The following is a 72,089-nucleotide window of genomic DNA, read 5'->3' on the forward strand; positions in this document are numbered from 1 at the left end:
TTGGAGTGTTTGTTTCTGTTATTTTTAAACGTAAATAAGGTACACTGATGTGTGATAATCTGAATGTCACATACAAATACATTTTTATGGACTGACTGGCCTGTGTGTGGAACCTTATCAGTAGCGTTTTTCAGTAGCCATTCAAATAATTGTTTCTTCCTTATTTTCTTCTAAAATGTTAATAAAATTATGTAGGCATACAGTTTGTTGTACAGTCATACTTTTAAATATATGTATTATGTACAATAGGTATATAGATTTGAATTTGTATTATAACTGTATTAATTTTGTAAGTGAAAGTTACATAGCATGTACACTGGATAGACTACTTTTAATGCAGACTGAGGGGAAAGTTACAGTTGTATTACCATGGCTACCGTCATAACCGAAGTAGAGAGCAGACAATAAACAAACACATAAACAAGACAAAAACGAGCTTTCTGAGATGCCTCGCTTGTGTGCAGTTACTGCAGATAAAGAACATAGTTTTAAAAAACAGAAACCCACCTTGTGATGTATGGTAATTGTGTTATTACTCCTTACCTGTTGAGGGCGCTCTCCATCTGTAAATGTGTGGGTGGATACGACCTGTAAAAGGAAAAGAACAAGAGATGAGTAAAAAAGAGATCGTCACGTTAATCTGGTGTCTCTGTAAATTATTAACATATACGCACAACAACTGTTACAATATCACATGGTGTCAGAAGAAAAAAGATGGAGCAGTTGAAGCCTCCTAACAGTTTGTGTTTCGAAGGAAATCTGGCAGAAAACTGGCGAACGTGGATTCAAAAGTTTGACCTGTATCTCGTTGCAACTGGCATTGCAGAGAAGAGTGACAAAGTTAAGTGTGCGACATTTCTTCACGTGGCTGGAGATGATGCTATAAAGGTATTTAATACCATGGACTTTGATGATGATGTGGATGATTTTGATGTGCTCAAAGAAAAGTTTAGAGAGTACTGTGAGCCAAGAAAGAACATTACGTATCTGAGACATATCTTTTTCACGAGAGCACAGGGACCGAACGAAACCATTGATGCATACGTGACCGACTTGAAAAATAAGGCAAAAGACTGTGAATTTGGACTGTTAACTGATGACTTGATTAAAGACCGCATTGTCTGTGGTGTTAACAATGACACCGTGAGAGCTAGGCTTCTCAGAGAAACGGATTTAAACCTAAGGAAGGCTGTGAATATCTGTCGGGCCAACGAAGTAACACAAAGCCATATGAAGGTACTGCATGAAGAAGCAGAAGTGGCCGTGAACAAAATCACGAAAACCAAGTCAACAGTCAGACAGTCGAATATCAAGCACACAGGGAAAGAGAAGGAAGAATGCACAAGATGTGGTTATGTACATGAGCCGAGGAAGTGTCCGGCATATGGCAAAACTTGTAATGAGTGCTTGAGGAAGAACCATTTTAGCCGCATGTGCAAAACACCAAAACAAAAAGGCAAACCTAGGAAAATGGAGAAAAAAGTCCATGAAATAGAGCAGCAAGAAGATGCTGAATTGTTTATAGGCACCATCGAAATTGAACGAAGTGAACAGACAGCTAGCAAATGGCTGGCACAAATGAATACAGTCTCTACCATGGAAAGTGAAAACAAGAAATGGACACAGGAAGTCAGAATAAACAAGTGCATACTAACCTTTAAGCTAGACACAGGAGCAGAATGCAACGTGTTGTCTTATAAAGATTTTGAGAAAACCTCTAACAAGACAACATCACTGAAGAAGTCAAACTGCTCGTTAGTTACATATTCAGGCCACACGATGGAGCCAAAGGGCAAGGCAATGCTCAAATGTGGTTACAAAGAAGATGAGTTTGAGCTAGAATTCCAAATTGTAGATGAGGATTCACCAGCTATCCTTGGAAGAGAAGCATGCTCAAAACTCGGACTGATTAAAAGAATTTACAAAGTAGAGAACAAAGACCAAACTGACATTCTGAATGAATACAAAGATGTGTTTACTGGTTTAGGATGTGTACCAGGACTGCACCACATACAGCTGAACCCAGATGTTGCTCCAGTCATTCACGCTCCCAGGAAAATACCCATAGCACTAAAGGACAGGGTCAAAATGGAACTGAAACGAATGGAAGATCTTGGAGTTATAGTGAAACAAACCGAGCCCACTGATTGGGTTAATAGTATGGTTACGGTAGTGAAGCCAGAGAAACTCAGGATCTGCATAGATCCACAAGATCTTAACAAAGCCATAAAGAGAGAACACTACTCATTAAGAACAGTCGAGGAAATAGTAGCTGAGATGCCAAATGCCAAAGTATTCTCAGTGCTGGATGCCAATCATGGGTTTTGGCAAGTACAGCTGGATGAAGATAGCTCCAAACTATGTACTTTCAACACTCCTTTTGGGAGATACCGGTTCTTGAGACTTCCATTTGGCATAGTATCAGCTCTAGAAGTGTTTCAAAAGTGCATTGCACAAAGACTAGAAGACTTAGATGGAGTTGTGAACATAGTGGATGACATTCTGGTGTGGGGTGAAGACGTGGAACAACATGACAAGAGACTACGACAACTACTAGATAGAATTAGAAGTATGAATCTAAAGTTGAACAAAGACAAATGCAAGATCAGGATGACTGAAGTCAGCTATGTTGGACACATTCTGACTGCAGATGGGTTGAAGCCAGACAAAGAGAAAGTCAGAGCGATACAGAACATGCCAGAGCCAGTGGACAAAGCTGCACTAATGAGGTTCTTAGGCCTGCTGCAGTATCTGGCTAAGTTTGTTCCAAACATGTCAGACGTCAGTGCTCCGCTAAGGAAACTTCTAGAGGGTAATCTAGCTTGGCATTGGGAGTCAGAACAACAGAAGAGCTTTGAAAAACTGAAGTCACTTGTGAGCAACACCCCAGTGTTGAAGTACTTCGATGTCAACAAAGATGTAATACTGTCAGTGGATGCAAGTGCTGAAGGTCTGGGAGCAGTATTGCTGCAAGAAGGCCAACCAGTGGCATTTGGCTCAAGGTCTCTTACTGAGTGTCAGAAAAGATATGCCCAAATAGAAAAAGAGCTCTTGGCGATTGTCTACGGATGCGAGAAGTTCCACCAGTATGTCTATGGGAAGACAGTACAAGTGGAGACAGATCATAAGCCCCTGGAGACAGTATTCAAAAAGTCTCTCCAAAAAGCTCCTCCGAGACTCCAGAGAATGCTAATGAGATTGCAGCTCTATGATTTACGTGTCAGCTACAAGCCTGGGAAAGAGTTGTACATAGCAGACACATTGAGCCGAGCCTACCTAAAAGAACAATCCGAGCCACTCCTGCAAGATGAGTTACAAGTTCATTCTGTGGCAGTTTGTTTGCCAATTTCAAAAGAGAAGCTGAACACATTCAGAACTGCAACAGCAGAAGATGAAGAGTTGCAAATGGTCATGGAAGTAGTTCAGTCAGGATGGCCTGCAGACATACAAGAAGTTCCAGCAGACATAAAAAAGTACTGGACGTTCAGAGAAGAACTTACCTGTTCCGATGGGTTACTTTTCAAGAACTGGCGAATTGTAGTCCCACAAAGCTTGAGAGCAGACATGGTAGCAAGAGTACATGAATCTCATCTTGGTATTGTTAAATGTAAAGAGAGGGCACGAGATGTCATGTTCTGGCCCAGCATGGCAAAGCAAATTGAGGATGTCGTGTTGAAGTGTGCCATCTGTAACACTTTCAGACGGAGTAACAGCAAAGAGCCACTCATTTGCCATGACATTCCAGACAGAGCATGGGCGAAAGTAGGAGTAGACTTGTTCCATTTCGATGGAGGTGAATATCTACTGTGTGTGGATTACTTTTCAAAGTTTCCAGAGATTGCCAAACTTACACAGACAACAAGCAGACATGTAGTGACAGCTCTCAAATCCATCTTTGCAAGACAGGGGATCCCGGATGAAGTGGTGTCGGACAATGGTCCGCAATTCTCAAGTGCAGAATTCAGAGTATTTGCAGAAAACTGGGAGTTTGTACATACCACGTCTAGTCCTGGATTTCCCCAGTCAAATGGACAGAGTGAACGAACAGTCCAGACAGTAAAGAACCTGTTAAAGAAAGCAAAAGAGAGCCAAAGAGATCCTTATGTTGCTCTGTTGGAGTACAGGAATGCTCCTTTGGATGGTGTAAAACTATCTCCTGCACAGCTGCTGATGGGTCGAAGACTGAAAACAAAACTGCCTATATCAGAAAAGCTGTTGAGACCCCAGCTGTACAGAAATGTGCATAAGGCCATCAAGGGCAGACAGTTGAAACAGAAATGCTACTTTGATTGTGGAGCAAAACAGTTATCACCTCTAGCAGACGGAGACAATGTGAGAGTAAAAGTCAGAAACAACTGGCAACCAGCAACTGTGTTGAGGGTTCATGGAAAACCCAGGTCATATGTGATTCAGACACCTGATGGAAACACCTTCAGGAGAAACCGGCGACACCTGCTGAAAACCAGAGAAATGACTTTTCCACAACCAAGCTCTCTGGATCTGGAAGAATGTTCTTCAGTGAACAGTCAGCCTGCAGATAGTGGTACTCCAGTGCAGTCACCTGCACTGTCACCAGTGAAAACACCTGTAACACCAACTGTGTACAAGGAAGAACAGGTCAAAAGGTCACGATATGGTAGACTGATTAGACCACCAAAACTTTATTCTCCATGAAAGCACTGTTGATGTATAAGGCGTAAAAGTTGTTTATAATTAGTAGGTTAGCAACACTGATTTAAGTTATAGTTTGACATTGAGTTAAAACTAAGAAGAAAAAAAAAAAAACTAAAGTAATTTGTGTGTTGTAATAGAAGGTTGAGTGCTAAGAAAATAAAGTAAATTCTAAGTAAGTTCTAAAGTTAAAACAATAGCAGTTGTGTTGCTTAAACTGTTCTGTTGAGGAATATATTTCTTAAGAAGGGAGATGTGATGTATGGTAATTGTGTTATTACTCCTTACCTGTTGAGGGCGCTCTCCATCTGTAAATGTGTGGGTGGATACGACCTGTAAAAGGAAAAGAACAAGAGATGAGTAAAAAAGAGATCGTCACGTTAATCTGGTGTCTCTGTAAATTATTAACATATACGCACAACAACTGTTACAATATCACACACCTGAGCTACTTCGAGATACGGAAAACGCTGTAGTGCCCTCACTCTGCAAATGTTGCAAATTAGCCGCGTGCAGGCGGGGAGGAGCTGAAAACGGAGAAGTGTATGGCGTTCGGACGAGGTCTATGGCGTTCGGACGAGGTCAAAAATATGACGTTGCAACTTTATGGAACGCGAACGGGGCCAAATGTCTTTAAACGAAACGCGTGACTTTTGACCGTGTCAACACGCACTGTTTGTTCGCGTCAACGCGACAACACACACAGCAGCCAATGAAATTGTTGTATTTGAGACTATATTTGCATATGTGACGCGATGGTACGTATATGGCCTGGTTGGTATATACGTATACAAACATCAGATGTCATGTTTATTCATGAAGGATGTCGTAAGGGTATGCTGGTATGCACGTATACAAATATCGAGGGAACATTGGTACGTTTTGTGTGTGATGTCAGCCTTATGTCATGATTTGTCATGCCCTTTTAAGTTGTCCTGCGTTCTTTCTCCGATACATGGATACATCCGATGGATGCAATCGAGACAACACAGAAATACTGATCAAATGAAACAAAGTTGTGAGAAGTGATGGTCCAAAATTGGTAGAAACCCTTAAAGGCAGCTATTTAAAAAAATTGTAATAGAGGATTTTCTGAGGATCAACAGTTAATAAATGCAGTGGTTCACTTTATTTTACCACCCTGCACTGTGAATGATTTCTAAATGGCTATTAATCATAAATGTGTGTTTGTCTGTAATTGTAATTTAAATTGAGCTCACACCACATTTTATGAATTATCAATGCAGATTTTCAAGAGGTGGTTTCCTGGACAGGGTTTAAATTATGCCAAGAGTAGGCCTTAATGAATAGTTAATCGTGGGTAAAAAAATTGCTGTCTGGAACAAAGATTAAGCACAGATTACTAACACCTGGACTATGAGTCCTGAACTAAAATAAACAGGATTCATTTACAGTTTTATCTAATTGCTTACACAGAATTTCTGAAATAAGGCTCCATTTCTTGTAACTCTACACACAAAACACACAACATGCAAAACATCAGACATTTCTTGCAAAAGCAACACTTTGCAAAACTATTTTAACTCTTCCAAAAATGTTGTTTTTGAGTATAACTACACACAAATATGCACAACTGAGGAATTTTACAGTTGAACTGAAATCAACTGAACTGAATCAACACTGAAGTCACTTATATTGACACTATATTGGCTTGTTAGAGCCGCTTTGCAGCAGAATTTGTTTTGAATTTGTTACTGAAGCTACTATGAAACAATATATATTGTAGCTTGTATGCATATTCTTTCTTTCTCAAACCTGAGTTTTGATATCTAAGTTATCAATTTATGTATAAGTGTTTTCACACATGATCATTGGCTGTATAGGTCATCAGTAAATGGCAATGCACCACCCCTGACAAAAAAAGGTTTTGTTAGTTTTGAATGACATATCTAATGTAGAGAACTGTGTTTAGAGTTTTGCAAAAAGGTTTTTTTTTTCAATTGCAAACTGTGTGTAAAGCATATAATGTGCTTGTAGTTTTGCAGACTTGGTCTTAAGACTCTGTACATGAGTGAATGGTTTCAGTGAGTGAGCCTCAAGTCACACTTTTAGTGTCTAAGCAATTTGAAAAAACTGTAAAACAAACTGTGACAGAGGTCGCCTATATGGAATGAACCAAGAAAATCTTAAAATTGCATGGGACTGAGAAGCATAAATGGCAAAAGACAATTATTTTAATGCAAAAAAAAAAAAATTCACACATCAGTTTCAGTTTCTGTTTGTTAGTAATCTGTACTTAATCTGTGTTTCAGAAAGCCATTTTATTTTTAAAAACACGATTAAGCAGATTAAGGCCTACTCCTGTCTTAATTTAAATCCCTGTCTGGGAAACTGCCCGCAAAGGTTTCACAAAGTTTTTCTTGTCTCTATAACTTATGGATTCCTAAAGACATGTTTATGGGTAAATAAAATATTAATAATACAAAAAAAAAAAAATGAATATCAAAACATATTTTAAATATAATGAAGTCATTTTATTATAGAACTCATCAGCCTGCAGTAGCCAATATGATGTTCCTGGAAACAAAACAGAGACAGAACAGTATAAACAAACTATACAACCAACTAAACACCAAATTACAAAAACATTATTAGGTTATGTGAAAGTGAATTCACTTTGTTCACTGTGTGTGTGTGTTCAGTTATAAATATATGCTGTGTAAATTAGCCTTCATACACTTAGAAATTATATATAGCCTAACTTTAAAAAAGAAACAATAACCCATATAGATAAATTATAATAATTGTATAATATTGAGAATTTAGCCTACTTAATATACATTGTAACATAAGGCTACTTTACACTAGCACAGTAGTCAGTTAAGCAATTAATTAATATTTTATATTAATATGTATGTAGCCTAGGCTACATCTAAAGGTAAGTCTGCTTTTTTTAAAAAAATAATAATAATAATATATATATATATATATATATATATATATATATATTACACTTCGACATGTACAGAATGTGCGCGTTAAGAAACACGTTCAAATTTGTCGTCTTAACATGGTAAAACTGTGCGTCTTTACATGTACTAAAGTAACGCGACGACAACTGACGCCTTAACACGACCAGAATGTGCATGTCTACACACACAAAAGAAACACGTAAAAAATTGCCGCGTTAACGCGAACAAACAGTGCGTGTTGACACGGTCAAAAGTCACGCGTTTCGTTTAAAGACATTTGGCCCCGTTCGCGTTCCATACAACTTGCTATGGAAGGCCAAAAGGGCCAAAACGTGTGAAACCGACGTCTTAACACGTAATTACGTGTTAACGCGCAAATTTACTGTGCTGTGTTAATTGTTTTGAGAGCAACAACATTCATTCATTTGAAGACATGTGTTAGGATTAAAATAAATACAAATAAAAAATGTATGCTATAATTATTATGTGTAGCCATAGTTGTAGCCTATTTATGCTCACTGTTCATTTTTAAAGATTTATTTTAGACAAAATCCTGCCATTTGCAATCCTAATCTGCTTGTGCAAGTACACCACACCACCAGGTGGTGGTAAAGTCCCACGTTTTTTATTTCGCAAATGACGTGTTAACACGTAATTACGCGTTAACACGTCATTTGCGCGTTAACACGTAATTACGCGTTAACAAGTGATTTGCGCGTTAACACGTAATTACGTGTTAAGACGTCGGTTTCACACGTTTTGGCCCTTTTGGCCTTCCATAACTTGCACTCGTCTCACTGAACGTCTCACTGACGTCTTAATTTTTTGCTATTAAATCCATTCATTTTAAGACGCAGACGAGGCGTAGACGTCACGCAGACGTCACGTAAATCACGTGTGGCAGTGAAGTGTCGAGTCAGACGTTCACGCGTGATTCACGTGTAGCAGTGAAGTTATTTATTTATTTTTTCGCTAACACGTATCAGAACACGGTCCTCACACGGCTCAGTGCAGTGTGTGAGCCAATGCACTATGAGGGGTGACTTCAACAAAATGTGATGATTGCTAAGCAAACTGAGAGGAGAACTAACGTGTATACGCACGCCAGCCGTCTGGCCAAAATCCCATAGTATTCAGGCGTCAGACGTCAGATATGAGACGTTAAACGTCACGGTCACGTGTTGGAGCTGCGCTCAAAGTGCGCGGCGGCGATGGCGGCGACGTAGTTGAGAAAGTATATTTTTTACTTTGCGTCTGGATAACGTACGTGTGGATAAACGTCTGGATAACGTACGTGTGGATAAACGCCTGGATAACGTACGTGTGGATAAACGCCTGGATAACGTACGTGTGGATAAACGTCTGGATAACGTACGTGTGGACTAGCGTCTGGATAATGTAGCCTATGTGTGGATAACATTGATAATAATATTTTAGCTTTATTCTTATTTTGTCCAAAGGAAGCTTTAATTAAGGTGTAAATGTTCATAAATGTAGGAAGCATTACAAATCTGTCTCTCTGAATGAAGCTTGGCCATTCCTCCGGCCACCTCTGCTGCGCAAGCATCGCATTTGCTGACTTTTCTCCGTTTAAAGGACACACCGGCCATTCCAGCTGAACTATAGGCTTTCACCTCTTAATATGGAAATTAATAATAATAATAATAATAGGCTAATAATAATAATAATAACAAGCCCAAAAATGCATATAAGTGGCCATGGTAACACTGCAAGTGCGCGCTTGGCTTGAAGCAGCTAAACAAATAAAACAGCAGAGACGACTCAACGGTCAAACAGGTTTTTGTTTTTTTTGTTTTTTAAGCGCATGTTTACGTAGAAAAATAATGTAAAAGTGCTGCAATGGCATAAAAAACATTAAGGTTAGCACAACGAAATAAACAAATATATTGCATGGTTATGCACGCTCGTTTGAGATGTGTTGCATTAATTATTATTAGTAGGCCTAGACTTATTTATTTGTTCTCATGTGCTTGCATTCGATTTGTCTAATGCAATAAATTGAATTATTATATTTAAGCTTTAGTTATATTTTAGGTGATGTTGCTGGGTAAGTGAATTAAGAACAGTGCTCAGTCATAAAAAAATAAATAATGTTGTGTGTGCGTGAGGCGCCGACGCGATCACTTACATTTTCTTATAAAAGCGGGAAAAAAATAAAATACTCAGACATTTATGGTCACATTTATGTAACATTTCGAATCTGTGAAGGGTTAAATAGGCCTATTATTTCACAAGAAAAAAAAAATGCCTGTAAAATAAAGAAAGCAACTTACTTGTCGCAGTTTGTTCCTTTCATTTTGTTAATATGTTTATTATTTAGGTGAAATAAATTTCGCGCAGAGGTTATTTATTCCTTTTATAGGATTTCTCCATTCAGAAGTGCTGCTGCCGATGATGATGATGAATCCTCATGTTCTGTTGTTTATTCTGCTATTTGTTCATGTAGGCTAAAACTAATTAAACCCCTGGGATTTTATTAATGAGTCACAGACACGTATTCATTGTAATTTTGTTTAATTCTAATTTTATTTTACCTTGTCGGTTAATGAAAAGATAATGATCTCGTCGGTTGAAAGTCAGGGGAGGAAACGAAATGACAAAGGCAACATTTAGTTTTCGTTTAGTTTAAGTTTTTTTTAACTAATATTTTTTTTCTTATATTCAGGTTTATTTCGATTAGCATAAATGTTTAATAGCTAGTTTTATTTTTTCTTAGTTAACTATAATAACCCTGCCTGGGAAAAACATCCACAACTGCAGTACAGTCAATTTTCCAGCTGTTTAAGCCATGAATATTTACAAATTCACGAACTAATTATTGTCGTCTGGGACACAATCTCAGGCCGGGAGTCTCAGACTCGTCGAAGCCAAATACAGTTATTGATGCTCGGGAAGCTAAGAAATTTCTTAACGATCAGCATTTCATCTGAAAGAGGTTCGCCTGAAAATGTTGTCCAATAGAGGGAGCCACAGGATAAGGAATATTTTAAGCTTATTTTCCTTATTTTTAAGCTTATCTGTTTCCATACTTATACTTTTGAACTATAGGCTAACCATTAAATTTCTTTAACCATGTTCTGACAATATAGTTTTACTGTACATTGACATATGAGAAATGCTTATCCCAAGAATAATTATTTTTATATGCTGTCTTAACTAATAGCCTATGACAGTTTGTTCTGCATGTGCATTTCTTTTTTCCGGTATATAGCTTACAATATTATAATTTCTATTAAAATACATGATTAAAGTGTTTGATAATAGGCCATAGCTTGCACTCTGAATTAATCTTTTAATTTCGAATTTGGTCTTTTAATTTAACTGTCTTTAATGCATCATGCATTTTTTTTTGTTTGTTTGTTTTGTTTTGTTTTATAAAGGATTTCTATGGGGGACAAAACTCTGTAACAATATGTTTTACTTGGATAATGCTGTCATTATCTTAGCAGTAGTGTTTATGACAGGAGAAATGTGTTGATTAGTTGTCTCTGGTTGTCATTTTAGGACATTAAGCCCAGGCATTTTCAAGTTAAGCAATAGCACATCTTTTAATGTCAGTTGATTGGCTAATAGTGTACGTTAGGTCATGTGTTTCGTCAACATATTTAAACAAAATTAGGAATAGAGAAATAGTCAGCGATTTTGAGGTGCGTTAAATGTGTTTTCTTTTTGCTCAAAACAAAGCAAAAACATTAATTTACAGAACTTCAGACAATTTACAAAATAACAACTGGTAAAACTTACTTCAGACGTCACGGCGCAGACGTCACGTAGCTTCTCACGTAGCTTCTCACACGGTTTCTTAGGCGAGAAGGGGGGCGACGAAAGTGTCACGCTTCTTATCACACGTCATTGGTCACGGCTTCTGCTCACGGCAAGGTACGCGACGATCGACACGACTGATTGCTTAGTTAGCATCGTAAATAGAGAAACGACACCTCATACACGTTCGACAGACGCAGACGTGACGTTCGGCAGACGCAGACGTCACGTTCAGTGAGACGAGTGCATGTTGCAATTTCATATTAAAGAGCTCGTCGGAACTCCATAGAAGTGAAGTCGGACACTTTCTGCTTCCCGTAGTGACGCTCGCGCTGCGTTTGCATCGGTTTGCATACTTTATCACAGCTGAAGTGAAATAAATGCAATATTTGACTAATACACTGATGTTTCAGAGACCTTTTCATTCAAAACTTTATGTACTGCTTACAGCGTCTGTTTTTACAAGAATAAAGTTCAATATAAGCATATGTCATTTAAATAAAAATGTAGTTAGGTCTTTGTTTTTTATCCGTTTTATTTTGATAAACATGACACAATACAACATCGCGACTACATGAAAAGAGCTTTAACTGTTATAAAAACACAGATTTTTGAGCATTAGTGGAGCTGAAGGCGTGACAATAAACACGAAACACACGTGATCGTTGTCATGCGGTGAATCCGGCCAATCATGAAACAGCTGTGTCGTCATCTGCGCTCGTGCAGCTCCTCTTGAGAAACTGCGCTGGCTAACTCAGGCGGCTGATCTCGAATCGCTCTCGCGGTACTTTAAAGCCATACGTCACAGTCACATGACGTCAGTGCTGTCTCAAGTCGGACAACAATTCTTACCGGCATGCACTGCTTCAAGTCAGCCGCCGATCGGTCTTTGCGGCGCTGCATCAAGTCGAACAAGCCTTTTGGCGCGTCTCTGACCGATTACGTCACAGCTCGTCATTTCAGTCAGCATCGAGTCTTCTGAGGAGAGTCGAGCAGTTCACGGTATTTCTCATATTTACACTATTATCAAACACACTTTATACAGTTTGATCAAGCGACAGGCTCATTTCTGTGTTGTTTTCATCGAGCACAGTGATACTTGTGCGTCTTTTCTGTCGTCTTCCTGCTGAAATAAACATTTAGTGCAGCATGTGAGGAAAATATGATGAATTCATTCAGACCTGGGCAGCGTTTCCCAAAAGCATCGTAAGCTTAAGTTGATCGTAGCTCCATTGAAACCAATGGAGCTACGATCAACTTAGGCTTACGATGCTTTTGGGAAACGCTACCCTGAGCGATTTTGTGTTCGTTTGTGTGATTGTATGTTTTATAGTGATAATAACTGTTACTGAATGTTAGTGAGAGTTTTAGTCTTTATAGTCTGAGGATCATCAATATTAACAGAGAAACTGCTGAAAACACTCTTTATTTCATGTCAATAGTTCCTGTTTTCACCTCATTTTTTATGCTGATGTCTTCAGATCTGCTGTAAATTGACACTTAAAGCTCATTTCATTGCTGTCAACAGACTGAGGGGATTTGATGACTACAAATATGTACATTTATTTCTTTTATACAGTTCTTTACTACTTTTCTAGATATCTGCCATTTTTTAAATGAAGAAACAGAATAAAGTTAGCATTAGAAACAAAAAGGTCTGAATTAGCATCAGTTGTTCAATATCAATATGAATGTTTAATGCAATTAGTTTGGTCAAATATGAAAAGGGGTTAATATAAAATAAAAATTTGCCAGTATTTAGAGCAATAATAATTTTCTGACATTCAAACACTGTATTTAAGGATCACAGTGAAGCACAAAATACTCTAATTGTCATTTTAAATCTTTATACTTTACCACTTTCCTTCAAACCACTAGATTTCACCCATTTGTCAGCAAGAAGATTTTAATCATTTAAAATATAATTAAATTTAGTGTGATCTCTTATTCTTTTATATATTTTATTAAGTACAGGTCAAGATAAATGTTGATTCCTTTTTACATTAAATATATCTGTTACGGTAAATTATGATGCACCATTTTTTTTTACCTATATTTTGACTTTTTTATTAGTTATTTGAAACATGAAAATAAATAGGGGTGTAAGAATATCGATACACATGAATATCGCAAGATGTTTGGCGATACCATATCAATTTTCAAGAACTCTGTATCAATATTTATTTATTTATTTATTTACATCCAAAATTTGTGGGTTTGTGTTCAGTTTAAACCACAGACTGTATAAAACCCAACCGCTTGATGTCAGCGTTATCTCAGAGCGTAAACTGACCAACTGACGCATAGCCGGAGAAGCGCGTTAGCATTAGCAAACTCAGCTCACAAGACGAAAGAATTATTCCGCTCCCGTGGCATACAGAGCTGAAGTGTGGATTTATTTTGGCTTCAACTATAAAAAAATAGTTTAATCTTTTTTTTAAATGTAAAATCACTTTTGTACGTTTTATTTGATGTATGCACTAAAATTAGATTTCTGGTCTTTAACTCTGTAAAAACAAACACAGTAACTGATTTTTGATTTTGGCAGATCAACCCCTTCAACTAATCTGCAGTTGAGTCTACAAAGCCCCACCCACTTCAGTTCACTGTCAGTGAAGATCCCCTCCCATATCTGTTACATCATCAGTGAAGCTCCTCCCACAGCAGTTCATCAATAAATGCTGGAATATTTCCATCAGACGAGCATCAGAGCATCAGGAAGAGCTGAAATCTGCAGCGACTGAGTTTATTAAACAGGACAGTGAGAACATGAGTGATCCAGAAGATACTGAAGAACAAAGAGGTTGGTGTTTATGTCAAGTCAATGTTTGTCACCTTTTTATAGCGCTTTTTACAATGCAGATAGCATCAAAGCAGCTTTACAGTGATAACTGGTGAATAATTTTGTCCAGCTTAAGTAAATTCAGTATTGATTCATTCGGTTGTAAAAATCAATAATTAGTTAATTTATCTATATATCAGCACTGGAGAAAACAGTGATGTCATCATCCAGCTCAGTTCAGTTCAAATACACTGGTGTCAGTGCAGGCAGATCAAAAACATTGTTGAATATCAAGTGTCCCCAACTAAGCAAGCCAAAGGCGACAGTGGCAAGGAACCCAAACTCCCATCAGGTAACATACAGGCGATAAGAATGGAGAGAAAAAAAAACCTTGGGAGAAATCAGGCTTAGTCAGGGGGCCAGTTCTTCTCTGGTGAACAGCAATCAGTGCATGATGATGATTCAGGCAGCGTTACAGGTCATGAGTCCGATTGGGATTGCATCAGTCAAAATATTTGCTCCAGTTCAATCAAGTTGAGGATCGTATTCATCACGCCGGAATGGATGGTTTGTTGGGAATCTGTGCCTGGCAATGAGGTCTTCACAATGGATGATCTAGTTGACTCAATCCCTGCTGATACATCAGGGCTGCGTTGTGGTCGTGTCAAGGCGCCAGTCCTCGGTCTCACCTGGATCCGGCCCGGATCCGGTTGACTACGGTAAACCTTGGGATAAACAGAAAGACTAATATTTGCGTAGATGCCATTGTTCTTCTGCTGTTACGAGTACATCTGGTGTTTTTATATATATATATATATATATATATATATATATATATATATATATATATAACCTAATTTATGCAGCCTAATAATCCTTTAACAGATTTGAAAATATAAATTGATAATGTGTTATGTGTATGCCAGGTTAAAGAAATGCGTTTTTAGTCTAGATTTAAACTGACAGAGTGTGTCTGCTTCCCGAACAATGCTAGGAAGATTGTTCCAGAGTTTAGGTGCCAAATAGGAGAAGGATCTACCACCTGCGATTGATTTCGATATTCTCGGTATTAGGGCTGGGTGATATATTGCATGCGAACAAGCCACGCAATATCGTGTTCATTATCGAAGCCGATTCATCTGCGATAATGAACGCAATATTGTGTGGCTTGTCAGTGATCTAAGGCTCTGTCTATTAAATGCCGCTCCATTTGAAAGCAGGTGATGGCGATTTAGTGGTAATGAGGAAACCGGCTTTACTGACGAAATGCGCGTGACAATCGCATGCGATATAATGCCCAGCCCTACTCGGTATTATCAGCTGGCCTGAATTCTGAGATCACAATAAACGTGAAGGACTATAATGCATCAAGAGCTCACTTAGGTACTGGGGAGCTAAACCATTTAGTGCATTGTAAGTAATTAACAAGATATAAAAATCTATACAATGTTTAACAGGAAGCCAATGTAGTGTTGATAGAACTCTTCTAGTAAGAACTGCTGCATTTTGGACCAGCTGGAGTTTGTTTATTAGGCGAGTAGGGCAACCACCCAGTAGAGCGTTACAGTAATCTAGCCCTGAGGTCATGAATGCATGAACTGCATTCTTCATTGAGAGCATATGTCGTAGTTTAGATATATTTTTAAGATGGAAGAATGCAGTTTTACAGATGATAGAAACATGGCCTTCAAATAAAAGATTGGTTTCAAAAGATTTAAAGAGTTTCCGTGTGTTGGGAATTATCTGACTTCTGTAACGTGAGATGACTAGCAGATGGTCGGTTTAGCCAGTCTGTCTGCTTCCTGACCTGGGCCGTAGTTTGTCATGTTTCAGCTCTAAGACTATGTGCCATATTACTAGAGAGAAGAGCAGCACCATCCTAGGAGGGATGAATACCATCTCTTTTCAAAAGGTTAGGTCGTCTTCTGGTGAAGACACGAGGACAGTGCTCAAGTTTGTCGTCATCAAATCAAGTTGTATTTCTCATAAATTGTAGAAGTTATTCATAGTTAAAAAGATTATTCTTCTTTCAGTAACTTTAGTAAAAGGGTTGATGAATGTGATCAACACCATTCTGATTAAGGATTCATTGCCGTTTCTGTGTGCATCTTTGTCATTACGCTGAACACAGAGAATTCAGAACAAACACTGTACAGTTTGTGTTTTAACTGAGACAATGGATTGAGATTGTTTTCTCTTCCTCCTATCATGCTGTAGAAAGAGCTCAGATGATGTCACTTCCTGAGTTTCTCAGTTTTAAGAAACGCTCTGCCTTTAAAAGGAGGATAATCATGTCAGAAGTAACAGTGTAAGGCTGAAATAACCTCTCATACTTTGATCTCCTGAAGTACGGACAATACAAACACACGTTTTCACAGTCCACAGAGTGAAGATGTGGAAAAGTCCCCCCCCCCTTCCCTTCCTTCACATTTGTTTCTTCACCCCCACTTCTTTACCTTTACCCATTCTTCACTTCACTCTTAGTGATCATATGAAAGTATAATGTTCGCTGTCTTTCTTTTAGACCTGATGGAAGAGAGCGAGGAGAGTGAAGAACTGAGTGATGTGGAGGAGGAACATCATGTCAAACCTGGAGAAAAACCCTTGAGTCGCTCAAAGACTAAAAAGACATTTATAAAGAAAAGAAGAGCCAAGAAATCTACAACCTGCACTCAGTGTGGAAAGAGTTTATCAACAAAGCAAAGTCTTGAGTATCACATGAGAATCCACACCGGAGAGAAGCCATTCACATGTGATCACTGTGGGAAAAGTTTCACACACAAACAAACCCTTAAAGGACACATGAGGATTCACACCGGAGTGAGACCATTCACGTGTGATCAGTGTGGAAAGAGTTTCGCACTTAAACAAACCCTTAAAGGACACATGAGGATCCACACTGGAGAGAAGCCGTTCATATGTGATCAGTGTGAGAAGAGTTTCTCAAATAAACAACATCTTAGGATTCACATGAAAGTTCATACTGGAGAGAAGCCGTACATATGTGATCAGTGTGAGAAGAGTTTCATGAGAAAAGATGGTCTTGAGAGTCACATGAAAGTTCATACTGGAGAGAAGCCGCACACGTGTGATCAATGTGGAAAGAGTTTCAAACACAAACACACCCTTAGAGAACACATGAGGATCCACACTGGAGCAATGCTTCTGTACGCTTGTGATCAGTGTGGGAAGAGTTTCACACACAAAAAATCCCTTAATGTTCATGTGAATATCCACAAAGGAGTGAGACCATTCACATGTGATCAGTGTGGAAAAACATTTCATGGGGATCTAGCTCTGAAGAAACACCTAAGTATTCATACGAAGGAGAAGCCACATTCATGTTCTGTATGTGGAAAGAGATTTTCACTGCTGGAATATTTACATAAACATCAGAAAACACACACTGGTGTGAGAGAGTACATGTGCTTTGAGTGTGAGAAGATTTTTTCTACAGCAAACAATTTAAAACTGCACCAGAGAATTCACACTGGAGAAAAACCTTACAAGTGTTCACATTGTGACAATAGATTCAGTTGTTTAACAAATCTGAAAGGACATGAAAGGATCCACACTGGAGAAAAGCCATATAAGTGTTCACACTGTGAAAAGAGATTCAGTCGGTCATCATCTCTGAAAACACATGAGATGATCCACACTGGAGAAAAACCTTACAAGTGTTCACACTGTGACAAGAGATTCAATCAGTCAGCATCTCTGAAAGCACATGAGAGGATCCACACTGGAGAGAAACCTTACAAGTGTTCACACTGTGACAAGAGATTCAGTGAATTGGGACATCTGAAAACACATGAGAGGATCCACACTGGAGAGAAACCTTACAAGTGTTCACACTGTGACAAGAGATTCAGTGTGTCAACAGAAGTAAAAATACATGAGAGGATCCACACTGGAGAAAAACCTTACAGGTGTTCACACTGTGACAAGAGATTCAGTCAGTTAGCAAATCTGAAAACACATGAGAGGATCCACACTGGAGAAAAACCTTACAAGTGTTCACACTGTGACAAGAGATTCACTCAGTTAGAACATTTGAAAGCACATGAGAGGATTCACACTGAAGAAAAACCTCACAAGTGTTCAAACTGTGACAAGAGATTTAGTCGGTCACAACATCTGAAAAGACATGAGAGGATCCACACTGGAGAAAAGCCACACACATGTGATCAGTGTAGGAAGAGTTTCTCTATTAAAAGTCACCTGAAAAAACACATGAAGATCCATACAGTGGAGAAACTGGATCTCCTTGATCCTCGCCGGACAAGGTTTGTTCAGTTATCTTCATTATTGACTCAAATAAAAAAACAATCACAGTAAGTTTTTCATCTTTACGAGCAGTAAAGTCTCTTCTGTGTATGTTTCTTAACAGCCATGATGAACAACAGGGCATTTTGGTAGTTGCTTGATATCTGCTTCAGATTTTCACATTTGTTACGTCCCTAGCTAATCTAGGCTTGGGGGAACTGGAAACAGAATAAAAATGTTGTGATGTGTGGAGGCAGCAAGGTTCAAGTCCCAACCCTAGGGCTTTAACAAAGACCATAAATCAACTCAATTTCAAAAACATATTCTTTATTTTACAAATGTGGGAGGATTTCAAGGCTTCAAGAGGGGACAAGGCCAATAACAGATAACAAGAAGTATGTACAAACAAGATAATAACTTACAAAATAAAAAGGGTTCCCTTTCGATAATTCACTCGTACTGCGTATGGGGGAAAAAGCTCCTTTTTCCTCGATGCTGAAGTCTTTTTCAATAGCGCAGTGTAAACTGCACAGCCATTGATTCAAACTGGAAAACTTTTTGAATTAATGACGGCATGGCATAACTGCACAAGCCTATGGCAATGCAGCGCGCCAAAGCCCACAAAAATGGGCAGGGCGACTGGCTATATAAGCAAGCATTTCACCATAGGATTTCAGGTCCTTCGCTGGAACTCCATGCTAAACGCCTTCGCCTGCTGGAACGAGCTCTCCCGCCATTGAAGAGGCACTGCAGCGGACCAGCTGAGACTCACTGGCCACCTGCAGTGCCGGTGCCCTCACAGACTGCCCGCCCTCAAGCCGCCCACTTCGTGCCTCCAGGTCTCTCAGCACTTCTTCTGCAGCCATCCGGCCAACAATTTAAAGAGCTATTTCCAGTGGGTTTTAACCGCTTAAAAGAGTAATTTCTCTGCCGTTTTCACGGCATTCTCTCCCTCTGAGGATCTTCGCTCTGTAGCTGCTGTTCACCGCGCCGCCCTCGTGCCGCCTTCAGCATCTGGGAGCATTCAGCTCATCCCCTGCCGTCTTCCGTCAGGTGTGTACAGAGCTTGTATTTCTATTTTCTCGCTGGCATTTGCTTCAAAATGCCGTGCCTCCGAACGCATCATTTGCTGGGTCAGCCCCCACAAACCACGTTCATTGATGCGTGCTCTCATTACGGGAACACGAGAGCAAGCTCTCACTCTCGGCTGAATTTGACATGATGCTCTTCCCTGACTTAGGCGAGACTCATGATACATTTTCAGTCTGATTGAGTGCATTTCTCCAAATCTCTATGCGTGTCTCTATACGCTCTCCCCCGTTTCGGGGGGGCTTTCGGCTCGTCGGACAAACTGGCCCAGACTCCTTCTTTACACTTTTCCCCCCTGATCACTCTGATCCCCCAGGTCATCAGACGAGTTATGGAAGATGAGCACAGAGTCCTCCTTGTGGCCCCACTCTGGAGGAGCCAAGTTTGGTCCTCAGAGCTATTCAGGCTTTCCATGAAAGCCCCATGGCCGATCCCTCTGAGACGGGACCTTCTCTCTCAGGCGAACAGGGCAATCTGGCATCCATAGCCAGAACTCTGGTCTCTGCACCTATGGTCCCTCGATGGGAGCCTTTAAACCTCCCCAGGGACGTGCTGAATACCATTTCTCAGGTGAGAGCCCAGTCTACAACATGCCGCTATGCCTAGCAGTGGTCGGTCTTCGTCGACTGGTGCTCTGCACAAACGTGTAGGTGTGTGATGTATCTCTGATACTGTAATTTCTCCAGGAGTGTCTGGACAAGGGCCTCAGTCCTTCCACGCTCAAGGTGTATGTAGCTGCCATTGCAGCATTCCACGCTCCTAACGCTGGCCAATCAGTGGTTCTAGGTGGTTGAACCCCCCCATATCCTCTCACTGTTCCCACTTGGGAACTTCCACGGTCGTCAGATCGCTCAAAGGGCCCCCCTTTGAGCCACTGCGGTCAGCTAACCTTCGGCCCTTAACGCTCAGAACTGCTCTGCTACTTGCACTAGCATCGGTCAAGCGTGTTGGCGACCTGCAGGCCCTCTCCGTGAGCCCTGCATGCCTTGAGTTTGGGCCCAATGACTCGAAAGTCATTCTAAAGCCCAGGCATGACTATGTCCCTAAAGTGCTCTCGACCCCATTCAGAGCACAGGTCATTTCCCTCTCAGCGCTGCCTCCCTTGTCAGACGAGCGAGAGTTGAAATTACTCTGCCCAGTAAGGGCATTGAGGATCTACATTAAGTGGCAATGTTTCAAAAATCTGACCAGCTTTTTGTCTGCTTTGGGTCTCCGGTCTCAAAGCAACGACTCTCGTGTTGGATAGTCGGCACTATTGCTCTGTTACTCCTCTATGGGCCTTGATTGCCCCATAGGAGTAAGAGGCCACTCCATTAGAGGGATGGCCTCCTCGTGGGCCTGGTCTAGTGGTGTCTCTGTCAAAGACATCTATGAGGTGGCCAGTTGGCGCTGTCCACTTTTGTCAGATTTTATAACCTGTACGTTCTGACCTTGCATGCTTGTGTCCTCTCGGTATGATACAACAGCCTCTGTCAAGCTCCGTCATTATGCCACTCCTAGGGAGCTAGCTCCCTCTTAGCAAGTGTAACAAAGGGTTCAATGGCTTCGGCCTTCTCACTTGTCCTCTGGACCCCTTCGGTGTTCAAGATAAGTCCAGTCGTTGCCTCCCGTGGCACGTCGAGGCTGAATTTGTTCCCCCATATGCAGTACGAGGTTGCAGCTTCAGTGTTGTCGCTTCAGTCAAATGACCTGAAATCCTATGGTGAAATGCTCGCTTATATAGCCAGTCATCCCGCCCAATTTGGTGGGCTTTGGTGCGCTGCATCGCCATAGGCTCGTGCTGCTACGCTGCACCGTCATTGGTTCAAAACGTTTTCCAGTTTGAACCAATGGCCGTGCAGTAACACTGCGCTATTGAATAAGGCTTCAGCATCAAGAAAAAAGGAGCTTTCCCCCCACAAGCAGTACTCGTTTCGTATCTCAGGGAACCGAGTTACGTTCGTAACAGAGTACGTTTCTTGTAGTAGGCACCAAGTACAACATCCAGCATTAGCATCAGTTCTGGCAGGTCATGTCAAGCTCGCATCAGCTAACCCCCAGGTGACTTGAGTCTACGACGCCTATCATGCTAGAGGTGTGTATATATATATATATATATATATATATATACATTCACCTAAAGGATTATTAGAAACACCATACTAATACTGTGTTTGACCCCCTTTCGCCTTCAGAACTGCCTTAATTGTACGTGGCATTGATTCAACAAGGTGCTGAAAGCATTCTTTAGAAATGTTGGCCCATATTGATAGGATAGCATCTTGCAGTTGATGGAGATTTGTGGGATGCACATCCAGGGCACGAAGCTCCCGTTCTACCACATCCCAAAGATGCTCTATTGGGTTGAGATCTGGTGACTGTGGGGGCCATTTTAGTACAGTGAACTCATTGTCATGTTCAAGAAACCAATTTGAAATGATTCGAGCTTTGTGACATGGTGCATTATCCTGCTGGAAGTAGCCATCAGAGGATGGGTAGATGGTGGTCATAAAGGGATGGACATGGTCAGAAACAATGCTCAGGTAGGCCGTGGCATTTAAACGATGCCCAATTGGCACTAAGGGGCCTAAAGTGTGCCAAGAAAACATCCCCCACACAATTACACCACCACCAGCAGCCTGCACAGTGGTAACAAGGCATTATGGCTCCATGTTCTCATTCTGTTTACGCCAAATTCTGACTCTACCATCTGAATGGCTCAACAGAAATCGAGACTCATCAGACCAGGCAACATTTTTCCAGTCTTCAACTGTCCAATTTTGGTGAGCTCGTGCAAATTGTAGCCTCTTTTTCCTATTTGTAGTGGAGATGAGTGGAAGCAGGTGGGGTCTTCTGCTGTTGTAGCCCATCTGCCTCAAGGTTGTGCGTGTTGTGGCTTCACAAATGCTTTGCTGCATACCTCGATTGTAACGAGTAGTTATTTCAGTCAAAGTTGCTCTTCTATCAGCTTGAATCAGTCGGCCCATTCTCCTCTGACCTCTAGCATCAACAAGGCATTTTCGTCCACAGGACTGCCGCATACTGGATGTTTTTTCCTTTTCACACCATTCTTTGTAAACCCTAGAAATGGTTGTGCGTGAAAATCCCAGTAACTGAGCAGACTGTGAAATACTCAGACCGGCCCGTCTGGCACCAACAACCATGCCATGCTCAAAATTGCTTAAATCACTTTTCTTTCCCATTCTGACATTCAGTTTGGAGTTCAGGAGATTGTCTTGACCAGGACCACACCCCTAAATGCATTGAAGCAACTGCCATGTGATTGGTTGATTAGATAATTGCATTAATGAGAAATTGAACAGGTGTTCCTAATAATCCTTTAGGTGTGTGTGTGTGTGTGTGTGTGTGTATGTGTATATATATATATATATATATCTTTTTCTTTCTCAGTCAGGACTGGCCTTATTATTGCCCTGATCAGACTTATGTGTACATGTTAAATTATGACATTAAGTGATATCTACATACGTTGGTCCTGTTCTGTTTACCCTAGGGGTTTTATTGCTGCTCTCCCTCCTCTTATCAATGCTAGGCTGCGTGGATGTGCAGGGAGTTCTTGCAAAGAACAGAGCCGTACCGCCAATACAAACTCTATGCATTATCAATCTTATTTGACAATAGTGGTCCTGACAGAAAAGAGTGTTAACACAGTAACAGTAAAAAAAAAGAAAAAAAGAAAAAATCACTCAACAAAATATAAATCAAATCAACTAAAAAATCTGATGAAAAGAAGCCTCACAACACAGCCTTTGTGCAATGGTGCTGCTTAAAGGGTTAGTTCACCAAATAAATATAATGATGTCATAAATTACTCTCCCTCGTGCTGTTTTACACTCACAAGATATTTTAGTTGAAATCTACGGTGACCGGGAGGGGACATGTTCGGTTCACTTAGTTTTGTCGTGGCCACGAGATATTAATTTGTGGGAACGTGATATGTCGTGGCCACGAGATATTAATTTGTGGGAACGTGATAAGTCGTTCCCTCACCATATGATCTCGAGGCCATGACTTTACATCGCATGGCCACGACAAAAGGATGTTGTTACCTCGACAAAACGATCTTGAGTCATGGCCTCGAGATCATATGGTGAGGGAACGACATATTGTTCTCGTGGCCACGAGTCACATGCATAAACAATCTGCGCTACCATAGCAACGTGGAACTATCAGAAATGGATAAAATTATAATATTTATTTTTAAATTAGCGCGGAATTAAGAAGTGATTATATTAACATGCCTATTGTGTTGTGTGTGTGCGATGCCTACAGCAGCATTCGAATGAATTTTATCAATAAATAGGCTATGCCTATTAGAATATTTCGTGTAACAGTCTTTTAAATCCATTCACTGATTGTTAATTTTTATTTCATATTTTTACATTATTTAGTATTATTATTATTAGGCTATCATTATTGGTTAAATGTTTTTTTATTCATTGTTATGTAGCCCTATTTGCTTTATTTTCCCCTTCATTTCGTGTATCCTTTCTGTAGGCCTATATTACGTTGTTACCTATATTTTGTAAACACTTTAAATGCCAAATCATGCCAATAAAATGTGACTTTAAGACTGTATTGTAGCCGTGAAGATAGGATAAATGAGCGTCTGTTATCATTTGTAGACCCTCGTGCCCGTAACAGCATTTGAATGAAGTTCGAATAATTTATTATTATTAATTGGTTATATGTTAAAAGAATATTTAAGCTAAAAAAAATCCATTCACTGATATAGCCAAGACAAAAACTTAATTACTAAATAAAATAAATAATAATAATAATAATAATTATTATTATTATTATTATTATTATTACTAGGCTAGTAATAATAATAATAATAATTATCATTTGAATGCTATAGTGGCAACATCGCGTGCAATAGGCTATTTATAGCTTATTACATTGCGCGCGATGTTGCCACTATATAGACAGCATTCAAATAATAATAATTTCTTAATTCCGCACTTATTTTATCATTCTTAATTCCAGGTTGCTATGGTAGTGCGCGTTGTTTACACATGTAACTCGTGGCCATGAGAAACAGATTTAGGAGCTAGTTTTAGCGCTAAAATGCTTTGTGAAATACTCTTAGAGCAAAAATTTAGGACTCCTAAAATTAGGACTGACACGTCCATTATTTTTAAGAGTTTCTCCTAAATCGGCAAGTTAGGAGCTACTTTTAGCCTTAAGATGTTTTGTGAATACGGCCCCAGAGCGCCAAAGTCATTTCAGCAGTTTGGCACACGATCCGAATCATGACAGAAAGTATCTGATGAGATTTATTTTATTTGAAGCTGCTGCCCGTAACTTTTTTTGGTTAAAAATTATCCAAAATCCATATTTGAGCAACCAGCCAGTGTTCAAAACTATCTCTGTACCTTAGCCCGATTCACAACGGTTAGCTTGTAATAATGTTTCATAATTCGGGTGGTACTGGTGGGTTTTCGAGGAAAATTCAAGCATGTCTTTGCATCACGTCTGTAAACAGAAAGAACGAGTCCCAGCTAGATCGCATGTGAGTCGGATCATTTATAGCTGTTTCATAACACAAATCATCTTCATGACATTAAAATAGATCATAATCGTGACACAGCAGTTGTTGACCAGATGAAAATGACAATTAAACTCATCATGATCTTTGAGCTTCACTTTTCATTTCATGTTTGTCTCTCATTTGAAATCTCACATGATTTAATGTTTCTTTTAGATCTGATGGACGAAAACAAGAAAAGAAAAACAGAAGACAAAAGTGTAAAAATGCTTCACATGTAAATAAAGGCTGAAGATTCACATGAGAGTTCACACTGGGAAGAAGCGGATCAGTGAAACCACATCTGCCTTCTCGTTCTGAAGAAATGCCATTTAACTGTGATCAGTGCGGTGAAGAGATTCATTGAGCATCAGTCCTGAAGAAACACCTGAAGATTCACACAAAGGAGAAGATTCATTCGTAATAATATAGCAGAAATGACACAGCACTATGTGTTGAAACCTTAGAAACACATGAAAGGATTCACACTGGAGAGAAACACATCAGAGTTTGATCAATGATCTACTCTACAGTCTCGATCACAGTAACTAGATCATCTCTGAATCCAGCAGTGACACCAAACGTGACAAGTCTGGAATTTCACTTTGAGTCGACAACGAACTAGATGTAGTTTGTGGTTCAAGCGGTGTATGTTTCGGCCCAATCTGTCCTGTAAATGTTTTTGTACACCCTCATGTTTTCCTGACATAACCTTGGAAATACTGCTTCATTTTCCAATAAATCATTAAAAATGTCTGAAGTTTTATTTTAAAGTATTAGACTATTATGAAAAAACTGTGTAACTTCTAAAAAATATTCCCTTTAGAAATACTTATGGATTTGCTTACTTCAAATTTCTTTAGAGAGTAAAGTATTATTTGTCCTATTTTTACCCAAAACAGTGTGTTGAGAGCATTAATGAGTTCACATGTAATGTCTCTTTCATTCCACCAGAGGGCCTGAAAGTCCACAAGTGAGAAACAAACACATACAATAATATACAAATAATCTTTTAGACAGTAAACTAGTTATGGCTCAATAGAGACTCATAGAAGTCATAAAACTTATATAATAAACATGCTTTCATTTCATGTTGTAATTATGATAATAAGTTTCAAGTGACTTGAGTGAAACACCTTCTTTAGTTATAATACCCCATTCTCAATAAAGACATCAATAACTTGAATTAGAGATACTTTAATGAGTAGCAAAACTGGTCTTAGATATTCAGTATCGTGTCTCAGACAGAAAATGGGTTCATTAAATGTCAGGCACCAATATCTGTTGGGCTGTTATTAGTTATAAGAGGTCATGAAATGGAGAATCAGAAGTTTTAGAGAGTTCCACATGTACTTATTTCATATGCGAAGATGTCAGCCAATCACAGCAGTGGGCGTTTACATTGAGTCTCACAGAGACACGCCCCTTCAAACGGAGCGTTCAAATCAGTGTAAAAAAATGACTTTTATTTCTAATTTATGATTTGTGTTGTAAAAATCACACCAGCGTTATAAGTGCACCCCAGGACACATTATAAAATAACTTCTGCAAATGTCTGACCTGTAAGTGCTCATCACAAACACTTATTGCTCTGATGTCATGCTGACGTGTGTCAAAAACCTCTCGCGAGGGCGAGGCGGACGTGTCGGATTCTGCAGTCGAGCGCAGTTCCTCTCCACCGACGGCGCTGACCAAAAGCACGATGGGAAACGACTTGCTGACGACACAGCTTAAAGCTTATTGGTTAAAACAACCGTGATGTATTGATCTCTTTTAAAATGTTTGATTTTAAAACACTAATACCATGATTTTATGCGTATAAATTATGTGTGAATATTCCCAAACTCTCTGATACAGTGATCTCTCTATGAGTTATGTGATTGTTATCATATTTATAAAAATATATAAAAACATGTTTGTAATTAAAATAAAAATGATTGATACACACATCCTTCGAATGGAAATAAATAACAAGTATTTTGGGTGTATTGTTCATTATGTTTATTTTCGTATAAAAGCAACAGAACGTAAATTACATCCAGTTTATCAGCAACACAGCGCATGAGTGTGAATCCCGCGATATCCGCCTTTGATCTCGCAGGTGTCTGATGAAAGGAGAATTGTCAATCTTGCCTGCACTTTTTTCACTCCTCCCCTCACTGCAGCCGCCTACTCTCGGCTGAACTTCAGGCGAGGCAAGGCGCATCTCAAACAAGCCTATTCAGTTTCAGCGTCGAGTCTTCTGAGGAGAGTCGAGCAGGTCACGGTATTTCTCATATTTACACGATCATCAAACACACTTTATACAGTTTGATCAAGTGACAGGCTCATTTCTGTGTTGTTTTCATCGAGCACAGCGATACTTGTGCGTCTTTTCTGTCGACTTCCTGCTGAAATAAACATTTAGTGCAGCATGTGAGGAAAATATGATGAATTCATTCAGACCTGAGCGATTTTGTGTTCGTTTGTGTGATTGTTTCATGTTTTATAGTGATAATAACTGTTACTGAATGTCAAAGTTTGAGATCTGTGAGGAAAATATGATGAATTCATTCAGACCTGAGCGATTTTGTGTTCGTTTGTGTGATTGTTTCATGTTTTATAGTGATAATAACTGTTACTGAATGTCAAAGTTTGAGATCTGTGAGGAAAATATGATGAATTCATTCAGTCCTGAGCGATTTTGTGTTCGTTTGTGTGATTGTTTCGTGTTTTATAGTGATAATAACTGTTACTGAATGTCAAAGTTTGAGATCTGTGAGGAAAATATGATGAATTCATTCAGACCTGAGCGATTTTGTGTTCGTTTGTGTGATTGTTTCGTTTTATAGTGAAAACTGCTAATGAATTTTAAGTAAAAAGTTCACATCTTTACATCGAGCCTGTAGCGAGCCATATGAAACATTTCAAATCAAAATGTAAACGTTAATATATGAATACAGTTTGATATTGGCTTTGTGCTGTTCTTTATAGGAGTTTTTAATGTTTTCTCAAATATCCTGACTCTAATCAGTTTCAGCAAACACTCAGAATAAAGTGAGATGATCTGAATGTCTTGTTGAATGAGTGTTGATAGTCATCAATATTAACAGAGAAACCGCTGAAAACACTATATTTCATGTTTTCACCTCATTTATTATGCTGATGTCTTCAGATCTGCTGTGAATTGACACTTAAAGATCATTTCATTGCTGTCAACAGACTGAGCGGATTTGTCCTACAAATATGTACATTTATTTCTGTCTTTATGCTTTTAACTGTTTTTCTTCCAGTTCTTTAAAGGCAGGGTAGGTAACAAATTTATTAACAACTTTCTTCCAAACTTTCTATATATATCAATGCATAATTAAAATGTAAGTACTCTGATAAAAAGAGTATAAAAATCGAGTGACTCTAGACCGTTTAATCTGTATTAAACATAGCTCATTATTTCCATTCGGGACGAAACACAGGATTGGCTTAGGCGACTGTCACTCTCTCGCAACCATGGCAACCACCCTTTTGCCACACATGACCTGCCCACTTGCGCGCGCAAGTTTGACTTGAGAAATTCAAGAGGCATGGATCCTAGGAATACCAAACAATGGCAGAGAAACAGCAAGCAAAATGCACAGTACCGGCCTATGCAGTTAGTGAAGGCAAACCAGGCAAAAAAAGGAAGACAGTAACAGTACAAGAAAAGGCAATGAACAAAAAGTCTTTGGATAAACAAAGAAATAAAACGCGAGTTAATATCGGCGTGGCTTTCCAGCGATGGCGAGAACTGAGGGAACTCAAGGGGCTGAAAAGTGACTCCTTGATGGCTTTATTTCTGCTGGACAGGTAAATCATTCTTTTTGTATTTTGATCATACATATTTTTTTGTTTATTTTTTCATGAAGCATGTGTCATTAGCACACGTAGCTGCGTAATATAGCTAACATAACATTACTTAGCGAGCCGTTGTAGAGACTATAAATAATCTATAGGCCTAGCTCAAGATGATAGCTATAGTGTTGAATTGTGCATAATTTTGCTTTAGATAACTAAATACATGTTTAACAGATAGTAGGCCTAACGTTACTCCGCATCTAGGAACTTTTCTTAGAACTATATTTACCCTCTGTCTAACTCTTTTACCATGTTCACCTGTAAGTTTACCTGCACGTTTTTTTTCGCCTTTGTTTTGTTTTTATATTCTCTACCTATGTTTACTGATGTCTTTATCTTGTATCTGTGTGTGTCGTACACACTTTGTTGTATGTATGTGTTATTATTTTGTGTCTGCAATGCAGTTGTGAGTTGATATTTGAGTGTATGTTACTCTGTTTATCTGTAATCAAGACATTTTATAAATGTGATGTAATTGTTGTGTTGATTTGTATAATTTTTTTTTATTAGTTATGAGAAAGACATCAACGAATCTTACACGAAATTCATCTTCATCACAGTGTAAATGATGGTAATGGAAAAACGTGTATCATGCAACCTGTTTTAGCTTTGCCTTATAGATAACTAGCTCGTTAGCGAATCAAAAAATATATATTTTAAACTTTACCAATATCAATATGCTAGCTTGATAGTGAGTACTAAATACATCTTGTTTGTTTATCTTCATAATTATAAAGTTATTTTTATTACATGTGATTCTGACATGATGTCACTACATGCACTGTGCTCCTTCCTCTCCGCTCGTCTCAGGTAAATAATGCGTCTTCCAGCTCAGTGGTCGGAGTCGCGCGTTCATGTGTTTTGGGGGCGTGGCTTTGGAAGGAGCCCAGAAGGGAGGGGGTGGAGTGAATGGAAATAATGAGCTGTCTTTAAAACAGTCGTGAGAGGTCTACAGACACTCGATTTTTATACTTTCTTTTTCAGAGTACTTACATTTTAATTATGTATTGATATATAAATAAAGTTTAAACAAATTTTGAAAAAAAGTTTTTTATACATTTTTTTACCTACCCTGCCTTTAATACTTTTCTAGATATCTGTCATTATTTTAATGAAGAAACAGAATGTTAGAATTTGAAACAAAAAGTTAATATAGCAAAAAAAAAAAACTTTATTTAGAACAAGAATGATTTGCTGTATTTAAGGATCACAGTGCTGCCCAAAATACTCTTTAATTGTAATTTTAAATCTTTTTATTTTGCCACTTTCCTTCAAACCACTAGATTTCTCTCATTTGTCAGCAATAAGCTTTTAATCATTTAAAATATAATGAAATTTAGTGTGATCTCTTATTCTTTTATATATTTTATTAAGTACTGGTCAAAATAACTGTTGTTTCCTTTTTACATTAAATATATTTGTTACACGAAATGATGGAACATTATTTCACCTATATTTTGACTTTTTTTATTAGTTATTTGCATTTGATGTTTTTTTTTTAATGTAAAACCGCTTTTGTACGTTTAATTTGATGCAGACACTAAAATTTGATTTCTGGTCTTTAACCCTATAAAAACAAACAGTAACTAATATATTTTTGATTTTGGCAGATCAGCTCCTCCAACCAATCTTCAGTTCAGTAAATGAAGCCCCGTCCACTGAAATTCACACGTGAAGCTCCTCCCACATAAAAATCACATAATCAGTTAAGCTCCTCCCACATTACTCACTTCATCAGTGAAGCTCCTCCCACTGTAATCACATCATCAGTGAAGCTCCTCCCACCGCAGTTCATCAATAAATGCTGGAATATTCCCATCAGACGAGCATCAGAGCATCAGGAAGAGCTGAAATCTGCAAAGACTGAGTTTATTAAAGAGGACAGTGATAACATGAGTGATCCAGAACCCTGCAGAATGAAACACACTGAAGATACTGAAGAACAAAGAGGTTGGTGTCTATGTCACTGTCAAGTCAATGTTTTTGTCACCTTTATATAGCGCTTTTTACAATGCAGATAGCATCAAAGCAGTTTACAGTGATAACTAGTGAATCATTTTGTCCAGCTTAAGTATATTCAATATTGATTCATTCGGTTGTAAAAATCAATAATTAGTTAATTTATCTATATATCAGCACTGGAGAAAACAGTGATGTCATCATCCAGCTCAGTTCAGTTCACATACAATGGTGTCAGTGCAGGCAGATCAAAAACATTGTTGAATATCAAGTGTCCCCAACTAAGCAAGCCAAAGGCGACAGCGGCAAGGAACCCAAACTACAACAGGTGATGAGAATGGAGAAAAAAAAGACTTTGGGAGAAACCAGGCTCAGTTGGGGGGCCAGTTCTCTGGCAAACAGTGCTTTGTGATTCAGGCAGCGTTACAGGTCATAAGAATGATTGGGATTGCAGCAGTTAAATTATTTGGTCCAGTTCTATCTAGTTGATGATCGTATTCATCACATCGGTATGGGACGGCTTGTTGGAAATGTGCCACAATCTCTGCGGACACTTCAGGGCTGCGTTGTCATCGTGTCTAGGCACAGGTCCTCCATCTGATCTGGATACGGCCCGGATCCGGCTGACTACGGTAAACCTCGGGATAAACAGATAGACTAATATTAGCATAGATGCCATTCTTCTATTGATGTAACGAGTACATCTGGTGTTATAGGAAGTGTTCCCGGTTCTGCTGACCTAATTTATGCAGCCTAATAATCCTTTAATGGATTTGAAAATATAAATTGATAATGTGTTATGTGTATGCCAGGTTAAAGAGATGCGTTTTTAGTCTAGATTTAAACTGACAGAGTGTGTCTGCTTCCCGAACAATGCTAGGAAGATTGTTCCAGAGTTTAGGTGCCAAATAGGAGAAGGATCTACCACCTGCGGTTGATTTTGATATTGTAGGTATTATCAGCTGGCCTGAATTCTGAGATCGCAATAAACGTGAAGGACTATAATGCATTAAGAGCTCACTTAGGTACTGGGGGGCTAAACCATTTAGTGCTTTGTAAGTAATTAGCAAGATTTTAAAATCTATACGGTGTTTAACAGGAAGCCAATGCAGTGATGACAGAACTGGGCTAATATGGTCATACTTCCTAGTTCTAGTAAGAACTCTAGCTGCTGCATTTTGTACGAGCTGTAGTTTATTTATCAAGCGGGAGGAACAACTACGCAGTAGAGCATTACAGTAATCTAGCCTTGAGGTCATGAACGCATGAACTAACTGTTCTGCATTTTTCATTGAGAGCATATGCCGTAGTTTAGATATATTTTTAAGATGGAAGAATGCGGTTTTGCAGATGCTAGTAACAGGGACGTGCACAGGAATTTTGAGGGGCAGTTGCTCTGACCTAAAAAAAGGGCACTCCCCTACACAACCCGGAAGGACTGAGAATAACCGTGGTATAAGTGGAATAATTGACTCCGCTTCGAGTCGTGACCGAATCACCGCCTCAGGTGTGCATTATTTTTCTAATAATTCAACGGCCCGTCGTCAATTATTCCTTACTTGAATCACAGCTTAAATAGTGTTTTGACAACGCCAACCCAAGTGCATTTTACCTCAAACTTGCGTCTAGCTAACTTTCTAAAGTAGCATTCGCTTCTCGGGTCGACATTAACACTGACAAAATTATATTCAGAATTAAAAATATTTTTATACCACTTTTTAATGTGTGATTGTGTAAAGGTTTTCACGAGATACCAACCTTTCGCGAACTTGCTTCCAACACTCGTTCTCATGGAGGCGCGGTGTGCACGGAGGGGAGGGGCTGTGCGCGCGCGAGTATGTGAGAGAGACGCGTGAGTGAGAGACGCAGGGAAATGAAATGCAGCTGAACGTTTGCTCTATGAAAGACATTGACAAAGACAAAAACTAAGGACATTTAATCTATTATTTTATTTTAGTTAGTTTTGCCAAACACACATTACAGTTTTGGTTAGTTATCGTTTTTTTTGTAATGCCTCGTTTTTATTTTTATTTCAGTTAACGAAAATGTTTTTTCCCACCTACTTTTAGTTTTTTCGTTCGTTTTCGTTAACGATTATAACCTTACTCACCTTTTCGACAACGTTAAATCGTCTCACCCGACAACCGCGACAATCTCCTTCTAGTGCTGCTCATGCAGGCTCAGCTCAGGTGCCGGTCGCGTGCAGCACTGCAGCCACGTAAACAGAGTTTGGCCTTCCCCTACTGACTTTCACTTTCGGACGGGTGCCCGAATATGGAAGTGAATGAGGCTTTGCGATTTTTTTTTTTTTTTTTTTTTTTTTTTTTTTTTTTTTTTTTTTTAAATCTAGGCCTACGTGAAATTCTGCATCCATTGTACGATTTTTTTTTTTTTTTTTTTTTCCACCTCGGAAGGGCAACGTGAGTCGAGAAGGGCATATGGGCAGTTGCCCGGGCAACCTGAGCAACCCCCCTGTGCACGTCCCTGGCTAGTAACATGGCCTTCAAATGAAAGATTGCTATCAAAGAGCACACCCAGGTTTCTAGCTGACGACGAAGACTTAACAGAGCAGCCATCAAGTGTTAGGCAACCTAGAATAGGTTATTATGTGAAAAAGTTTTTGGTCCAAAAATTAGAATCTCTGTTTTTTCTGAATTTAGTAGTAGGAAATTACTGGTCATCCAATTTTTTATATCAGCTATGCATTCTGTTAATTTTGTGAATTGGTAAGTTTCGTCGGGGCGTGAAGAAATATAGAGCTGAGTATCACCAGCATAACAATGAAAACTAACGTCATACTTCCTAATGATATGTCCCAAGGGTAGCATACTGAGCCTTGCAGTACTCCATATTTAACTTCTGATTGATATGACATCTCATCATTTACTACTACAAACTGATAACGGTCAGATAAGTATGATTTGAACCATGCCAATGCAGTTCCACTAATGCCAACATAGTTTTCGAGTCTATTTTGAAGAATATTGTGGTCAGTAGTGTCAAAAGCAGCACTGAGATCTAGTAACACTAATAGAGAGATACAACCACGATCGGATGATAAGAGCAAATCATTAGTAACTCTAATGAGAGCAGTCTCAGTACTATAGTGCAGTCTAAATCCTGACTGGAAATCCTCACAGATACCATTTCTTTCTAAAAAGGAATTTGAATTTGAGAACTAATTCTCTAGAATCAAATTGTGTTTTTTTTTAAATAAGAGGTTTAATAATAGCCAGCTTAAAAGTTTTTGGTAGGTATCCTAGTGATAAAGATGAATTAATGATATTAAGAAGAGGATCTATGACCTCTGGAAGCATCACTTTCAATAGCTTAGTTGGTATAGGGTCTAACATACATGTTGTTTATTTTGATGATTTAACAAATTTAGTCTGCAAAAAACTTCTAGTTTTGTTTTCTTCCAGCTGCGCTCCATTTTTCTTGCAGGTCTCTTAAGAGCCTGAGTGTGCTCGTTGTACCATGGCGTTGGATTAATTTCCTTAAACTTCTTTAAGCGCAGATGAGCAACTGTGTCTAATGTGCTGGAAAAGAGAGAGTCAATAGTTTCTGTTGCAACTTTGAGGCCTTCTAAGCTGTCTAGTATGCTAAGGCAATGAAACTGATCAGGAAGATTATTTATAGAGCAGTCTTTAGTGATAGAAGTGATGGTTCTACCATATTTATGGCAGGGTGGCGGTTTTGCAGCCTTGGATAAATGAAGTATACACGAGACTAGATAATGATCTGAGATGTCGTCACTCTGCTGCAGAATTTCAACGGCATCAATATCGATTCCATGTGACATTATTAGATCTACATTTACATTTAGTCATTTAATAGACGCTTTTATCCAAAGCGACTTACAAATGAGAGTAGTAGAATCAATCAAATCAACATGAGAACAACAGTATGTAAGTGCTGTGTGAAGTCACAGTCATGACAGTAAAGTGCTCGTAGCAAGGAATTTTTTTTTCAATAAATAAATACACAAATAGATAGAAGAATAGAAATCAAGGTAAGTGCTACTATTACTGGGTCAAGTGCTGACAAAAAAGATACGTCTTTAGCATTTTTTTGAAAATGGCTAAAGACTCAGCTGCTTGGATAGAGCGTGGCAGGTCATTCCACCAGCCGGGAACAGACCCGGAGAAGGTCCGTGAGAGTGATTTTGTGCCTCTTTGTGATGGCACCACAAGGCGCCATTCACTTGCAGAACGCAAGTTTCTGGAGGGCGCATAAGTCTGAAGTAGCGAGTTAAGATATAGCGGTGCAGAGCCAGCGGTCGTTCTGTAGGCAAACATCAGAGCCTTGAATTGGGTGCGAGCAGCTACTGGCAGCCAGTGCAGACTGACAAAGAGAGGTGTGACTTGCGCTCTCTTCGGTTCGTTGAAGACCAGTCTTGCTGCAGCATTCTGGATCAGTTGTAGAGGCTTGATAGTGCATGCTGGAAGGCCAGCCAAGAGAGCATTACAGTAGTCCAGTCTGGATAGAACAAGAGCTTGGACAAGAATTTGTGTGGAATGTTTCGATAGGAAGGGTCTAATCTTGCTGATGTTGTACAAGGCAAATCTGCAGGACCGGGCCGTTGTCACAACATGATCTGTGAAGCTTAAACAATCATCCATCACCACTCCCAAGGTTCCTGGCTGTCTTGGAAGGAGTAATGGTTGACGACCCAAGTTGAACTGAAAAGTTGTGATGAAGTGTTGGGTAGGCACTGACTACAAGCAGTTCCGTTTTTGCAAGGTTGAGTTAAGGATGGTGGTCCTTCATCCAGGCAGAAATGGCTGTCAGGCAGGCTGCAATGCGACCAGCAACCGTCGGATCCTCTGGTTGGAATGAGAGGTAGAGTTGTGTGTCATCAGCATAACAGTGATAGGAGAAACCATGATCCTGAATGACAGAACCTAGTGATGACAGAAGATGGAGAAGAGAAGTGGTCCAAGCACAGAGCCCTGAGGCACCCCAGTGGCAAGATGATGTGACTTGGACACCTCACCTCTCCAAGATACCCTGAAGGACCTACCTGAGAGGTAAGACTTGAACCACTGGAGTGCGGTTCCCGAGATGCCATTCGACATGAGTGTTGACAGGGGGATCTGGTGATTAACCGTGTCAAAAGCAGCAGACAGATCCAGCAAGATGAGTACTGATGATTTTGAAGATGCTCGTGCCAGTCTCAGTGCTTCAGTAACTGAGAGCAGGGCAGTCTCAGTTGAGTGGCCACTCTTGAAACCAGACTGGTGGTTGTCAAGAAGGTTGTTCTGTGATTATCGACACAATCCTGGTCAGAAAGGCAAAGGGGGAGGTCTAAAGTATGATTACGACAATGAGTGGGTCCTGACACGTGTTGTCTAACACCAATATAGTTTAGAATGTCTGTAAATAAAAAAGACGCATTGGGATTTGCATTATCTACATGGATATTAAAATCACCAACAACAAGGACTTTATATGCAGCTAGTACTAATTCTGATAGAAAATCAACAAATTCTTTGATAAAGTCTGGATGGTGTCCTGGTGGCCTGTATACAGTAGCCAGCACAAATCTCAACTTGCATAACGTTACATAAAGCAACATAATTTCGAAGGAATTATATTTGAAGGACTTTTGAGTAATACTGAAGATATTACTATAAATTACAGCAACACCTCCCCCTTTGCCTTTCTGACGAGGATTGTGTCGATAATCATAACCTTGATGGCTAGACTCATTTAAAGTAATGTAATCGTCCAGTTTTAGCCAGGTTTCTGTCAAACACAGCACATCTAGATTATTGTCTGTGATAATATCGTTTACAATAAGTGCTTTTGAAGAAATGGATCTAAAATTTAACAACCCAAGCTTTATCATTTGTTTATCAGTATTATCTCTGTTGAACATCAATTAAATTTTTACCCTTAAAAGGGTTTGGAATTTTTTTAATAATTCAGGGTACAGACACAGTCTTTATGTGATAAAATCTAGCTTTCCTGTAGCTTAGTGGTTAGAGCATGGCACTAGCAATGCCAAGGTCATGGGTTCGATCCAATGGTTTGCACATACACAGATACAAAATGTATAGTATAATGCAATGTAAGTCGCTTTGGATAAAAGCATCTGCCAAATGCATAAATGTAAATGTAATTCTAGGTGAAAGAGGTATTATCCAGTCCCTCCAGAAAAACGCTGATTTTTTTTTTTTTTTTTTGTGATTGTTGCAGGCAAAAATGCGATGGAATATGCGGGATATTTTTGCAATTTTTATGCGATGAAATTGTGGGAACTTGCAAAAACTGCGGTTTGATGAAAAAGAGAAAAAGGTGATTCCCCCAACAACCTGTTCTCGCTACTACCTAAACGTAAAGAGTCATTTCTTATTACTTCCTATGATAAGCAAGCACACTAAATCGCAGAATATTTAAGTTCTCATTCTGTTTTATTTCAGACCTTAATTAACACGTGGCTCAAACTTACAAAACATTGAGTCAAACAAGTTCTGTAGCTTTACAATAGGAACATTCAACAACTTCTGTAAAAATGTATAAATAAAATATAAAATGTGTGCTTCCTGTTTTACAGAGGTAGTTATACAAAACAGACATCTTCTGTTAAATTAAGTGCTTCCAATGCACAAAGTGCAATCTCTTACTGCAACGTAAATTATTTTACATATTACGAATATACTTACAACTGTAAGGTTTTGCGCTTATTTTGTTGGCAAATGAGAATGATTTGCGTGCTTCATCATGGTTTGACTCTGGTTTCACCGCGGGGTTTGCAGATGATGTTCACGTCGCGTAATTACGTCACTTCAATAGGTTCCCATGGCAATAGGGGGAAAATAATGGCGCTTTACTTGTGAAGTAAACTCAACATTTTTCAACTTTCTGGATGTGAGTTTTTTGCCACGAAAATACAGAGATTATGAAATCATGCTAGCCCCGCATATTTTGCTTGCTGAAATCGGCAATTTATGCGGTGAAAGTGCGGCGTATTTGGAAAAAAATGCGACCCCCGCATTAATATGCGGACTTTAGCTGATTATGCATTAAATCAGGCGATCGCATAATCGCGTTTTTCTGGATTTGAGTTTTTCTGGATTGAGATTGTTTTCTCGTCCTCCTATCATGCTGAGAGCCCAAATGATGTCACTTCCTGAGTGTCTCAGTTTTAAGAAATGCTCTGCCTTTAAAAGGAGGATAATCATGTCAGAAGTAACCGTGTACGGCTGAAATAACCTCAGATACTTCGATGTCCTGAGATATGAACAATACAAACACACATAGGCATCACAGAGTGAAGATGTGGGAAAGCTTTTTCCCTCACTTCCCTTCCTTCACATTTGTTTCTTCACCCCCACTTCTTTACCTTTACCCATTCTTCCCTTCACTCACTTCACTCTTAGTGATCATATGAAAGTATAATGTTCGCTGTCTTTCTTTCAGAGCTGATAGAAGAGAGCGAGGAGAGTGAAGAACTGAGTGAAGTGGAGGAGAAACATCATGATAAACCTGGAGAAAAACCTTTGAGTCGCTCAAAGACTAAAAAGACATTTTTAAAGAAAAGAAGAGCCAAGAAATCTACAACCTGCACACAGTGTGGAAAGAGATTATCAACAAAGCAAAGTCTTGAGTATCACATGAGAATCCACACCGGAGAGAAGCCGTTCACATGTGATCAGTGTGGAAAGAGTTTCACACAAAAAGTACATCTTGATGTTCACATGACAGTTCACACAGGAGAGAAGCCACACACGTGTGATCAGTGTGGAAAGAGTTTCTCAACCAAACAACATCTGGAGATTCACATGAGGATCCACACCGGAGAGAAGCCATTCACATGTGATCAATGTGGGAAGAGTTTGTCAATGAAAGAAAGTCTTGAGATTCACATGAGGATACACACTGGAAAAAAGCTTCTGTACGCATGTGATCAATGTGATAAGAGTTTCAAGCGACCATCACTCCTTAAAGAACACATGAGGATCCACACCGGAGAGAAGCCGTTCATATGTGATCAATGTGACAAAACATTTCGTGGGGAATCAGCTCTGAAGGAACACCTGAAAGTTCATACGAAGGAGAAGCTATATTCATGTTCTGTGTGTGGAAAGAGTTTTTCACTGCTGAGATATTTACATACACATCAGAAAACACACACTGCTGTGAGAGAGTACATGTGCTTTGAGTGTGAGAAAATGTTTACTACAGGGAGTGATTTAAAACAGCACCAGAGAATTCACACTGGAGAAAAACCTTACAAGTGTTCACACTGTGACAAGAGATTCAATAAGTTAGGGAATATGATAAAACATGAGAGGATCCACACTGGAGAAAAACCTTACATGTGTTCACACTGTGACAAGAGATTCAGTTGTTTATCAACTCTGAAAACACATGAGATGATCCACACTGGAGAAAAACCTTACAAGTGTTCACATTGTGACATGAGATTCAGTCGGTCAACAGATCTGAAAACACATGAGAGGATCCACACTGGAGAAAAACCTTATAAGTGTTCAAACTGTGAAATGAGCTTCAGTTGTTCATCATCTCTGAAAGCACATGAGAGGATCCACACTGGAGAAAAACCTCACAAGTGTTCACACTGTGACAAGAGATTCAGTCGGTCAACACATCTGAAAAGACATGAGAGGATCCACACTGGAGAAAAACCTCACAAGTGTTCACACTGTGACAAGAGATTCAGTGAATCATCATCTCTGAAAAGACATGAGAGGATCCACATCAGAGAGAAGCCGCACACGTGTGATCAGTGTGGAAAGAGTTTCTCTTGTAAAAGTCACCTGAAGAAACACATGAAGATCCATGCAGTGGAGAAACTCCTCAATCCATGTGGGAAGAGGTTCGTTCAGTTATCTGCATTATTTACTCAAATGAAAAACAATCACGGTCTGAAATCACAGAAGTTCTTCATGTTTATGAGCAGTAAAGTCTCTTCTGTGTAAGTTAGTTTCCTAACAGCCATGATGAGCAACAGGACATTTTGGTGGTTGCTTGTTAGCTGTTTCAGATTTACACATTATTATGAGAGAACGAGATATAAGTTTCTCATTATTGCGAAAAATTCTCATTACGAGGAAGTCTCTCATTAATATGACTCTATGAGATTGTTTCTCGCTATGAGATTTCAAGTCAATATTGTTAGGAAATGTCTCATTATTATGCAATTAAGCTATTATGAGAAAGTTTCTAAATATGAAGAGAAATTAAGTCATAATTATGAGAACCTATCTCATTACAAAATATCACCTCATTATTATGAGAAGTCATTAGAAAGTTTCTCATTTTTGAGAAAGTATCTGATGTAGGTTATCATTATGGGATGTACTGTATATTATTATTATTATGAGAAGGTATCTTATTATTATGAAAAAGTAACTTATTACAATAAAAGTGTCCCATTATTATTTGCAAGTTTCTTGCTATAATGGTATTTATTTTCTGAAAATTACAAAACTCATAATGAGAGCTTTTCTCATTATTATGAGATTATTACATTACGAGATCTAATTTTGATTTTATACATGCATAGGTTTGATTTTTAGATTTCATTTTAACCATAGAGATTTATTTTATTTAAAGCTGCTGTCCGTAACTTTTTTTTGGTTAAAAATGATCCAAAATGCATATTTGAGCAACCAGCCAGTGTTCAAAACTATCTCCTTACCTTAGCCCGATTCACAACGGTTAGCTTGTAATAATGTTTTATAATTCGGGTGATACTGGTGGGTTTTTGAGGGAAATTCGAGTGTCTTTGCGTCACGTCTGTAAACAGAAAGAACAAGTACCAGCTAGATCGCACGTGAGTCGGATCATTTATAGCCATTTCATAACACAAATTATCTTGATGACATTAAAATAGATCATAATCGTGACACAGCAGTTGTTGACCAGATTAAAATGACTATTAAACTGATCTTTGAGCTTCACTTTTCATTTCACGTTTGTCTCTCATTTGAAATCTCACATGATATAATGTTTCTTTTAGATCTGATGGACGAAAACAAGAAAAGAAAAAAACAGAAGACAAAAGTGTAAAAACACTTCACATGTAAATCAAGGCTGAAGATTCACATGAGAGTTCACACTGGGAAGAAGCGGATCAGTGAAATCACATCTGCCTTCTCGTTCTGAAGAAACACCATTTAACTGTGATCAGTGTGGTGAACATTGAGCATCAGTCCTGAAGAAACACCTGAAGATTCACACAAAGAAGATTAATTTGTGATATTACAGCAGAAAAGCTATATGTTGAAACCTTGGAAACACATGGAAGGATTCACACCGAAGAGAAACACATCAGAGTTTGATCAATGATCTAGTCTACGGTCTCGATCACAGTAACTAGATCATCTCTAGATCCAGCAGTGACACCAAACGTGACACGATAAAGCATCTCTTCCATAGAAATCTGTCCTGATCAGCTGCAGCGAGAGACACGACAAAGAAACATCATCCACAGTTTACAAAGTTCATTTTCAGGAGTTTGTGTTAATGTTCGTAATGAATTTCCATCACTCAGTTCTCTTTCATGAAGGAAAGCAGAAGTTTTTTAAATGAACTCAGTGTTCTTGTGCTTTCACAGTTCAGGAGCTGAAGAAGAGACATAACACTTGAATCTGATATAAATTTTTAACTCGTTCTTCATTGTTCAGAACGTCTAGTTTCTCTTCCACTTGTACTTTTCTATGCAAATGAGATATAAACAAGATATTCTTTTATTAAGTCAGGAAGAAAAGTGGCAGACAAAAAGCACCATGGAGAAACTCAACAGCAGTGCAAAATATGAAAAGACAATGCAGAAAAGCTGAGCGCATGTGGCGAAAGACAAAACTTGAAATCCACTATAACATCTATAAAGATATCCTTCATGCTTTCAGTGTGGAATTAGGCAAAGCTAGACAGACCTTCTTCTCAAATATTATAAACAGAAACTTAAACAACACCCGCACTCTTTTTGCTACTGTAGAGAGACTAACAAACCCCCCAAGTCAGATTCCCAGTGAAATGCTCTCAGACAGCAAATGTTGTGAGTTTGCTTCCTTCTTCTCTGAGAAAATTAATCAGAAAGGCGATCAGCACATCCTTGAGCTGCACTGGGGTAAAACAGATCAGATCACAACATCAGAAAGCAGCTATTATGTCTGTTTTCGAAGCAATTGATGGTAAAAAATTTGGAAGAAACAGTACAGCACCTTAAAACATCAACCTGTGCCCTTGACACACTTCCCACATCTTTTTTCAAAAGCGTGTTTAACTGTTTAGAAGCAGATCTCCTAGAAGTGGTAAATGCCTCACTTTTCTCTGGGATTTCTCCAAAATCCCTGAAAACTGCAGTTGTCAAGCCCCTCCTGAAAAAGAGCAATCTGGATAACACCATATTGAGCAACTACAGGCCAATCTCAAATCTTCCTTTCATAGGCAAGATCATTGAAAAAGTTTTTTCAATCAGCTGAACAAGTTCCTAAGCTTGAATGGATACTTTGACAACTTTCAATCTGGTTTCCGACCGCATCACAGCACAGAGACAGCACTCATAAAGATAATAAATGATATTCGCCTAAACACAGATTCAGGTAAATTATCAGTGCTGGTTCTACTCGACCTCAGTGCTGCATTTGACACTGTCGATCACAACATTCTTCTTGACAGGCTGGAAAACTGGGTTGGGCTTTCTGGGATGGTCCTTAAATGGTTCAGGTCATACTTAGAAGGGAGAGGTTATTATGTGAGTATCGGTGACCATAAGTCTGAGTGGACATCCATGACATGCGGAGTCCCTCAAGGTTCAATACTTGCACCCCTCCTGTTCAACCTATATATGCTGCCACTGAGCCAAATAATGAGAAAGAACCAAATTGCATATCACAGCTATGCAGATGACACCCAGATTTACCTAGCCCTCTCACCTAACCACTACAGCCCCATTGACTCCCTGTGCCAATGCATTGATGAAATTAAAAATTGGATGTGCCTAAACTTCCTTCAGTTAAACAAAGACAAAACTGAAGTCATTGCATTTGGAACACATACCTTCATTCTAGGGGTCAAACAACTAAAAATCAAGTCAGGAATCTTGGTGTGATTTTGGAGTCAGACCTGAGTTTCAGTAGCCATGTAAAGACAGTAACTAAATCAGCATATTATCATCTCAAAAATATTGCAAGAATTAGATGCTTTGTCTCCAGTCAAGACTTAGAGAAACTTGTTCATGCTTTCATCACCAGCAGGGTGGATTATTGTAATGGGCTCCTCACTGGTCTCTCCAAAAAGACCATAAGACAGCTGCAGCTCGTACAGAATGCTGCTGCCAGGATTCTGAGCAGAACCAGAAAACATGAACACATCACACCAGTCCTCAGGTCCTTGCACTGGCTTCCAGTTGCATTTAGAATTGATTTTAAAGTACTGTTGCTTGTTTATAAATCACTAAATGGCCTAGGACCTCAATACATTGCAGATATGCTCATAGAATATAAACCTAACAGATCACTCAGATCATCAGGATCAAGTCATTTAGAAATACCAAGGGTTCACTCAAAGCAAGGAGAGTCTGCTTTTAGCTGTTATGCCAGCCGCAGCTGGAACCAGCTTCCAGAAGAGATCAGGTGTGCTCCAACAGTAGCCACATTCAAATCCAGACTCAGAACACATCTTTTTACCTATGCATTTGCTGATTGAGCACTGTGCTATGTCCAAACTGTTTGCATTTTATTTTATACTGTTGTGGAAATTTTAGAATGTGTGACTCCTCTGAAAAACGAGTTTAGTTAGATTTATGTAATTTATGCAATTTTCCTTTAAAAATGTAAACCAGTTGAGTTATATGTCCTGAACATATGGAACATGGTACGATGTTGGCTTAAGTGGTAATGTTTAACATAGTGTTTAACATAGATGTTGGAAATAGAAAGAGCAAGATATGGTATGGGAACATGCAAGGTGTATGTTAAAAAAACAACTGTGTTAACAATCTGTGGAAAGTTACAGCCACTAAGAGATGTTCCTAATATGGTAAAAGGACAGAGGCTTCGGCCTTGGAGGTTAGAGATATAAAAGTGAGGGGAAGCTTTCGTTCTTGGTCTTACACTCTGCAGCTACTTGTGTTTCTGTATGACTGTCTGACCTTTCTTGCAAGAAATAAAATCTTTAAAGACAATTGGACGTGTTTGTCTCTTATGCAGTAGAGTCGGAGTTGATTTTTGCCACAACAATACGTATTATCTTTTTCTTTTAATTCCTTTTCCTGTTTTTATTTCATTTTTAATGTATTTTACATCTTTTATGTATCATCTTGTTATTTCTGCCTTTTAATGCATTTTAAATATTGCTGTCTGGTTGAAAGAGCTGGGGGAATTAGGAAGAAAGCATTTGTGATTAGGTTAAAATGTGGTAAATTTGGATAAGGGGAACAAACCATGGGGAAATTTGAGCTGTGGTGCATGGTTAAGATATCTCTGGATTACAGTCAGGACACTTTCCAAAGGGGAAAATTTCCAAAGGGGAAATCTGAACTGCGTTGCATAGATAAGATATCTCCAGAAGGGGGATTAGGGCTGTGTGGTGCAGTTTGAGGTGTCTTGGCAAAAGGGGAGATTGAAACTTTCTTTATCAGTTTGAAGTGCCTTAACAGGTAGCAGTCCTGTCGTGTGAGGAAGATCCATTCTGATCCTCTCTGATGGATAGATCCGTTTAGATCCACTCTGACAGACAACAACAACAAAAAAAACTCCCTAAGACTTCCTAGCTCATCCATCCAGATAGCAAAATTCTCTGTCTTTACTGTGATTTCTATTCCTTATGTTTTATTTTTATTATTCTTCTTTATGTAAAGCATTTTGAATTACCATTGTGTATGAAACGTGCTATACAAATAAAATTGACTTGCGTTTTATGTATTTTTTAAAGTGGACACTGCTTCTCTTTTCTTGAGATGTTTTGGCTCTTATAAGTCTTGTTTAATGTCACTTTTACTTTTTGTATAATGATTGATTAAACTCATTACTCATGTTATCAACAACTCATTTGTTCTAGTCAGTTTGATGTTCATACACACCATTCAAGCTTCATGAAGTCAGAACAATTACTATGAACTTTAAACAACGATAAGCGTTGAGTCTTTGTTTGTCCTCGGTTTGATCAAGCGACAGGTTCATTTCTGTATTGTTTTAATCAGGCACAGCACTACTTGTGCATCTTTTCTGGCATCTTCTTTTTGTCTGCCATGGACTTTCACAGGAGCAATGTCATCAATACAATTCTTGACTTTTGAGTTAAAAGAATCAAGGAGAAAATCAGCAAAGTCTGCAGATATGCTTGGTGTTAAAGATATAGCTTTCATAAACAGTATACTAGTGTTCTCAATTAAAGGTGCCCTAGAACACTTTTTCACAAGATGTAATATAAGTCTAAGGTGTCCCCTGAATGTGTCTGTGAAGTTTCAGCTCAAAATACCCCATAGATTTTTTAATTATTCAATATTTTAACTGCCTATTTTGGGGCATAATTAAATATGTGCAGATTCAGGCTGCTTCCCCTTTAATTGCTCGCGCTCCCCGCCCCCAAGCTCGCGACTCTATAATACATTGCATAAACAAAGTTCACGCAGCTAATATAACCCTCAAAATGGATCTTTACAAAGTGTTCGTCATGCAGCATATCAGATCATGTGAGTATAGTATTTATTTGGATGTTTACATTTGATTCTGAATGAGTTTGATAGTGCTCCGTGGCTAAAGCTAACATTACACACTATTGGAGAGATTTATAAAGAATGAAGTTGTTTTTATGAATTATACAGACTGCAAGTGTTTAATAATGAAAATAGCGACGGCTCTTGTCTCCGTGAATACAGTGAGAAACGATGGTAACTTTAGCCACATTTAACAGTACATTAGTAATGCTAATGAAACATTTAGAAAGACAATTTACAAATATCACTAAAAATATCATGGATCATGTCAGTTATTATTGCTCCATCTGCCATTTTTCGCTATTGTTCTTGCTTGCTTACCTAGTCTGATGATTCAGCTGTGCACAGATCCAGACGTTAAAACTGGCTTGTCTAATGCCTTGAACATGGGCTGGCATATGCAAATATTGGGGGTAGGGTGACCAGACGTCCCGAAAAATTTGGGACAGTCCCGAAATCTAAACTGTTGTCCCGAATCCCGAATCTGGTCCTAATTGTCCCGAAAATTATACTAAAGCAAAATCTTGAGTACTTATTGTCTGATAAACATTAAAAACTGTCTGCGGAGGTTGAGTCGTCCTGCAACCAGCCCCCGCCGGCTGCTCATTGGCTGCAGAATCTTTAAGTTCTAAAAAAATACCATAGGCGGCTAGGTGCGAATTTAGATATGCATGCCCTTTTTGTTTTAAGCCTTGATGAAGAGAACGCAAGTTGCTGCAGCCGCGAGGAGGACAGTGATGCACGCGTAAAGGAGTGATTGATTGTTCGCGGCTCTGTATACAAAAAAAATACTTCACTACACAATTATTTAGTTATTTTCGTGCTTATTAGCGTTAGGCTATACAGAAAGGTCTGATTTATGCACTGTTACTTACAACAGTCATTGTTGTTTTTTTTCTTTTCACAATGACATTTGAGTTCATGATTTTAATGTTGTTTTTTTTGTGGCAGACTAAAGACTGATGACAGACTGTTGATCTTTGAATACAAATATGTTTGGTTCAGGTTTTAAATTCATTATCTTTTATTATAGGCTACGCATCTAATATGATAGAAGCCCCCCATCCCGTCACCGCAGACTAATGATCCCGACTGTTACGTAACAGTCAGTGTTATGTTGAGATTCGCCTGTTCTTCAGAGGTCTTTTAAACAAATGAGATTTATATAAGAAGGAGGAAACAATGGAGTTTGAGACTCACTGTATGTCATTTCCATGTACTGAACTCTTGTTATTCAACTATGCCAAGATAAATTCAATTTTTAATTCTAGGGCACCTTTAAGCACTGCTTTTTGACTGAGATAGATCCAGCTTCAACACAGGCCCAGTGCCAGGCCAGTAATGATATGGTGGGCCTTCAAAATACTAAGGGTGGGCAAACGCAAACCGACAGAACAATTAAAACTTGCCAGGTGACAAGTTATTTATAAACACTAAATTACTTATAAAAAAAATCCTGCAACATGCAACAGAAAAGCTTCTGGCATTTTTTAATGAACCGCTATCATGGGATTTCTGATGAACTTGTAAAGTAGATCACAAACTCTGAAAAAATCTTGAATTTCACTTTGAGCCGACAACGAACAACCACTAGATGTAGTTTGTGGTTCAAACGGTGTGTTTTGGCCCAATCTGTCCTACATTTACATTTATGCATTTGGCAGACGCTTTATCCAAAGCAACTTACATTGCATTATACTATACATTTGTATCTGAGTATGTGCAATCCCTGGGATCAAACCCATGACCTTGGCATTGCTAGTGCCATGCTCTAACCACTGAGCTACAGGAAAGCACATTTCCTGTACATTTTGTACACCCACATGTTTTCCCGACATAACCCGTTACTTGGAAATACTGCTTCATTTTCCCTTAAATCATTAAAAATGCCTTAAGTTTTGTTAAAAAGTATTAAACTATTATGAAAAAAAAACTATGTATAATTTAATTACTTCTGTCAGGAAATCTTATGCATCCACTGGGAGAATAAAAAGATTCCCTTCAGAAATACTTATGGCTTTGCTTACTTCAAATTTCTTTAGAGAGTAAAGTATTATTTTTCCTATTTTTACCCAAAACAGTGTGTTGAGAGCATTGAGTTCACATGTAATGTCTGTTTCATTCCACCAGAGGACCTGAAAGTCCACAAGTGAGAAACAAACACATACAATAACATACTAATGTTCTTTTAGACAATAAAGTAGTTATGGCTCAATAGAGACTCATAAAACTTATGTGATATACATGCTTTCATTTCATGTTGTAATTGTGATAATTAGTTACAAGTGATTTGAGTGAAACACGTTCTTTAGTTATAATACTACATTATTAATAAAGACAACAATAACTTCAATTAGAAATACTTTAATGAGTAATCAAAACTGGTCTTAGATATTCAGTATCTCTGATGTGTCTCAGACAGAAAATGGGTTCATTAAATGTCAGGCACCAATATCTTTGGGCTGTTATTAGTTATAAGAGGTCATGAAATGGAGAATCAGAAGTTTTAGAGAGTTCCACATGTACTTATTTCATATGTGAAGATATCAGCCAATCACAGCAGTGGGCGTTACACTGAAGTCTCACAGAGACACGCCCCTTCAAACGCAGCGTTCAAATCAGTGTAAAAAATTGACTTTTATTTCTACATTATGACCATTTGTGATGTAAAAATCACACCAGCGTTATAAGTGCACCCCAGGACACATTATAAAATAACTTCTGCAAATGTTTGACCTGTTAATAGCGCTGATCACAAACACACAACTGAAATAATTACTGTTCATTTCACCACAGCTTTACACAACCAGCAGGAAGAGAAAGATAAGAGGCTTGATATTTTTGTGTGATTATTATGTTCATGTTTATAGTATTTGGCGCGTCTCTGGCCGATGACGTCACAGCACGCGCGCGCCTTCCTCTCATTCAGTTTCAGCATCGAGTCTTCTGAGGAGAGTCGAGCAGTTCACGGTATTTCTCATATTTACACGATCATCAAACACACTTTATACAGTTTGATCAAGCGACAGGCTCATTTCTGTGTTGTTTTCATCGAGCACAGCGATACTTGTGCGTCTTTTCTGTTGTCTTCCTGCTGAAATAAACATTTAGTGCAGCATGTGAGGAAAATATGATGAATTCATTCAGACCTGAGCGATTTTGTGTTCGTTTGTGTGATTGTTTCGATGTTTCATAGTGAAAACTGCTTAAGTCAAGTCAAAAGTTCAGATCTGAGGGCGATCTTGTTGCTGCTCCATTTGATCTTTGGCTGATCAGATTTGTATTAAAATACACTGAAACAGATATTGTTAAATACTTTACATCGAGCCTATAGCGAGCCATATAAAACATTTCAAATCAAAATGTAAACGTTAATATAGGAATACAGTTTGACATTGGCTTTGTGCTGTTCTTTATATGAGTTTTATAATCTTTTCTCATATATCCTGACTCAAATAATCAGTTTCTAACAGCAAATACTCAGAATAAAGTGAGATGATCTGAATGTCTTGTTGAATGAGTGTTGATGGTCATCAATATTAACAGAGAAACTGCTGAAATCTCTCTTTATTTCATGTCAATAGTTCCTGTTTTCACCTCATTTATTATGCTGATGTATTCAGATCTGCTGTAAATTGACACTTAAAGCTCATTTCATTGCTGTCAACAGACTGAGGGGATTTGATGACTACAAATATGTACATTTATTTATTTTACAGTTACTACGTTTCTAGATATCTGCCATTATTTTAATGAGAAACAGAATAAAGTTAGAATTAGAAACAAAAAGTTAATATAGCAAAAAAAAACAAAAAACTTGTCAGTATTTAAAACAAGAATCGTTTTCTGACATTCAAACACTGTATTTAAGGATCACATTGCAGCCCAAAATACTCTTTAATTGTCATTTTAAGTCTTTATACTTTGCCACTTTCCTTCAAACCACTAGATTTCACCAATTTGTCAGCAAGACGTTTTTTATCATTTAAAATAGAACGAAATTCAGCATGAGCTCTTATTCTATTTATATACTTTATTAAGTAGAGGTCAAAATAACTGTTGTTTCTTTTTACATTAAATATATCTGTTATACTGAATGATGATGGAACATTATTTCACCTATATTTTGACTTGTTTTATTAGTTATTTGAAACATTAAAATAGACACTTGCATTTAATGTTTTTTTTTAATGTAAAATCGCTTTCGTACATTTAATTTTGATGCACACTAAAATTTGATTTCTGGTCTTTAACCCTATAAAAACAAACATAGTAACTGATATATTTTTGATTTTGGCAGATCAGCTCCACCAACCAATCTGCAGTTCAAGTCAATGAAGCCCCGCCCACTTCAGTTCACTTAATGAAGCTCCTCCCACATCACTCACATCATCAGTGAAGCTCCTCCCACAGCAGTTCACATCATCAGTAAAGCTCCTCCCACATCACTCACATCATCAGTGAAGCTCCTCTCACAGTAGTTCATCAATAAATGCTGGAATATTTCCATCAGACGAGCATCAGAGCATCAGGAAGAGCTGAAATCTGCAAAGACTGAGTTTATTAAAGAGGACAGTGAGAACATGAGTGATCCTAGAACCCTGCAGAATGAAACGCACTGAAGATACTGAAGAACAAAGAGGTTGGTGTTTATTCTTCATTCATTCATGATGCTGAACAACATTCATGTTAGAAAGGTTCAAGCACTTCTGCACAATTATTATTTACAGTAATATTAATGTTGTCGTTTTAATTGGGAATCAAAAAAATAACAAATACTCATTTTACAATGAACATTTTAATAGGTATTTTAAAACAGGGCTGTCACAAAACACTAGCCATATTAGGATACTTATTAAAGAGTCGACAAGACACTGTATTCTTTTGCCACTCTTCCTCCATGTTGTTCAGAACACATACATGGCAAATGGTGAGTTTTTATTTGTGTTTTGAGACCTCGAAATTCCACACTGGTGAAGACATGAGGGCAGTGCTAAAGTTTATCGTCATCAAATCAAGATCGGTTCATGAGATTGGCCAGTATCAATATGAGGCCGATCAATCTGAGCATACCTAGTATCATGTAAATGATCTTTCCAGAATGACTGATGGGGTTGTAAGCAGAAATGAAGCAAATCTGATTCATAGTTTCTGATAAAGTTGTATTTCTTATAAATTATAGAAGTTATTCATAGTTATAGAGGTTATTCTTCTTACAGTAACTTTGGTAACAGGGTTGATGAATGTGATCAACACTGTTCTGATTTAGGTTTTATAGCTGGATCGAAGTGCACTGACCGCTACAGTATTCTTGTCAGAGATGTCTCGATAGCCTTTTAATGATTGCTCTGGCATCAACATAGATAGACATGTGCAAGGTTTTTCTAGAAGAATAAAATAAAAATAATAATTAGCAGATGAATCACTTAACGTAAATAATAAACAACAAAGTATCTTCTTATACTAGTGGTGGGAGAAAAGCTTCGATGCATCGATGCATCGCGATTCGTTATCTAACGATCCAGAATCGATTCTCAAAAATTCAGAATCGATTCTGTGTTCAATTCAAATGCGAGCGCTGTCAAGACTCACGTGACCAAACAAAAAAGACGTTGATGGACGACCGTTCATATGCTGGTGAATTAGCTTAGTTTAAGATAAAATGGACAAACTACGACCTGCACCATCTCATTTAAAATCGGATGTGTGGCAACATTTTGGATTTTCTGAAGACACCGAAGGTGTCGTTGATAAAAGCCATACTGTGTGCAAAGTCTGTAGCGCCAAATTCAAATATTTCGGCAACACGACTAACATGAAGAAACATATTACGCGGTTCCACTCAGAGCTGGAGAAACAGCATTCTCTTCCAATCACGAACACTCCCGGTTACATTCAAAGGACCCTGGATCAAGTAGCAAAGCTTCCACCGAATTCTGAAAAGGCAAAACGAATTACCCGATCAGTGGCGGGTTTTATTGCCAAAGATCTGCGCCCGTACTCCGTTGTGGAAAACCAAGGATTTCGCACGATGTTACAGGTACTTGAGCCACGATACACTTTGCCCTCGCGTCGTTATTTTAGTGAGACGGCTGTCCCCGCACTCTACAGTGAGTGTAAAGATCACATCTTAGAATCCCTAAGTAATACGGACAGAGTGGCAATAACATGCGATGCATGGACATCAATTACAACAGAATCGTATGTCACTATTACGGCACACTACATTACAGATGAGTGGAAGCTTGCAGCTTGTGTTCTGCAAACGCGTGCTATGAGCGAAAGTCACACAGGGGCGAATATTGCTGAACTACTGCACAATGTTTCAGACGAATGGAAAATTCGGAACAAAGACTTGGTTTTGGTGAGTGACAATGCCTCTAACATGGCTGTTGCAGCACAGCTCGGCAAGTTTTCACATGTTAGATGTTATGCGCACACACTGAATTTGGCTTCCCAACGAGCGCTGAAGTTGCCGTCTGTGTCAAGGTTGTTAGGGAGAGTGAGGCGGATCGCGACTTTTTTCCACCGCAGCGCAATTGCAAACCATCAGTTGAAGGAGAAGCAAAAACAACTAAATCTTCCGTCTCACAAACTGAAATCAGACATCATCACTAGATGGAACAGCGCATACGAGATGCTTGAAAGATTTCTTGAACAACAGCCGGCTGTCTGTGCTGCGTTACTATCACAGGAGGTGAGAAAAGGAGCGGCTGAAATCTTCACTCTCACGGAATCCGATATTTCATGCAGTGAGGATGTGATAACTGCTCTTAAGCCTATGAAAGATGCCACACTTCTGATGTCAGAGGAGAGCAGCCCCACTGCATGTTTAATTGCCCCATTGCATGCTAAACTGATCCAGGACATGAAAGAAAACACTGAGGAAAAATCAGTGATGATCAGGGAGATAAAGAGGGTCATATGTGAGGACCTCAGCAAAAGGTACACCACTGTAACGAGTACATCTGGTGTTATAGGAAGTGTTCCCAGTTCCGGCTGACCAAATTTATGCAGCCTAACGGATTTGAAAATGTAAATTTATAAAGAGATGCGTTTTTAGTCTAGATTTAAACTGACAGAGTGTGCCTGCTTCCCGAACAATGCTAGGAAGATTGTTCCAGAGTTTAGGTGCCAAATATGAGAAGGATCTAAAACATTTAGTGCTTTGTAAGTAATTAGCAAGATTTTAAAATCTCTACAATGTTTAACAGGAAGCCAATGCAGTGATGACAGAACCGGGCTAATATGGTCATACTTCCTAGTTCTAGTAAGAACTCTAGCTGCTGCATTTTGTACCAGCTGTAGTTTATTTATCAAGCGGGAGGAACAACCACCCAGTAGAGTGTTACAGTAATCTAGCCTTGAGGTCATGAACGCATGAACTAACTGTTCTGCATTCTTCATTGAGAGCATATGTCGTAGTTTAGATATATTTTTAAGATGGAAGAATGTCGGTTTCTTCCCGACCTGGGCCGTAGTTTGTCATGTTTCAGCTCTAAGACTATGTGCTATATTACTAGAAAGAAGAGCAGCACCATTCCAGGAGGGATGAATACCATCTCTTTTCAACAGATCAGGTCTGCCCCAAAACTTTTCCAATTGTCTATGAAACCTATATTATTTTGCGGACACCACTTAGACAGCCAGCCATTGAGTGATGATAATCTGCTTACTCTCTCATCACTCCAACGAACAGGAAGGGGACCAGAGCAAATTACTGTTTCTGACATTATACTTGCGAGTTCACACACCTCTTTAATGTTAATTTTAGTATCTCCGACTGCGAGTCCAACATAATTTTGCCACGTAAATAATAATAGAGTATTTATGATTAGCATTAGCCAGAACTTTTAAATTTGCTTTGATGTCAGGTGCTCTAGAGCCTATTAATAACACTGGACTTACCTGTGTTACTCATACAATGTCGACAATCCAGAGAACTTTCCAGTAAGAACAGCTGATGCAACTATATAGCGCTACGCGCGCATCGCTGATTCCGTGTGCATCTTCGTCATTACGCTGAACACAGAGAATTCAGAACAAACACTGTACAGTTTGTTTAAAACTGAGTTAAATGGATTGAGATTGTTTTCTCGTCCTCCTATCATGCTGTAGAAAGAGCTCAGATGATGTCACTTCCTGAGTGTCTCAGTTTTAAGAAATGCTCTGCCTTTAAAAGGAGGATAATCATTCAGAAGTAACAGTGTAGGCTGAAATAACCTCAGATACTTTGACTCCTGAAATACGGACAATACAAAAACGTTTTCACAGTCCACAGTGAAAATGTGGGAAAGCTTTTTCCCTCACTTCCCTTCCTTCACATTCGTTTCTTTACCCCCACTTCTTTACCTACCCATTCTTCCCTTCATTTACATTTACATTTACATTTATTCATTTCAGACGCTTTTATCCAAAGCGACTTACAAGTGAGGAATACAACAAGCGAGTCGTCATGACGAGGCAAATAGACAAGAAGTGCTCATAATACGAGTTATAGGCAGTGCTCAGATCATTACTACAATAGAGAGGGATTAGAGGAAGTGAAAGGATAGGAATAAGAAGGGTTTTTTTTTTTTTTTTTTTTTAAGATGAGGTTAAGTGTCACGAAAGAGATGGGTTTTCAGCTGTCTTTTGAATATTGCCAGGGATTGCATTCCGGATGGAGCAGGAAGATCGTTCCACCAGCAAGGAACAGTGAACGAGAACGTTCTGGAAAGTGATTTTGTGCCTCCCTGTGATGGTACCACAAGCCTTCGCTCCTTTAATGAGCGCAGGTTTCTGGTAGGAGTGTAGACTCGTAAGAGTGAGTGGAAGTAGGAGGGTGCTGAGCCTGTGGCAGATCTGTAAGCAAGCGTCAACGCCTTGAATTTGATGCGAGCATCAAGTGGTAGCCAGTGAAGAGAGATGAAGAGAGGCGTGACGTGGGCTCTTTTGGGCTCGTTAAAGACGAGACGTGCTGCTGCGTTCTGAATCATTTGTAGAGGCTTGATTGTGCATGATGGCAGTCCAGCCAGAAGAGCATTGCAGTAATCAAGTCTAGAAATGACCAGGGCCTGGACAGAAGTTGTGTTGCATGTTCTGTTAGAAAGGGCCTGATTTTCCTGATGTTGTATAGTGCAAATCTGCATGACCGAGCTGTCTTTGCAATGTGGTCTTTGAAGGACAGTTGGTCATCAAGGATTACTCCAAGATTTCTGGCCGAATTTGACGGGGTAATTGAGGATGTACCTAGCTGGATGATGAAATCGTGATTTAGAGTCGGATTGGCAGGGAATACGAGAAGCTCAGTCTTAGCCAGGTTGAGTTGTAGATGATGTTCTTTCATCCATGCCGAGATGCCCGCCAGACAGCTTGAGATTCGTGCAGCTACTGTGGGATCATCTGGTTGGAATGAAAGGAAGAGTTGTGTGTCATCAGCATAGCAATGGTAGGAGAAACCATGTGCCTGAATGATGGGACCAAGTGATGTAGTGTAAATGGAGAAGAGGAGGGGTCCAAGAACTGAACCCTGAGGAACACCGTGGTCAGTTGATGAGCTTTGGATACCTCCCCTCTCCAGGCAACCCTGAAAGACCTTCCTGTGAGATAGGATTCAAACCAGAGAAGCGGAGTACCTGTGATGCCCAGTGATGAGAGGGTGGACAGGAGGATCTGATGATTCACCGTGTCAAAGGCAGCAGATAGATCGAGCAGAATGAGAACTGATGATTTGGAATCAGCCTTTGCAATCCGCAGGGATTCAGTGACCGACAGCAGTGCAGTCTCAGTCGAGTGGCCACTCTTGAAACCGGATTGATTGACATCCAATTGGTTGGTCTGTGAGAGGAAAGATGACACCTGGTTGAAAACAACTCGTTCAAGTGTTTTCCTATGAATGGTAGGAGAGAAACAGGTCTGTAGCTGTCTACAAGAGACGTGTTTAATGTGGGTTTCTTAAGCAGTGGGGTTACAGCCTGCTTGAATGTGTTAGGGAAAGTGCCAGTGTGGAGGGATGTGTTGATGATGTGTGTCAGTGCTGGTAAAGTGTGGGAGCGATGGCTTGTAGAAGGTGTGTGGGTATGGGATCTAGAGGGCAGGTGGTGGGATGGTGGAGAGGAGAAGTTGGAACTTCTGTCTCAGTGAGGGGGAGAATGAAGAAGGAGGTGTGTGGCTGTGTGTTGGTTGGTCTGAGTTCCTGTGTGTGTGGAGCGGAGAACTGACTGCTGATGGTAGATGTTTTATCAGTGAAAAATGTAGCAAAATTTCAGCAGTAAGGGATGAGGTGGGTGGTGGTGGAGGGGGGCAGAGGAGAGAGTTGAATGTTTTGAAAAGTTCGTGTGTTTGGAGCGCTGTTGATTTTGTTGTGGAAATAGGAAGATTAGCAGCATGAATTTCAGCAGAAAAGGATGAGAGCAGAGATTGATAGCTACTTAGGTCAAATTGGTCTTTTGATTTGTGCCACTTCTTTGCACCTGAGTTTGGTCCGATGTTCCGAAGAACATCAGATAACCAGGGATTAGAGGGAGTGGCACGTGCAGGCCTTCACTCACTTCACTCTTAGTGATCATATGAAAGTATAATGTTCGCTGTCTTTCTTTCAGACCTGATGGAAGAGAGCGAGGACAGTGAAGAACTGAGTGAAGTGGAGGAGGAACATCATGACAAACCTGGAGAAAAATCATTGAGTCGCTCAAAGACTAAAAAGACATTTTTTAAGAAAAGAAGAGCCAAGAAATTTACAACCTGCACTCAGTGTGGAAAGAGTTTCACAACCAAGCAACATCTGGAGAATCACATGAGGATCCACACCGGAGAGAAGCCGTTCACATGTGATCAGTGTGGGAAGAGTTTCTCAAGGAAAGATATTCTTGATGTTCACATGAGGATCCACAGTGACGAGAAGCTGCATATGTGTGCTCAGTGCAAAAAGAGATTCTCAAACAAGAGTGATCTTAAGATTCACATGAGGGTTCATACTGGAGAGAGACCGTTTACATGCGATCAGTGTGGGAAGAGCTTTACACAAAAAATACACCTTAGTGTTCACATGAGGATACACACTGGAGAAAAGCTTCTGTACGCTTGTGATCAATGTGATAAGAGTTTCATGCAACCATCACTCCTTAAAGAACACATGAGGATCCACACCGGAGTGAGACCGTTCACATGTCATGAATGCGGCAAAACATTTGTTGGGTTATCAAACCTGAAGGAACACCTGAAAGTTCATACGAAGGAGAAGCCACATTCATGTTCTGTGTGTGGAAAGAGTTTTTCACTGCTGTCATATTTACATAAACACCAGAAAATGCACACTGCTGTGAGAGAGTACATGTGCTTTGATTGTGAGAAGACTTTTACTACAGCAAACTGTTTAAAACTACATGAGAGAATTCACACTGGAGAAAAACCTTACAAGTGTTCACATTGTGACAAGAGATTCAGTCGGTCAGAACAACTGAAAACACATGAGATGATCCACACTGGAGAAAAACCTTACAAGTGTTCACACTGTGACATGAGATTCAGTCGGTCAGAACAACTGAAAACACATGAGATGATCCACACTGGAGAAAAACCTTACAAGTGTTCACACTGTGACATGAGATTCAGTCGGTCAACACATCTGAAAACACATGAGAGGATCCACACTGGAGAAAAACCTTACAAGTGTTCACACTGTGACATGAGATTCATTCGGTCAGCATCTCTGAAAACACATGAGATGATCCACACTGGAGAGAAGCCGTACACGTGTGATCAGTGTGGGAAGAGTTTTTCACAAAAACTAAATCTTCATCTTCACATGAGGATACACACTGGAGAAAAGCTTTTCAAGTGTGATCAGTGCGAAAAGAGATTCTCAAACAAGAATTATCTTAAGATTCACATGAGGGTTCATACTGGAGAGAAGCCGTTCACGTGTGATCAATGTGGGAAGAGCTTCACACAAAAAACTCAGCTTAATGTTCACATGAGGATACACACTGGAAAAAAGCTTCTGTACGCATGTGATCAATGTGATAAGAGTTTCATGCGACCATCACTCCTTAAAGAACACATGAGGATCCACACCGGAGTGAGACCGTTCATATGTCATCAATGTGGAAAAACATTTCATGGGGAAACCGCTCTGAAGACTCACCTGAGAGTTCATACGAAGGAGAAGCCACATTCATGTTCTGTGTGTGGAAAGAGTTTTTCATTGCGGCAACATTTACAAGTACATCATAAAATACACACTGCTGTGAGAGAGTACATGTGCTTTGAGTGTGAGAAAATGTTTACTACAGCAAAGTGTTTAAAACAGCACCAGAGAATTCACTCTGGAGAAAAACCTTACAAGTGTTCACACTGTGACAAGAGATTCAGTCAGTTAGCACATCTGAATACACACGAGAGGATCCACACTGGAGAAAAACCGTACAAGTGTTCACACTGTGACAAGAGATTCTGCAATTCATCAAATCTGAAAGCACATGAGAGGATCCACACTGGAGAGAAACCTTACAAGTGTTCACACTGTGACAAGAGATTCAGTGATTCAGGACATCTGAAAAGACATGAGAGGTATCCACACTGGAGAAAAACCTTACAAGTGTTCACACTGTGACAAGAAATTCGTTAATTCATCATCTCTGAAAGCACATGAGATGATCCACACTGGAGAAAAACCTTACAAGTGTTCACACTGTGACAAGAGATTCAGTCAGTCAACAGATCTGAAAACACATGAGATGATCCACACTGGAGAGAAGCCGCACACGTGTGATCAGTGTGGAAAGAGTTTCTCTCGTAAAAGTAACCTGAATAAACACATGAAGATCCATGCAGTGGAGAAACTCCTCGATCCATGCGGGAAGAGGTTCGTTCAGTTATCTTCATTATTTACTCAAATGAAAAACAATCAGAGTCTGAAATTACAGTAAGTTACTCATCTTTATGAGCAGTAAAGTCTCTTCATAGAGATTTATTTTATTTGAAGCTGCTGCCCGTAACTTTTTTTGGTTAAAAATGATCCAAAATCCATATTTGAGCAACCAGCCAGTGTTCAAAACTATCTCCTTACCTTAGCCCGATTCACAACGGTAAGCTTGTAATAATGTTTCATAATTCAGGTGGTACTGGTGGGTTTTTCGAGGGAAATTCAAGAGTGTCTTTGCGTCACGTCTGTAAACAGAAAGAACAAGTCCCAGCTAGATCGCATGTGAGTCGGATCATTTATAGCCGTTTTATACCACAAATCATCTTCATGACATTAAAATAGATCATAATCGTGACACAGCAGTTGTCGACCAGATTAAAATGACTATTAAACTCATCGTGATCTTTGAGCTTCACTTTTCATTTTCACGTTTGTCCCTCATTTGAAATCTCACATGATTTTTAATGTTTCTTTTAGATCTGATGGACGAAAACAAGAAAAGAAAAACAGAAGACAAAAAGTGTAAAAACGCTTCACATGTAAATCAAGGCTGAAGATTCACATAAGAGTTCACACTGGGAAGAAGCAGATCAGTGAAATTCGCATCAGTCTTCTCGTTCTGACACCAAACGTGACACGATAAAGCATCTCTTCCATACAAATTTGTCCTAATCAGCTGCAGCGAGAGACACGACAAAGAAACATCATCCACAGTTTACAAAGTTCATCTTCAGGAGTTTGTGTTAAAGTTAGTAATGAATTTCCATCACTCAGTTCTCTTTTATGAAGGAAAGCAGAAGTTTTTTTAAATGAACTCCGTGTTCTTGTGCTCTCACAGTTCAGGAGCTGAAGAAGAGTCATACGCTTTAAGAGAAACATGAATCTGATATTAATTTTTAACTCGTTCTTCATTGTTTAGAACATTTTTCTCTTCCACTTGTACTTTTCTATGCAAATGCTAATGCAATATTCTTTTATGTATTTTTGAAACTGGACACTGCTTCTCTTTTATTGATATGTTTGGCTCTTATAAGTCTTTAGTGTCACTTTTACTTTTTGTATAATGATTGATTAAACTCATTACTCATGTTATCAACAACTCATTTGTTCTAGTCAGTTTGATGTTGAACCATTCAGGCTTCATGAAGTCAGAACAATTACTATGAACTTTAAACAACAACCAGCGTCGAGTCTTTGTCCTCGGTTTGATCAAGCGACAGGTTCATTTCTGTATTGTTTTAATCAGGCACAGCACTACTTGTGCATCTTTTCTGGCATCTTCTTTTTGTCTGCCACAGACTCTTCTTCCTGACTTTCACAGGAGCAATGTCATCAAAACAATTCTTGACTTTTGAGTTAAAAGAATCAAGGAGAAAATCAACAGAGTCTGCAGATATGCTTGGTGTTAAAGATTAGCCTTCATAAACAGTACACTAGTGTTCTCATTTAAAGGTGCCCTAGAACACTTTTTCACAAGATGTAATATAAGTCTAAGGTGTCCCCTGAATGTGTCTGTGAAGTATTAGCTCAAAATACCCCATAATTTTTTTTTATTATTCAATATTTTAACTGCCTATTTTGGGGCATCATTAAATATGTGCAGATTCAGGCTGCTTCCCCTTTAAATCCTCGCGCTCCCCGCCCCCAAGCTCGTGACTCTATAATACATTGCATAAACAAAGTTCACACAGCTAATATAACCCTCAAATGGATCTTTAATAATAATAATAATAATTCCTTACATTTATATAGCGCTTTTCTGGGCACTCAAAGCGCTTTACATATTGAAGGGGGAATCTCCTCAACCACCACCAAAGTTACAAAGTGTTCGTCATGCAGCATATCAGATCATGTAAGTATGGTATTTATTTGGATGTTTACATTTGATTCTGAATGAGTTTGGTGCTCCGTGGCTAAAGCTAACATTACACACTGTTGGAGAGATTTATAAAGAATGAAGTTGTGTTTATGAATTATACAGACTGCAAGTGTTTAAAAATGTTACCAGGGTTCCCACGCGCCTTGAAAGTCCTTGAAAGTACTTGGATTTCAGACACATGAATTCAAGGCCTGGAAAGTACTTGAAAGCAAATATTGGTCCTTGAAAGTGCTTGAATTAAATTTGAAATAAATTTTGTGAAAATGTATTATAAGATGCCCCTTTTAGTCCTAGTATATTTGTTTTGGAATATTATTTTACAATCAGTTTCCGAGTGTTTTCCATTGATCGGGTATCGGCCGGACGGGACCGATCCAAATCCGTTACTGTGCGTGTAGCCTACTATTTTGTGTTATTGTTAAGCTCCACAAAAGGCACAAAACATTAAAAAGCACCATAAAGTTTCTGTGCACTATATTCCAAGTGTTCTGAAGCTATTCCATAGTTTAATTTGAGGTACAGCTAAATATTTAAGTCGTTAAATTAAAGTTCACGTAAATGGCTCCCTCCGCTGCGGCTGTCAGTCATTCTCCATTCAGCATTCAGACTGCGTGTCGCGTTCGGTTACTACAGTCAACACAATGGAACTCTCTCCAAGATGAATCAATGTTTCTGTTATTATACTTCATCTGTAGACAACGATACCGGCAATACAGTACGCATCAATATATCTTCACTTTGTGCTTTGAACTTTTCACTGCGGAGCGCTGTGACTCCATGATGCTTCAAGCGCATCATTCTGCACACGGGATGCGCATAAGCGCTTTGTGCCGCTCTGTATGGGAGCCGTTCATATTATAATACTTTTGCGCAATGAAAGATTGTTAGTAGCATTTTTTTTTGGTTCTGTCCTATGTTGCTGCATTATTTTAACTTTTATATTTTAATGATAAGACATTAAATAGCTCAATTTCGTCCACATTTTCATATTTATTCACAAACTTATAGGATAAACAATATGCCTACTACTATGCATTTATTTATATTATGAAAAGAAAGTATTATGAAAAAATATCTGCGTCACTTTTCAGTTTTCATCTTGAACACTTTTTGAGGATCGTGAGTGAACGCGATCATCTCTTCCTCTTTACTACTTTACAGAAGAAATTAAAGAAATTAATCTGTATCACATCAGTTCAATCAGTGTTGTAAACAATGTCACGTGTAAACCTCAGAAAAGCCATTCGTTGACCATAAACTTAAAGTCAGCAGCAAGAAAAAATAAAACAAACTATTTAAAACAAAACGAAATAGATTAGAAACTTTTAATTATGTAAGCATAAGTATTATAATATATAGTAAAATGGACAAACTGAGTGTGTGTAATCAAACGCATCGTTTTCATTTTATTCTGGAGACTGAACTCGCGCTCTGCTGCCACACTGGAGCGCACTCACCACCTACTGGACAGGGGTGGGAATTACAGTTACAAGCAACATCAGCCTCAATCTGTCAAAATGACGGACAGGCTGCAGATTTTTTCCGTCACTGCTGAAAAAAATTCCATCAATGACGGAAAATTTTCGGTTAACACGACCTTTGAGATTATATATTATACACACGCCACACTACCGCCGGTGACATTCCACGACCGTGGTGGCGCGGTTGTCATGCCGACCGTCACAGCCATAAGCGTTATTCTATAGTCTTTGCCATAAGTGAGGCATACAGTTTATTAGGTAATTTAGCACTTTTCTTATTACTTGAATATCGGATCGGTATCGGCCAACACTGAATCCCAGGTATCGGTATCGGAAGCAAAAAAGGCGGATCGGTGCATCCCTAGTGTCAATATATTAAATGCGCGCAAGAGCCTTAAAGGGACAGACAACAAATGCTGCGACTTGTCCTTGAAGGGATAGTTCAACCAAAAATGAAAATTCTGTCACTCTAAACTTGATCCAAACCTGTATTAATTTGTCTTGTGCTGAACGCAAAAGAACATATTGAAGAATGTGGGTAACCAAACAGCTGGTCCCCAGTGAGTTCCATAGTATGAAAGAAAATACTATGGATGTCAGTGGGTAGCTACTAGCAAATGTTTGGTTATCAACTTTCTTTAAAAAAAACACAAAAAAAACTTGTATGTTCAACAGAAGAAATGTATTCGGGTTTTAAACAACTTCTACGTTGAGTAAGTAATGACTGAATTTCCTTTTTTTTTTTTCAATTTCTTTAATATAGTAGCTTTAACAAGAAACTCCTAAGAATTTTGATATATAAATTGCAATTCTGATTTTCTTTTCTCAGAATTGCAAGCTTATATATGATGTTTTATTAACAAAGTTCGGGAGGAGCAAGTTATAATTAACCTAAGCACATAATTAACCTAATTAGCACAGGTGGAGAGCATTCAGTTAATCAGCTCAACCATTGTCAAGAGGTATAAATTCACCTCTGTTCATCTGAGAGTTTACCAGCATCCCTCCTCCACCCCATCTCCTCACTTCTAATTCTATCTACTTTTAACACACCGGGTGGAGTACTCTGGGTTTGGGCCAAAAATTCGAGCTCGGAGCCCTCTCCCTGGACAGCACACCAAATACACATAACTTTACTCTATTTAATAATATGGATATGTGAACTTGTGAGCTATTATATATTGTATATATTCTGCCACTTTAAGCCACAATTACGATCCTTATAATAATTTTCAATTGCAAAATGTTTTTTTCTAATATTCTCTCTATATTATGATTTTAAGTAATGATTCATAAAAAATGAAAACCAAAACTAGTATGGATTAATTGTTAATATTAGGGATAAGAAAGCTGAAAACAGTTTTAATTTATTTCCAAAATTAATGTACAAATGATTCTGTTCCTCTTCCGGGTTAAAATGGATGCAAATGCAATAGGATGATTAAAATGTTAAGTACTGTAAGAGGTCTTTCATGACGCTCTATATGTAATGTGAATTTGATAGGTGCTTGATATAAAATAAACAGTGCTTGAAAAAGTCCTTGAAAGTCCTTGAATCTGATATTCATGAAAGAGTGGGAACCCTGTGTTACGTCCTGAGACGTATTGTGTATGTGTTTTGTTGGTTCCTTCTTCTTTCTTTCTTTCTTTCTTTCTTTCTTTCTTTCTTTCTTTCTTTCCCTTTCTCTTGTACTTTCTTTAGGATTGCATTCTACCAAAGTGATCTCCAGATCTGATTGGTGCTAATGGGACCAGGGAGCAGCTATAAATGGATCTGGAAGGCCTGAAGAGGGAGCTCTGCTCAACTTGTGATTCCCTGTTGTTTAATTGCACATGTGCTGTTGTGTGTTTGCTGCAGTGTGTTGTTGCTCTTAGCTTGCTTGTTGATCTGCCTGTTGTGTGCAGTGTTATTTTTGGGTTTGAGTTGATAAGTTGTTGTCAATCTCATTTTTCCTTTTGTATATTTTTTTTGTAAAATATTGTAAATATCTTTTCCACACCAGGAAGCTGTAGGGGGTGAGTGCCATTTCCTTTGTAAATACTGTTTTCTCCTGTTTTTCATTAGATAGGGAGTAAGGATAATTTATTGTATTTTCTTTTCTTTTCTTTTGTTAGGGAATTTAGGTTTTTTTTTTTTCTGTTAGGAGTTTGTGTGGTGTTTGTTTGTTGTTTTGGCCTTTGCTTACCCCTGAAGTTGTGCTTTCATTTGTGGTTTTGTAAATAAAAGTGTACAAAGGATCTTTGATTTCAACTGCAGTTTGTTGCAGCCTCACCCTAGATGGGGTCGTAACAAAAATGAAAATAGCGACGGCTCTTGTCTCCGTGAATACAGTAAGAAACGATGGTAACTTTAACCACATTTAACAGTACATTAGCAACATGCTAACGAAACATTTAGAAAGACAATTCACAAATATCACTAAAAATATCATGATATCATGGATCATGTCGGTTATTATTGCTCCATCTGCCATTTTTCGCTATTGTTCTTGCTTGCTTACCTAGTCTGATGATTCAACTGTGCAGATCCAGATGTTAATACTGGCTGCCCTTGTCTAATGCCTTGAACATGAGCTGGCATATGCAAATATTGGGGGCGTACACCCTAGTGACAAAAAAGTATACTTTATTGTATTTTAAATATATACCCTTTTTCTATAGTACACTGCAAAAATACTATCATTAAATATATAAAAAGTATATTAGTATCATATTTTCACAATGCAACTTTTAACACACTTTAAAATAATTGTACTTTAGTATATTTTCTAAAAAATATATTTTAGAAAAATATACTTGAAGTGTAAGTTCAGTTTATTTTTTAAAAGTGTATTTATTTGCACTTAAAAATATATTTGAGGTATTATTTAACAGTGTGCTGAAAATGATCATTGTAACAATGCACTGAAAGTATAATTAAAAAAATACATTATTTAATATCCTGAAGTTGTAGTGTATCTAATGTTAAATTTGAGTATATTTTTTAAGTTTACTTATTCATCCTTGGAATTCATTATATTACTTGTGCTATTTATTTCAGTATGAATGCATTACAAGCCCATTTAGTATATGCAGTGTAGCCTATACAATTTCCAAATATATGTAAGTGTTTATTAAGTTTACACTGGCAGAATCATTTTACAGTCGTACACACAAATCTATATTAAACAACACACCAGCAGCACAAGTAATGCGAAAAAATATGTCGAGTGGTTAAACTAATCGGAATTCAAATGTCTCTTCAACTTGGTCTGTGACCAATCAGATTTTGTTGCTCACTGCCTTCAGCCAATCAGAGCTGCTGACGTCACGGTCCTCGTCTGAATCCCCTCGCTCAGTCACTCAGGTGAAGTATAATGTCGCAATGTATAATTTATTTAATAAAACACTGAAAGCGCAATACATCGCTCAATCTTGGGGATTCTGACCAGTTCAATCAAGTGACATCGCAGCCTGACCGTGATGGCGACGACAACCGGCTAATCTAATGGCCTACGCGATCCTGAAAGAACCGGAGAAAAGTGCTGCTATTGGGAGGTGAGTTGTAGTCTACCAGTTAACAAACTTTATTTTATTTTCTTTAACAAACGGAGAGCGATATTTCGGCTTGATATCTCCTTTTTGAGTTTTTGTGTGGTGGTTTATGGCACATGTTTGTATGCAGCACCAAAACATTCATATGATTGGTCAAATCGGCCCGTATTCTGTACGATATTAATTCATAAAGTGTTTTATGCTTGACTATGTAGCGAAAACAATATCGACATGCCATTCTGATACAGTTCCCTGCTGCTAATCCTCATTTACTGTTCAGAAATAGTATTGGTTCAATGTAGGATTTAGACAGACTATTGTAAACGTGAATAAAGGGTTGAACATGCTGTCTTATATCTTTGGTATATTCTGTCAACAGATGCTGTTCTTCACGAGTCTCTGCGGTCATCATTGTGCCATCAGACACAATCAGAAGCTCATCAGAAAATGGAATATAATGTGTCATTTGTATTTGTGTATAGAGGGTCACCATGGTCCAATATTTTTTTTTTTTCTTTAATGAAAAACATGGTAAGTTTTGCTGAATCTAAGTTTAAATAAAAACTTTTGGATTTGTCAATGAAATATGTATTTTCATTAGTGATGTTACATTTTATTTATTTTAATGGCCTTGAAAACAAATGCATTCAACTTTGGGAAAATGTGTTAAACTGTATTTAAATAGTAGCACAACTGTATTGTGTGAGATTATGTAATTCAAAGTACAGTAGTCAACATTTGCAGTGGATCAAAAAAGTTAGGACAACTTTGAATAAAGGTTTTGATCCGCTTCAAATGTTGACTATATTATACAAAGTATAAGTAATAACAAAGTGTATCGTTATTGACTGCAAAGTGTGTAATGTTTAATATTTGGAATATTTGCCCGTATATTATAACAAAGGTACTGAGCATACAGTATATACTGTTACCTGTAAAAATACTTAGTGTACTAAGTATACTTGAAGTTGTTTCAATTTAGCACACGTAAGTATACTAAATATACTTAGTTATATTTTAATACTACTTAATTTCAACTTAAATATACTTAGTACAAAATTAGTTGTTTCAAAATAGCACATTTTAAATGAACTAATCATTAACACACTTGAAATATACTAATAATTAGTCTTGCTGCAAGTATACTTAGTATACTTTTTTTTTCACTAGGGCATATTAATGATCCCGACTGTAACGTAACAGTCGGTGTTATGTTGAGATTCGCCTGTTCTTCGGAGGTCTTTTAAACAAATGAGATTTATATAAGAAGGAGGAAACAATGGAGTTTGAGACTCACTGTATGTCATTTCCATGTACTGAACTCTTGTTATTCAACTATGCCAAGATAAATTCAATTTTCAATTCTAGGGCACCTTTAAGCACTGCTTTTTGACTGAGATAGATCCAGCTTCAACACAGGCCCAGTGCCAGGCCAGTAATAATATGGTGGGCCTTCAAATACTAAGGGTGGGCAAACGCAAACCAACAGAAAAATTAAAACTTGGCAGGTGACAAATTATTTATAAACACTAAATTACTTATAAAAAAAAAAAATCCTGCAACATGTAACGGAAACAATTGCTATATAGTGCACAACAACATTTACGAAATTCACTACAGATACAGAAAAGCTTCTCGTGTTTTTTAATGAACCGCTATTGTGGGATTTCTGATGAACTTGTAAAGTAGATCACAAACTCTGAAAAAGTCTTGAATTTCACTTTGAGCCGACAACGAACAACCACTAGATGTAGTTTGTGGTTCAAACGGTGTGTTTCGGCCCAATCTGTCCTGTACATTTTGTACACCCACATGTTTTCCCAACATAACCCGTTACTTGGAAATACTGCTTCATTTTCCCTTAAATCATTAAAAATGCCTTAAGTTTTGTTAAAAAGTATTAAACTATTATGAAAAAAACTATGTATAATTTCTTTACTTCTGTCAGGAAATCTTATGCATCCACTGGGAGAATAAAAAGATTCCCTTCAGAAATACTTATGGCTTTGCTTACTTCAAATTTCTTTAGAGAGTAAAGTATTATTTTTCCTATTTTTACCCAAAATAATGTGTTGTGAACATTAGTGAGTTCACATGTAATGTCTGTTTCCAGACGCCAGAGGGCCTTAAAGTCCACCCGTGAGAAACAAACACATACAAATAATCTTTTAGACAATAAACTTAAGGCTCAACAGAGACTCATGGAAGTCATAAAACTCAAAAAAGTGACTTGAGCGAAACATATTCTTTAGTTATAATATCTTCTGCTTTCAGAGCAGCTCATTCTTAATAAAGATAACAATAACTCTGAATTAGAGATACTTTAATGAGTAACAGAATTGGTCTTAGATATTCAGTGTCATTGATGTGTCCCGGACAGAAAATGGATTCATTAAATGTCAGGCACCAATATCTATAAGGGGCTGTTATTAGTCATAAGAGGTCATGAAATGGAGAATCAAAAGTTTTGCAGAGTTCAAATCAGAGGCTAAAATCAGTCTTTTATTTCTAAATTATGAGCATTTGTGATGTAAAAATCATACTAAGATTATAAGTGCACCAGAGGAAACATTATAAACTAACTTCTGTAAATATCACTGATGTTAAAAGAGAAGAGCTGTTGGAGAAGGTTGTATTTAATCAGATTGTTGTGAAGTACTTTCAGGAGAAAGTTCAACAGGTGAAGTCTCACATGATTCCAGAGAGGAAAGACCAGATCAGACTGGTTCTGCTGGGAAAAAAACGGATCTGGGAAAGTGAAACTGGAAACACCTTCCTGGGAAGGGGAAAAAAAAAAGTGTTTGACTCCTCCATCGGCTCAGACGAATCAGTGTCAGTCAGAAACTACAGTGAGGATGGGTAAAGAGATCTCAGTCATCGACACACCTGGGCCGTATTCATAGAAAAAAATCTTACTGGAAAGAGTTGCTCCTTGTGATAAAGTTCTAAGAAAATTCACAGGAATTTGTGGGCGTTTCCTCACAATTGCCTCCTCACTAGGATGGAAGTTTTTGTCTTTTGCCCACTCAGAGTTGACTCCTATGTAGCATAGCCTTTTTAAGCTAAATTAGTGGCTTTCTGAGAGGATTCTTAGAAGCTTTGAGAATTCAGACTGATCAGTAAAATGGAGAAGATGGTGAAAGAGAATGGAGGGACACACTTCACCAATGACATGTTTGAGAGAACAGAGAAACACATTCAGGAGATTCAGAAGCAGAAGTTAGATGAGAAAGTGAACAAACAGGAGCATGAAGGGGTTACTATTACTCAAAGTGAATGGCAGAAAATATACTGGAGCTTAGTAGAGTCTCATGTACAGTTGTGGCCAGAATTATTAGACCCCTTCATAAATATGATCAAAGATGACTCTAAAAATAAATCTGCATTGTTTATCCTTTTGATCTTTAATTTATAAAATTAGCAAAAATCTAACCTTTCATTGAAGGAAAAGAATTGAAAGTGGGGGGGAAATAACATTATGAAATAAATGTTTTTCTCCAAAACACGTTGGCCACAATTATTAGCACCCTTTTATTCAATATTTTTTGCAACCTCCTTTTGCCAAGATAACAGCTCTGACTCTTCTTCTATAATGCCTGATGAGTTTGGAGAACACCTGACAAGAGATCAGACATCATTCCTCCATGCAGAATCTCTCCAAATCCTTCAGATTCCAGCTTCATGTTGGTGCTGCTTCTCTTCAGTTCACTCCACTCATTTCTTTAGGGTTCAGGTCTATGGAATTACATTTGATCCAAAAATAATGAACGTAACTTTTCAAAAAAACTAATAAAAATATAAATTGAATCTGAATAAAATGTCTTTGAAACTTAAAAAAATAAATCGCAGGCAAAATGTTTGACTTTGTTTTTAATACACTGCATGTTTTGCTATCAGTTTCTTTTCTTTCTTTCACTGATCTTTACTTACAAAAGCATTTCCAGAGTTTTCGTTTATGCTTCTGAAGTTTTCGTTTACGATCCCAGAGTTTTCGTTCTTCTTTCTGACACAAATCTCTCGCGGGGGCGGGGCCAGCAGTGGTGAATTCTCATTGGCTACTGAGTTTTTGATTGACAGCTTCTACTTGACCTGGAAGTGAAGACGTCAGTGTTGTGTTTACATGTGTGGAGGTGAGCGTCTGTAAGCGGCTTCTTATTTCATTTTAGTGATGTAAAGATAGGAGTTTTTATTATTTTATCTGTAGCTGCTGCTACTATGGTGAGATGATTTCTTAGGCCTAGCACAGACGAATGATATAATCATCATTATCATCAGTCATCGTCGTTATCTGAATACTCGCGGTAAGTCAGTATTTTTTACGTTTACAAAATCAAGTAACATTACTTGCTTTTGCTTTTTCAGATGGAGAGGTATTTTAGGGCTCATTTAGAGCCCACTTTATACAGCAGTGTTGTCTTGATGTAACCCAATCATTACAGGATCTGGTTATGTACTGTAGGCCTACATACAGCCCTGGATTAGATCATATTTAAAGGGGAAAAGGTAGTCTTTAATAATAATACATATAAAGTACTGTGCAAAAGTCTTAGGACACCATTAGATGTTGTTTTAGCAATGGTATAGTGACCATATAATTTTTTTTCAGACTTCTTATTAGAATATGACCAGGAAATACTTTAAATTTGTAAGCATTATTAAAAAACAGGAAAAAAAGACTTATACGGGCTAAAGTGGCAAGTATTTAGTGACCTCTCCTAACACTTGAGTAATAGTGAGAACCTGGCTCTCTCAAACATAAATGGAATGGAAAATGACTGGAAGGCCAAGAAAACTTTCAAAATCTGATCCGAAGTTTCTCCTTTGAAAAAACTGGAAGTCTAGGAGGTCACGTTAAATACTAATTTTTGCTTATAGAATCAATGTTGTTCTGATTTTTTTGTGTGCATATTTCCTGTATTTTCTGTTTGCATTGTAATAAAGACCAAAAAATAAACATGGGTGGTAAACATTGCTAAAACAACAAAGCTAAGACTTTTGCACAGTACTGTATGGCCAAATGCAAAACCTAATACATGAAAGTAATTATGGCTGAAATTATATATAATTTGTTTGAAATAAATATTTTAAGTCTGCATAATTTGTTATGTGGGAATTCCAAGCAGTTTGAATTGTTAGATTATAATACATCTGATTTCTTATTTTCCAGGGAGTGGAGCAACTTTTCCATTAACAAAATTCTGATGCTGACCCAGAGGAGGGAGTGGTAGCCCCAGAGATCCACTGTCCCCAACAGACAAGAATCTTATTTTGTTCAGACACATCACCTTTGACTGACTGGGATCTTGATCTTCAGACACCTGATATTATGCAAATATTTTAATTTTTTTGGAGCTCTAGATTAAAACAAGACACAGTTCACAAACACACAAGAGGTTGTACTTTATTCTTATTAGTCCATACTGATCTTGGATTAGCATACCAACAACATATGAATGTTAAAGTGATAGTTCACCCCAAAAAAATTATCATATATTTTACTCACCCTCATGCCGTCCATGATGCATATTACTTTCTTTCTACAGATAAACATGAATTAGGATTTTTAGGAAAATAATACATGTCTTCGAGTCCTAAAGACACATTAATCCATGCGACCCCAGTGGATGAATCAATGTCTTCTGAAGTGAAACAATAGATGAGAAAAATACTAATAATTTAAACTGTTTTAATTATTAACAATCGTTTCCCACCAACCATCATACGTGTGTGGGTTACAGTCCACTTATGGGCTCACAGAGATGGACTATTTTCTTAAAGATATTTGTGCTTATGTGGAGAAAGAAAGTCATACAGTCAAACCAAAATGTATTCAGACAACATGAACATTTCATTCCATTCATTAATACAGTTTATTCACAATATTTAAAAAAAATGGTAATAAAATGAATTTTATGAATTTTACACATGTATTCTATAATAGGTGCTTGTGCATTTTTACAGTAATGTACTGTATATCATGAGAATACTGTGCATTACATGAATATGCAGTTAGTGTTTTGTGGATTCTGGTCATTCCTTTCACAACATATTGCATCCAACACTTTCACTTTGATACCTGTGTGTATGCTGTAGTGACAATAAAGAATTTAAATGTATTTGAATTGATTCATATTTTCATTTACATTTATTCAACTGTTTTTTTTAATATAAGTCACAATTGAAACTGTTGATGATTGTTTAAAAAAAATCTACTTGTATATGTTAGATGATAATGTTAACTAAATAAAATAACTAAATAAAATTATTAGAATGATAAAAAATGGAGTACTGAAATGCCCTTTGAGGTCTATACCGTCTTACAGCAAGCCACGACTGTTATTTTCATATTGTTTGAATCCTTCAGAATTGAGTGATCATTAATTGTGATGGTGTATGTGCATATGCTAACAATGGGTAGAGTGATGGCCATGGTTGCCAACCTTGATTACCTGGTTGGAGTGAGACTTTCTTGACGGCTGAATATATACATGTATATGATACTAGTATTCTCTTTAAACTGTAACAGCACAACCTAATCAGACCCAACAATAGAGAAGAATCATCAGAAATAATCAAATATTCTCCGAAAACACTGGACATTATGCAATATTTTCAGTATTATAACCTTTAATGTACAATTAAACCTCAAGACATTCTCGCGTTTGATCTCTCACGCTCCTAAAAGTTTATGTCGACAAAGTAGAAGCCGC

At 38.3% G+C, this 72,089-nt stretch overlaps 1 protein-coding gene and 1 pseudogene across 1 annotated transcript; both read left to right on the plus strand.

Moving 5' to 3' along the window:
- Positions 1-14,137: 14,137 nt before the first annotated feature.
- LOC125279369 (zinc finger protein 271-like) lies at positions 14,138-39,651 on the plus strand (the record flags this gene model as incomplete). The annotated part of the gene is made up of 5 exons (XM_048209010.1): positions 14,138-14,190; positions 16,694-18,417; positions 21,492-21,532; positions 26,009-26,027; positions 38,446-39,651. Coding segments are annotated over exons 1-5 (3,024 nt in total), but the record flags the coding sequence as incomplete, so codon positions are not given.
- A 10,529-nt stretch (positions 39,652-50,180) lies between these two features.
- On the plus strand, positions 50,181-59,085 carry LOC125246402 (annotated as a pseudogene).
- Positions 59,086-72,089: the final 13,004 nt, after the last annotated feature.

Source organism: Megalobrama amblycephala, linkage group LG1 (genome assembly GCF_018812025.1).
Source record: "Megalobrama amblycephala isolate DHTTF-2021 linkage group LG1, ASM1881202v1, whole genome shotgun sequence".
Lineage (NCBI taxonomy): Eukaryota > Metazoa > Chordata > Actinopteri > Cypriniformes > Xenocyprididae > Megalobrama > Megalobrama amblycephala.